This window comes from Melopsittacus undulatus, chromosome 1 (genome assembly GCF_012275295.1).
Source record: "Melopsittacus undulatus isolate bMelUnd1 chromosome 1, bMelUnd1.mat.Z, whole genome shotgun sequence".
Taxonomy (NCBI): Eukaryota; Metazoa; Chordata; class Aves; order Psittaciformes; family Psittaculidae; genus Melopsittacus; species Melopsittacus undulatus.
In genome coordinates this window covers 87,780,057-87,852,145 of record NC_047527.1, presented here as the reverse complement: position 1 = coordinate 87,852,145, position 72,089 = coordinate 87,780,057, and the positions used below count along the sequence as shown (strand labels likewise).

General features: G+C 41.3%; 1 protein-coding gene across 3 annotated transcripts; it reads right to left on the bottom strand.

Annotated features, from left to right (window-relative positions):
• Window positions 1–33,780: 33,780 nt before the first annotated feature.
• DSP (desmoplakin) lies at window positions 33,781–71,609 on the bottom strand. Of its 3 annotated transcripts, none has more exons than XM_034065783.1 (24): window positions 71,116–71,609; window positions 62,296–62,398; window positions 60,461–60,609; window positions 59,949–60,123; window positions 57,184–57,312; window positions 55,990–56,040; window positions 54,790–54,951; window positions 53,755–53,859; window positions 52,546–52,641; window positions 52,178–52,303; window positions 51,239–51,391; window positions 49,543–49,697; window positions 48,981–49,107; window positions 48,252–48,456; window positions 47,549–47,766; window positions 46,606–46,772; window positions 46,155–46,293; window positions 45,225–45,418; window positions 44,610–44,772; window positions 43,942–44,025; window positions 43,041–43,148; window positions 42,312–42,410; window positions 39,208–41,499; window positions 33,781–37,662 (listed from the first exon to the last, which is right to left on the bottom strand). In XM_034065783.1, the coding sequence occupies exons 1-24, from the start codon at window positions 71,313–71,315 to the stop codon at window positions 34,468–34,470; spliced, it is 8,595 nt and encodes a 2,864-aa protein (XP_033921674.1). In that variant the 5' UTR covers window positions 71,316–71,609; the 3' UTR covers window positions 33,781–34,467. The 3 variants fall into 3 exon arrangements, with proteins under 3 accessions (XP_033921674.1, XP_033921685.1, XP_033921678.1); XM_034065794.1 differs by having other exon boundaries at window positions 41,002–41,499; window positions 71,116–71,602; XM_034065787.1 differs by having other exon boundaries at window positions 40,534–41,499; window positions 71,116–71,415.
• Between the last annotated feature and the right edge of the window lie 480 nt (window positions 71,610–72,089).

Genomic DNA, 72,089 nt, shown 5'->3' with positions numbered 1-72,089 from the left:
CAGTAACTGCCTGAGCAGCACAGAGGCTCAGACACATGCACAGCACTGGCAACGATCCCCAACAGCAGTCTAGACAGTTGGTTTGGGTGGGAGGTTCTGTAAACTCCTGTTAAACCTGTGCATTCCCTCACAGCCATCAGAGCTGCTCTATCTGCTAATCCAGGGACACTGGACTTGGCAAAAGTTAATGCGCAGCCCTATAGAAACATCCCTGGGCATCTCATACTAAACCCACGCTGCTGTTCTCCACGTGCCTTTGCACTGATGGCATCCCAGCTGGACAAGCCCTTTGGGCAATCAGGAGGCTGAGCACAGGATCCCACTGCTGCTCCAGGTCCAGCATTTTTATCGCCTCTGCGTAATAACTTAGACGGATAACCTACGACTCAGACATCCCAGCATGAGTGTATCCACAACTGCAGACATCACATAATAGCATATCTCTGTAAGGGAAACTTTTATGCCTTCTACAGATACTCCTAGCTTGATTTTTCCAAATTCCTCTCCTTAAGAGACCTTGATGAAAGTCCTTTCTAGTCCAAAAACACCCCCTTTACTTTCGAATTATGCTAGTCTCAGCCTGTGTGGGCAAAGCCAACTTTGCTTTTAACTGGTGAAGGAGCAAAAGTTTTCAAAGTTCATATTCTGAACATTTTCCTTTATGAACTCTCAGGCATTTGCTGGTAGATGGCCACCTTTGGGCTGTTTGTGAATTTCCCTGCTTGCTTTTTCTCCATAGCCTCTTACTACATAAAAGAAACACATCCAAAAAATGAACACTGTAGGTCAAAACACATCATTACGGAGTGGCTCCCCAGCTCTTGTAACCCAGCTCTGACTTGGGCTCTTCACTACAGTTTAGACTAGAATAGTGCTTTGGAGTCTGTTATGATACAGGCCTGTTTTAATACAGAATCAGCGATAGCCCTGCCTGTTAGTAACACACACACTCCACAATTCACATCATGCATGTGAAAACTTCCATATGTTCAGCTATAATTTTTAAAATGTGGTTTCCTGTTTGCTTTTTCAGTGAATGCTCTTCCTTATAAAGCCTGCAATCCATAAGCACTCTGCAGCAAGTCTGGACTAGATTTCAAATATCGCTTCCAGGTACCATCCGAGTATCTGCTCATGTCAGAGGTAACTTCTCATTCTGCATCATCATGGGGAAAAGTCCATCAGTTAAGGCTCCTCAGAGCAGGACTGTGACTGGCCAATATGGTTACACAGAGGACCTGAAGCAAGTATATTTTCCTTGTTCCCCCTTGCTATGGCTAGAAGACTAAGAGCTTCAGCGTGGAGGAAATTGGGGTCTGCTCCTCAGGCACCTTCCCTTTGGGAGCAAATGAGTTGGGAAAGGATATGAATTTTGCCCAGATGTCCCTCTCCCACATTGTGGAGGCAGAGCAGGCAGGCAGTGCCCAAGAATACGTTACATCTGCTGGCAGGCCCTCTGTTATGGGGTAGTCCACTAAGGCATTGTCTACCTCCTGAAGCAACATGTGCCTACACCACATTATGGCTAAGTGAGAAGCCCTGTTAGCTCTAGTCAAGGCTGTGTGTGGATGACGAGACGGAAGGCACAAACACACTTTGGCTATAGAAAAGGAAGGGGCAATGCTTGAGCCTCATTTTGGATAGCAAGCTTTAAATATCAGCTGGATCTGGAACTTCTCTTCCTCTACAGAAACTATGCCACTATGAAACATGCAAAACCTAAAGATGGAACTATTTTGTAGTACACTGGTTTCCTTCTCTTATTTCTCAGTGTGGGGTATGCTGGTAGTAAACAGTAGGCTCCTAGCAGTAAAGCTTGTCTTTCAGACTGGCTGTGGCAAAACCCTAAACATAAGTTCTTCAGCAATGAGAGATTCAGCTCTGGTGTCCTGCCTTTTCATTCCTTGAGTCCTCCCTCTCCTGAGGCTAACAATTAGTGCAACAATTAAAAGGGACTCAGACTGCAATATCTCAATGTAATACTTTGTACTGGTTATACTTTTTCCCCCATCTTTGTGAAATACATCAAAGTAATCAGTTCACTACTTGATCGCTTATCAGCAGTAGATACACACAAGGAAGGCACTATTCCATTGGTCACCATGAAGGTCAGATCACCAGATAAACAGTTTGACCCTTGTTGAGTGCTTTACCTTGAAAGGGTTTGTTTTACAAACTTAAAGCTATGTGCAAAGAGTAAATGACAGACTTAAAGGCCAATTAGCTTGTTGGGCATACACCTTGTTGCCATTGTCCCCTGGCTCTCTAGAATCCTATTCAAAGAGGAAATAATTAGAAAATTGCATTTGAAATTTCTGTGTCATTAATGTGATGCCTTCTATTTTTCTTCCCACCATATTTCAAACACATGTCTCAAGTTTCTGTTTCTTAAATGACTGTGTTGAGATCCCCCCAGGCATGTTTATAGGCTGTGTTTTAAAACAAAACACATTTTAAATTAAAGGTCATAAGACTAGAACTTGAGGAAGCATCTGCAGTTTGCTCTTGCAAATGTTCTGTGGTGAGGTGAAGACTTCTTTTTTGAAAACGTCCTGGAAAAAAACTTTGCTTTTTGAAAATGCTTTATGGGAAGAGCTTCTTTCATTTGATAATGCTTTTGATTAGAGAATGAATATCCAAAATATCTGTGTGGGAGTTACAGGAATACATCAAAATTTTGGCATGATTTGATTCATCAGTAGAATTAGGAAAAAAGTGGCCTTCCTCACTAGCCTTACAGCTCCTTATCATTCACATATTCCCCATTTTAAGGGACATCATTGGGTTTAATACCAAAACATCTATGAAAACAAACAAACAAAAAAAAAGGTGCTCCCTCTTAATGTTCCAGATGTAACTAATTTCAACTGTAAAAATCAGGAATGTGCAATCTTGAACTAAATTAACAGAACTATTTCCATGGGACTTTAAGGTTCCTGTGCCGATGATTCTTTGTGGGTTCTTTTCTTTTTGGATTTTTATCATATATCACTTATTTGGGTCTTAGAAAAAGAAGTATGTCTAGGCCTCAACACCATGGTGCCAGAGTGTCTCCTAAATTATTAAAAACAGATATAGCAGCAACATGAACATCTATTTTTATGTATAGTGCAATCGTTAGTACTCTGACCCCAATTCAGAAAAGGATGTATATCCAGAAAAAAAAAAAAGAATCAACATATGTTTAACTAAACATTTGGATGAACCACATGGAAGTGGCAAGATTGAAGTGCATAACTGGAGCTAAACAAGGTAATTCTGTGAATCATATATTTCATCACATATTTGACTACCAGGACCACAAGAAAGTAGAACTGCAGAAAAACCCACTTGGTACTGAATAAAATATAATGTAATACAGAACCTATTTCAAGAGTTATACATTGCTTTTAAGTTATAAATGTGTATAACATTACTGCTTATCTAACTGCTTCAGCAAGGGTTTGTATCTTTCTGTAGAGCTTCACTCATTCTGATGGATATGCATAAATGGAACCAGGAGTGAATGGTCCATTTATTCCAGCCACAAGAGATGATCCAGAATAAAATTTGAGGCTTAAATTAGTGGCAAGTGAATTAAAATTATAACTTCTGAGAATGATTTGTGGTCTTCTGAAACTGTAAAAAGATTAAATAATACATTGATTTATATTGGCTTACAATGCATTTGTCAGTTGCAGAAAAGGATCAGTAATCAAAGTGATGATTTCTATGAGGAATTAATGCCAAACTAAGAACTCCAAACTATACAGTAAAAAAGCTACTAAGACCCCATATAGAATTCAGTAACTCTTGGGAAACAATTACATAAGTTTGGAGCTGCTACACAGAGCTACAAAACTTTTGGGTTTGCTGCAATAAAATCTGGCTGAAAACGAAGTTTGGTTTCCTTTCTCCAGTGTTGTAGTCACAAAGCCATGTGTTGCATCTAAATGAAACTGCAACTGGTTTGCTAAAAATCTGCCCCATCCAGTTTGAACAGGTTGTTTTATCCCTATATTTCTAAGAAAATAAAGCGCATCAGTGATCTTCACCTATCTTTGAGCATCCTTAGTGGTCTGCAGTCACATTTTAAAGTATTTAAGTATAGATATTCAGAAAAATATCTATAGTACAAATTATTTTAACTTGGGGATTTAAGGGCTGTTATCTTCCTGAAAAGAAAAAAGGGCCTGCCAACAGAAAACTAGGACTTGGCTATTTCTATGTGCCTTTATTCTGTATACCTCTGCCCACACTTCCATTTTCACATCCAGGTGCAGCAGCCGTGATCACATCCCCATTCTTGGGGCCACCTGGGCATGTTTCCCTGTTCCAGCAATGTCTTCTAGCCAGACAGATTACAGCATTTGCACTACTATTGCAGGCTGAAAATAGCTACTAAGGTGTCCTTGCTGACTGCCTTGACTCGGAAGCCTGCATAGCCTTTGATCTGATCCCGGATTTTGGGGAAATGAACTTCACTTTCTGGCACAAAAAAAACCCCCAACAACCTATGGAGCCACTAGATGGCACTTTCAAAACATGGTTTTGCACCCACTGCTCAGCGAAATGCAGATCTGTGCCTGAATTGCAAGGTGAGCTGTAAGCCTACATAATAAATGCTGTTTTCCAAAATGTACACTGATTGCTCTGAACAAAAGACATATTCAAAAGGTTGACAAAGCAAAACGTCCTTTGCACCAAAGATAGAATTTCTCCTGCCTTCCCCCATAGCATCATCCTTTCCAAAATGCAAGGCCATCAGTATGTAACATGGGTATATTGTGGCATGAATAGTATGGCATCCAATAACCCTTATAGCATCTGTAGGGACAGAAACTTCATGACAGAGGAGATAAAATACCATAGTAGGAGTAGCAATCTCCTTTCTAGTTTGGAAACTATCCTAGAGACCAGATTTTCCAGCCCTGACTTCAGAAAATCTCTGCATTTTGAGTATATTTTTGTATACTGCTATGCTGTTTCTTCCCTTCTGTCTCCTGCTAGAGACAGTATTGATGAATGAACTTGGTTTTAAAAACAGAAAATGAAAAGTCTTATTTTAGGCAATAAGTTCTTCAGGGCAGGGCTCTCTGTCTCTTTTCATGTTTCTCTAGTGCTCAGCACCATGAAAGCACATACTGAGGTCTCAAATTTTCTGCAGTGTAGGTGATTACAGTAAAAATAATCCCATCATATAACGTTGCAAGGTGTTGCTAATTAGCTATCAGAAGTATAATGACTACTTTTACCCCAGGGCAGAAAAGATGGAAATGTAATACCAGTGCAACAGAGGGCCAGAGGGCTAGTCTCCAGCCTCTTCAAAAGAGGTTTTCAAATCAAGATAACCTTGCAACACCCAAAATACAGAACTGCTGGGCTGTGTGCTGCTATTTGGAATTCATCACCATGGATTGAAATTTTCTAGTTTTCTTTTCACTTTCTGGTCACTTATTGCCTACTCCTGTCTACAACATCTACCAGATGTTCTAGATGACATCTACCAGTGTCTGTCAGAAGACACTCTTTGTCCTTGACTCTTGTTATTTTTTAGAGGTCTGGATGCATAGTACATGGAATTAACTGTAGTTTAATGGCTGAGGTTGTCTTTATGACAATGGTAGTAGAAAGACTGCCCTTAAGAAAGCTATATGACCTCAACTCTCAAAGGATTTTGTGCAAATGGAGTGAAATGGATAAGTGTCCTGGGTACATGGAAGTACCTGTAGTGCATTGTGTATCTGCTTGCTTGAGAGGTACTAGAAGTGTAAAACTCTGGGGGGAAAGTTCTCACAATTCTAGACTTCATGGTTGAGAAAAAGAGCAGAAGATAGCTGTGTTCATGAAACAGGCAAGGCTTCATTCAATTAAGCTGGCATGTGGAAATCTTATTAAGTGTGGCAGCCTGCTTAGTCTGCAAGGTTTTGGAGCTTTTGTTAACAAGGAAGCAATTTATGTGTTTTCCACAGTAATTGCTTTGTGCAAGCATATGGAAAGAGAGTGTTTATGAAAATGAAAACATATTATGAAAATATATGTCACATACACAAAAAAAAATAGTAAAAGAAACTCTTCAATGTGCAAAGTTGAGCATATCAGAATCAAGAAATACCAGAATTAGGGTTACTTATGGACCATCAATTTGATTCCTTTGAGTCTACAAATTCTGTTAGCCTTTAATTTCCTTATAATAGCTTGGTAGTGTTTCATTCTAAGCCAACCCTGTTCTATTGAGAATATATAACTGATTGTCACATTCTTTTGTTCTTGATATGTATTTTATCTGCTGTCATTTGATGCATGATCCTTATTTGCTGCACATTATTTAAGCCCTTCTAAGAATTTGCTCATTAACTTTTCTAGAGCATACATGTATATATGCTAAATGCTTCATATAGTATTTATTTTCATAATATCTGTGTAAATAGAGAGTAAATGAGACAACAAAACCTTACAGATGGGAAAGGAGCCAGAAAGATTAGGGTTCAAACATTCTTTTTGGCTGCTTAACTGGCAATTCCTACGACAAGACTTTTTACATGTTTGCCATTATATGTCAGTTTACATAGGCAGGACTTTACTGGTGCTCTTGCAGTAAATTAAGTAGAAACTTTTTTTTCATTAATTCTGAGTGGCTCATTAGTATCAAAACTAGAAGAAGCAAACATGATCAATGGAGAAGCATCTATGACCCAGCCTATGGCATCTTTCCTCTTTTTGCAACTTTCTGCTTGATTTCCTAATGTGGATAGTCCATGTGCAACTCAAGAGACAAATCCAGACACAACACTGGCCATGTCTTACATCATGAATAGGATATGATACAAACAAAAGGTACAATGCCTAATTGTAAAGAGAAAGTAAAAAGGTTTTGGAGACATCATTAATACGTGTATAGGGGAGAGTCTCTCAATCTATGAGTATTTTCTAATCTAAACAGCAAAGACCAAGGAACTGTTTTATACAAAACAAATTACAATACTCAATGTGCTTTTTCTCTCTTGTCATATGGTTCCTCTAAGAAGAATTAAGACATTAAGTAAGGATGATACAAAGAATCAATTTCTATATTTTTGCCCTCTGAAGAGTGGAATAGGTGTTTGCTTTTTTTGTTTTTGTGGGGTTTTTTTAAAGAACTCACGTGTCAGCTAGACATTGAAATAAGGGGCCAGGTTGTAAAAATACTTTCCAGGCTGAATAAATGTCTCTGAAATTCTCTCCACTACAGTGTGATCCATACTCCAGGTAGGAAAAAAAAAATCTGCTTATTCAAGCACAAAATTTGAAGAAGCTGCTGTTAAAAAAATACTACATAAAGTATGTGACTAGTATGTCTTACAGAAAATGCCTTGGTATGCAAACTTGTTTCATAGTAGATGAAAGGTTGTTATCTTAGAGTGAATAGCTGTGACTCACAGCCTGACTAATCAGAGTCTGAGTGAGAAACAAAAAGCAAATTCAGTGAAACTCGTTTGCATCCGCTAAGGAACAGGCTATTTCAGTTCAAGTTTTGTTTATATCATTAGGTTGTTAGAGGACACAGAGCTCTGAAGTACGTGGCTTACATGTTTCAGCAGATCTCCTATTCCTTCTTTGGATATCCCTCTTTCTTAATTTCATGTATGATGAAAGGAATTGCCACATCCATTTCCAAGGGACACATTGTCCAGTAAACAATGTATAAGCAAAGGCAAAGACTTCTCACAGTAGCCCTAGCACGCACAGTACACCAGACTGCAGTGAATCATGAGGACACCAGAATTGCACCCCTTGAATGTAAGTGCTCAGTTTGCAGGTGTCAGGAGTCACATGTGCTCCTGCACCTTTTTGGGGGGCTCAGCTGTGCTGAGCCCTGCGGTTCAGGACCAGGGACAGCACCTTCCCCAGCTGGGACTGTACCCCTGCACCCATGGCAGCACCCCGTGGTGCAGTGGCCCCCCACAGCAGAGCATGACTGCTGGTGCATCATCACCCAGCTTTCTGCAACCACAGCAGGGTATGACCTAGGGCTAGGGGGGGTAGCTGGCAGAGGTGATGACTTTCATCAGGACAACATGAAGCAGCTGATGGATGAAGACAAGGGGTTTAGCCCTGATTCAGGTTAAGCCCTTCCAACACCTTGACAAGTTCATGAGAAATATATGTGATGTGTCACTTGAATAGGATGGCTTATAGCAGCTGGGCTCTCTCCACATTAACTTCTTTTTCCCTTTCACCTTTCCATATTTTATTAAATACATAAGATATAGTGCTTTTGGTACCTGATTATGTTTGCTGTGATACAGGCAGAATTAACAACAGTATGACTAACAACTAATAAATGTACAGCATGATCTGTTCATTTTAAGTACTAAAGTTCATCAACAAATCTGTCCATTTAATATCAACTCTATTTTGAATTTCTGAAGCATTCTAGCTGCATTTGTGGTCAAAAGGCCATATTGTATCCTTTCTCCAAATAGTTTGAATATATGAAAAAATCTTACTATATTACATGCAGTAGTTGGCTATACTGCATATTTAAACACGCTATACACTCCCTCATAAAAGTAGTCTTGATTCTGCGAATAATGCTGCAGTTCTTTTCATGAGTTTCAGAAAAACTGCAAGATGCTTACACACACAAGGGTGAGTATATAATCACCACCTGCCAAAGTAGGAGAAAGGTGCTGGAAATCAGAGGTAAACAGAGATCTTTGTGAAGATAATTTCAGTCTGTTGTAAAAGACATAGTGAAAGGATTTAGGAAATTGCTGGGAGAGGAAAGGTCAAGGCATTGAGGCAAAAGGGGTAAGATGAAACAAAGAGGTGGGGTGAGGGTTTCTTCTTTTAGGAGAGAACAGGAGAGTCTGTGAAGGAACATATACTAAGAGATGGGGTGTGTTATGGAAAAGCATTTATGTATATGTGTCCATATGTACATATATAAACATATATTTGCAAAATACATCAGAAAAAGGAAAGAAAAATTTCATATTTTAAATAAGACTGGTTTTAAATTATTCTAGAAATGTTAAATGTGCTGAAATGACAAGTAAAAGACTTCAGTGGGACATAGGCAATATTCCTCTGATACAGGTTTTTACATTTCCCTCTTAGAGGAAAGAATAATGAAATCTACAAGAATTGTATGTACTAGTTAAATCCCAGATCTTGCTGAGGTCAAGGGTGGGTAAAAAGACAAGAACTGAGCAGAGAAGCTAAAAGAGTCAGACATGTTTGCATTTGGGAAGCAGATATTTCTCGTCATTTTGAGAATTGCCGTAGGCGTGCCTGGCGTACAAAGATCAACAGTTGCCAAGCAGTTGCTGGTGGAAAAACACCCTGAAAATCCATTTCATTAGTGAAGGTGCATTCAAGGAAGACAGAAGACATACCCAGAATGGCAAGTGTTAAAATAATTGTCACTATATATGGAATTACTGGTACATATCTGTCCAGTGCTTTTAGAGTCCAGTAATTGAGAAATTATGTCTGACTCAAGGACAAAGGTATAGTAAAACCTCTTTTCCCTTTTCAGCATTTCTTACTAATTATAGGCTGGTTTATCTCTCAGCCTCCAAATATCATTCTCAGAGTTAAATGTGGAAGAAAGTGTGGTTATTAAAATTCAAATTATTATCCAGGTGACAGAATCTTAAAAGAAGACTAGATGATCTTAAAGTCCTTTCCAACCCTAACTATTCTATGATTCTCTGAATTGTACTTAGGCTATGTAATTTTGGACTGATCTTGTATTCTTATGGGCATCTATTTCCATGTTATATGGCAAGCTGGTCCTATTTATTTATTAAGCTACTGATTATGGTATTTTCAGAACTGCATGACAGTAAATTAGACACTTTACACAAAGCTTAGTGTATTTTGCATGTGAAGAGATGAGCAAATGTGTTTGTTCTTCTAACTTCTAGCTAGAAAAGAAAAATGGAAAGAAAAAGAAGATGCAAATACACTCATGCTACTGTCCTGTAATCAACTACAACTAAAGGTGGACTTGCCTGCACAGGACAAGCTCCTGTCCTTACACTCCAGTGGAAGCTAGATACAGTCATAAGTCTAATGGCTTCCTAGACACTATGGCAATAGTACAACATATAGGATATTGATGAATTGTCAGTCTGTGAGCAGTCTCACTGAGATTTGCACTTGGGAATATTCAGGTCACTTTTTGATCCATCCAGCTGAAGCTAGTGGGACTGTTCAAGAGTTGCTCTCACTGGGACCCATGGTTCTGGCTCCTTTCCTTCATGGAAAGGCAGATGGAAACTTATGTACCCTTTCCGATATTACTTTAACACATCAGAACTGTATTTGCTGCAGCATTGCACTGAGATTGCAAATGAGCAAGAGTGTGATCCATGAAACAAAACTGCTGCAAAGCGTTTTCTCCTCCAAGAATTGATTCCAGCACCACCAGCTCAGTATTTTGATTCTCTAACTTATCACTCTCTTGACAAGTAAGAAATCGACTAAAATTTAATTCAGCCACTGCTTTGGACCCCCTTCTGCTCACCTGACATCAGCTCCTTTAACTTTAATTTCAGCAGTTCCCACATCAAGGCAAAGCACTGAGTTTAAACAGCCCCATTTGAATAACCTTCTACCAAACATCCCATTTAAAATGAAATGGAAATGAAATGGAAATATTTTCATGCCCCAAAGGAGAATGCTCAGACAGACTGATAATCTGCAAGGCAAAACTGTACCTTGAAAGTTATTGCAGTGAAACACACATCAGAGGCATGCTGCAGCTTACTACACACTGCTGACTTGGGTGGCTTACTTGGATAAGCAGTTGCTCCTCATGTATTACAAAAGCATATATATATGTACATATATCTTTGTATATTATATACACACACATGTATGCATCTTATTACAGCATATATTACAATGAAAAAATAAAATTTCTTACTTTTATCAGTCTTAAGAGATTGTACACATCAAGTAACTTCTACAAAGAGTTGTGAACTGGTAGCTTTTAGGACTTCTAGCCTGAGAGACCAACATGTTACCAAATAGCTGCAGGGTGAAAAACTGGGAGACAGAAACTTGCTGCTTAAAATTGTAACAAAACCTCTAACTTTCTGACACATCAAGGTAACTGGAAGGTTGAGCAAGTTGTTGTCGTTTTGGAATTTTAAGCCACTGTGACTGAAATAATTAGTTTTGGTAAGTTTTGCTCCACTCTTAAAGAAAATTATTTCAGAGAACCACTGAATCATGAAAGCTGCCGGTTTTCATCACTGCATTGATCTGTATTCATTCATGCTCAAAGGCAAAGGACTTAACCATGTACATAACTTCAAACATGTCTTCAAGCCCCATAGTGTCTTAATTCAAAATTAAACCTGGAAGTGATGCACTGAATTGGTGCTTCCAATAAGTGACAACCTCTTTCGCCCAACCTTATAAAAGGAAAACAAGGCCACTCTCGTACATCTCAGAATGATGTTGAAGTGACCATCCAATAAGAGGCAAAATAGCACTACAGTTAAGAAACCTGCCAAGCAAAGATAAAGTCACTTACAATTTAATGAAACAGCAGAAAGGAATCCTAAATTCCATAAAGGAGGACTCATTTGCAGAAGAGAGAGATTAGCAGTGAAGAGGCAAAATGTCCAGATGACACAAAATTATTTAGAGCAATGAAAATTAGAGATTCATGGAAATTTCAGGGGTCATTTTTTAAAGATCAGGAGTCACGACAGCTGTTATAATTCAGTGTTGATAAAGTGTGAGATAAGGCACATCAGGAGAAATAACATGCAGGAGTTGCTAGGTGCCTATAACCATCTAGAGAAAGAGCTGGTCATTCACATAAGTCTTGTTTCCACTGAAATAAAATTAAAATTGATGTTTTAAAATGTGTTATCATATACTTTTGCATCAAGTTTTATCTCACAAGTAATTTCAAGTTACTATGTCTAGTGCCTCTAGTGTCCAGTAGAGACATGGAGGTACTAGAGAGAGTTCAGTAAAGAGCTGATAAGATGATGGAGGGATTGGAGCATCTCACAAATGAGGAAAGGCTGGGAGAGTTGAGACTATTCAACCTGGAGGACTGGGGAGATCTCACTGATGTATATAAATATCTGAAGGAAGGGTGCAAAGACACCAGAGCCAGGCTCTTTTCAGTGGTGCCCTGTGACAGGACCAGAGGGAAGGGGCACAAACAGGAGCACAGGAGGCTCCCCTCTGAGCAGCAGAAAACACCACTTTGTTGTGTGGATGACCAAGCACTGGCACAGGTTGCCCAGAGACCTGGGGGAGTCCCTATCCTTGGAGATGTTAAAAAAACCCTCTGAACATGGTCCTGGGCAGCCTGCTCTTGGCACCCCTGTGCTTAAGCAGGGTGGGGGTTGGACCAGATGATCTCCAGAGATCCCTTTCCAACCCCAACTATTCTGTTAATCTGTGTCTTTAAATGAATGCTAGTGATTGAGTTTAACCTGCAGTCATTTGTAAATACTACAGTTAAAGGGATTTTCATTGAGATTTCTGGGTGCATTAACCAAGTGACAAACCACTAGACAGAAAATGCAGGCAGTGAAAATTACAATGTTGCAGATCAAGACACCTTAAATCACATTTTAGCTGAAACCATTTTCTGTTATGCTTTGCATTTTTTAAATGTTGAGATTTTGTTATATTCAGTCTTTATCTGTATCTCTGCATATAGATAAAAACACCTTACTCAGTAAAGGTGTTGGATCAAAAGCAAAACTAATGTAAGATGTTGCACTTGCCTGTTAATTGCTTAAACTCAAGCAAAACCAATATATCTCAATATTCAAAACAAGGAGCTCATCCTCTGAGTTCATAGAAAGCTTTGTGGAACCTTTTCCTCTGGACTGCAATGTCTAGACTTGCTGCCAGCTGATCTTGGTTACTCACATTTCTGACCAATTTCAGTAATTAATAGTTCCTAAATCTTGAGGAAAATTGTAACTCAATTCCTTTTTTACACTTACCATTTAAGGAGTATCTTCAATGTTGTTATTTCTAGGAAGTGACCAAAAATTAGACAGGCAAACACAAAAATAAGAGAAAATTATGAAGGAAATTATTTTTATTATGCCTTTTTCTTAATATATTTTTAAGTTTACCTTAAAAGACCAGTCCCAAACCCAAAACTTGCTTAGTAGATACATTGTTAAAAAATAAGCAAAAGGCAAGAGGGGTAACTTTTTTTTTCTTCTCCTAAGCTTACTCAGTTACAGAAACCCTCCGGTCAGTAGTTTACTGAACCATTAGCATTTTCTGTAAGTGGTCTTCAGTTTCACCACTGATTTTTAAGAGAACATCCATTCAGGTAAGTGCCTAAACCCAGTACTTACCATTGGGCATGCACCCAAGTTCTGCATATTCCAGATATTATAACTAAGATGGTAAAAAGACTCCCCTCTCTGGGGGAAACATACTGTGGGCGAGCCTTTTAAGCTCTCCCCAAGGGCTGTGACTCAAGTTGCTGGAGGTGTTTTTGTAAGAAAGCAAAAGACTACTTCCTCCATAGGAAAGAAAGCTGTCTGAAAAGGCTGTGCTTTCAGCACAGCACACCAGTTCTGAGAATGAAGATATCCACAAGAAGCACAGCAGTGATTTCTAGCAAATAGTTTACACTGGTTTCAGCTAAATAAGCCTCTACCATAACTACCATGGTAGAGGTATGTTACAACTCTGTTACAAATCAATTTTTGAGTTTGTCACTGGTGTCCCAGTTTCTATCCTCTAAAAATACATCTTATGTCAACTTCTGCTTGTATGTAATAGGTAACTGAAAACACAGGCAAGCACTAGTTAAAGTTCTTACGGGAACTGTTGTGCAGCATCTGAACTCCAGTTGTCCAGAATTTCACTTTATTAACGAGTTTTGCATGGTTTCTCTGAGAAACAGCATATTTTTCAGGAAGCTGTTGACACTCACCAAGAGGAAAATCTACGTGGTCTATAAAAATGCTCTTTCTTTATCCTGCAGTGTAGCATTCTATCACATGTGGTGTACCAGAAATACTGCAACATTTTACCTAGCAACAAATACCAAACAGTATACATTAATGGAGGTCATAAGCCTCCCTGAAGAGTAACTGCTCTTCTCTCTTTTCACTCTGCAGGTTATTATGTTGTTGTCTTGGCTTAATGCATCATTATAAGATCATGGGACCGTTTAGGTTGAAGGGTACCAACTGCCTGATACAATGTAAGGCAACAGTATGAACTCAGAACTGTAAAACTTCCAAAGAGTCCACAAAGATGCTGTACTTTTGCCATGAGCTGGAAAACTTTGTCTTTCTAATCACACAGATCCTCAGCATCTTTGGCTGTACCAGCAGGTTTCCTCTGTGACATGGTTAACAGTGAGGACCTGGGCTCTAATCTGTCTTGCTGCTGTTCCATGTCAAAGGAGAAGATCTGCCTGCATGCAGTTCCAGTACATAATATCAAATCAATTAACTTGCTTGGTCAAAGGTAAAAATAAACAGAGAGTACTCCTAATTTTATGATTTCCAGTTAGTTACAGATATTTTCAGTAGGTTTCTCAATATTAAACACAGACCCTACTCTAAATAATCAGGCAGTAACTCCAATTACTGAAATGCCAGTAGATTAAGATGCAGGTGTACAGTAACAACTAAGAATAGGCTATAGCAGAAATGAAGCCAGCATGGAACTGACATTCATAGCTTGCAAGATGGGATCTGACTTTAATTCTCCAAAAGGCAGGTGCCTAGTCTAAGCTGATCACCTGCCTCCAATAGGTAAAAATAGATAGGTGTTGCTGATACCACTGTGTGATTCAGCAAGCTTATTTAGACATTGCCTCTCTTTTTTCCCTTAATATAAAGGATGCTTAGCTGTAGCCACTTAACATTCAGATTTCTAAAGCTAGATGGGATTAGCCTTGCCTTTGGTGTGCCACAGATTGTTATATGTGCCTACAGACTTTAAACTCCAATAGAATTTCTACAGAGATATATACTGAAGGATGAAAGCCCCAGAAAAACTGGGCTAACAGACTACAGTAAGAGCTTTGATAATGTGTGAAAGATTCATCTTCATTGTTACCTATGTTACTCACACACATATTACATTATGATGGGACCTGCAGACAAACAGCCTTTCCACCTGCTCCTGAACCTGGAAGTATGCCCTTCAGTAGCTGAATCAGGAAATAAGATAAAAATGACCACCACAACCATCTCATACATCACAGACTATTCTGACACATTATATGGAGGAAAACACTCATGCCTATCCCACGTCCAATCTGCTGGAAAAGACCACAGCAAGCAAGCTATACCTATCCCACTCCAACAAAGACCTACAGCAATGCCAGAGGTGTCACAGCCTCCACACTGTTCAACAGGAAGAAAGAAGCTGGAAAGGAAGGGGGTGTGTGTCATGCTTATTCCTATCCTACAACATGTTATAACAGTCAAATGCAATATCCATGTGGCAGAACATCCAAATGCCAGTTTTTATGGGCTGTGAATATAGATAGCTGAATAAGGCAATGAACATTTTATTTAGGTGATATTTCAGGGTCATTATTGATCTCTCTGATATTAGGCCTCTTATACAAGCAAAATCAATATGTAACTTAAAAAACTGTCAGCTTTCTTATATAATCTCATTTCACCATGAAAGATTATTACAATTCTGCTCCATAAATCTGTACTGTCAGGTCTATTTATCGTCAGGTAGCATTACAAGTTGGTAGGTTTGTTTTTTAAAGCTCAGATATCTCACTTTTCTATAGTTGAAGCTAACTGGGCTACTCTGCCATGTATCTCTAAGGACACCTCCTGTGTTGGAGGTGGCTTTTTATCCAACCTTTATGAATAACATCTCTTTCCTTTCTTTTGAAAAATCTCTTTCAAGTACGTATTTTAGTTTTTGCTGCTATTCTCACCTACTTCAGTCATTGGTCTGTTGGAACAATTCAATGTAGCTAATGGTTTCAGAGTCTACATTGTTCCAGGATCACAGAGTGACCTGCCAGCATGTCAGCTTGGGCCAAGTGTGCATATCAGAAGAAAAAATAAGTACATAAAGTGACATTCGTAAACAGTTGGGCTTTTACGCTGACATTAAACAAGTCCTTCCTTCTCCAATACCTTTGTCAGCAGTGAACTCAAGTGTAATTGACTGCCAAACTAAGTACTAAAAAGAACGTGCCATATGTCCACTGGATTTAGTAGAACCTGCACGTCTAGTTCCCTCTGATTCAGATTTAAAAGGTATGATGGTAATATGAGAATTATAATATTTTATTTTACTAATTTGTCTGGGTATTTCTCTTTTTCAGTAGTGTTACAATACATCTAAAGCCCTTTTTGATACATTTATTCACCTTTGACTGACAACCATAACTCCCCATGCCAGGTATCATTAATGGAAAGAAATATATGCATACATTTTTTTCAAGGGGGCTTCATATTGTTGTACTGACAGCAAAAAATAAATACTTGTAAAACTGTCCAGTGGAGTGCTTCTGTGTTTGTTCTTCCTGAGGAATTGTCTCTACCTTTCATAATGAGAGGACACTTCTAGTATGATATGGGACCTCTGGGAGACAAAGATAGAGATGGGGCTGACCTGTTCAGATTACATCTCTATGGAAAGAGCAAGTCAATTGGTATCTACAGTGCAACTTGAGAAGGGTCTGGCAGTGACAGTACCATCTTTGAGAATATGGGAAAGGTTTTGATGAAGCCTGGCATACACTTAACTGAGTGCTAGGGGAAGCCAGGTCACTGTGTTTAGGGAGTACCAGCTAGAAGGCACACTATAGTCAGTCAATATAGAGCAAGTAAGGCAGATAGTGATGGGGCCCTGGCAAGGTGAGCCCAGGACAATGTTACTCCCTGGGCGATCATCTGGGCCTTATTGTGTATGTAGAGCTCCACTTAACCTCGGCTGCCAAGAATTATCCTATGCATAACTTCTGTTGTGTATTATAATGGCAGGAATTAATTATTTCATTAATGTTTACCTTCAGGATTACTGTCTGCTAGAACCACATCTGCAGTTAGCGGTCTGGATTTAGGGTCTGGGAACAGCATTTGGTTTATTTTGGGTGCAAAGGATGCGCTCCACATTAAGTAAAGGAGACTGGCTAAAAATTATTTAGCCCTTCTGTTCAACAGCAGAGATTGAAATGTTCTCTGCCCTTTGCTTTGTTTGCTCCAATAGACAGAACAAGTCTCTCTTCCATAGCTAAAATAACCCTTGAGATTCAAAACAGCAGTCATAGCATTTTCCTCTGCGGCCCTGGCCTGCTACAGAAAACCACCGCTGGAACAATACAGGGCCGTCCAATTTGGGAAAAGTAATACAGGTTTTCATAGACAAAAATTTCTAGAAGCTCACTTCCAGCTGAGATCACTTCACCTTAACACTCTCTAAACTAAATGCACAACCTCCTTCAGGTTTAGAATTTCCACACCACAGCACCATGCAAACAAATCCATAAACCTGCCAAGCTCCTTCTCTCACAAACTCGGGAGTAATTATTATATTTGGGCCTATATTTGGGAAATACTCATATATATACCAGCAAAGGCATCCATATGTATTAGCAGAAAATTGAAGCTAGACGCAACTGTTCAGGAATTTTAAAACCTGTTTTCCTATTGACTTATCCTGTAGGTTGATTTACCATAGCTTGAACTTCCTGTAGATCATAACATGGCAGCAGAGGAAACCTGTTGTGAAGTTACTGGGTTGGTGAGCTGAATGACTGCAAGTAACACATCCTTGTGGTTTCTTTTCTGAGATTTGGATTAAATTCATTTGCCTGGTTTTCACTCTTCTGTTTGTTACAGGAAGATAAGCAGGGGAGTTTCTTTATGGATTTGTAAATATAGAAATTAGACATACATATTTTCTTCTGCTTGGAGCACACAAGGAAAGTGTATGTCAAACACTGTTGAAATGTGCCAAGTTTAGCCTAGCCATGCTCTACTAATTAACTTCCCTTGTTGTATGTTCTTTCCCTTCCCCACAAGGGTACTATGTTGGATACCTGGAAACTCCAAAGAATTACAGCAGTGGTTTTAGAAAGCCAGGTAATGCCATTCCACCTGGTAAGGTGGACAGATATTTACCAAATAGAGCAAGCCTCCAACAGCACATGAAGTGTGAGGGGGTTGCAAAAACATATTACTCATTTGCTTGAAAGACTGAGTTTGCTTGAAAATATTAAAGAACTAAGGTGAAAAACTGGTCCCACTGGAATCGGTAGTCAGTTCCCTGTTCTTTTTGTAGAGCCAGAACTTCACTCTAGATCTCCAGGAGGCAAAGCCTCTCTCCTTATAGCTGCAAATCAAAGTACTTCTAATTCCTCCTAATTTACCTAAGATTACAAACAGGTGTGGTTACTCTGATTGAGACTGTTTGAATTCAAGCATAGATTTCAGCTCTATGGCCTCTGCAAATTCAAATTTTGGAGAAGAGAATCTCGTCTCTGGATATTTTCCTTTCTTGACTCTTTACCGGCTTTTACCAATAGTGATGCACACTGGGTTGGGGGGAAAGATTCATAAATATCAAAGGCAGGAAAATACTAATAACTTGCAGTCTATTCACACAACACCTTTACATATTTCTGGCCTGAAGTCTTGACCACACTGTCCTGCCTCTGTTATATATGGTGCATTACCATGTTGCAATAGTCCATCCGAAGTGCTGATGTACAGTATCTCAATCCATTACTGTTTTATAGCCTTTGTGTTTAATTGTGACTCTGGAACCATTTGTTTAATGTGGGACTCAGGCATCATAGTCTGAAGCATATTATGTCCAAGGGAAATCAGAAGGGAAGACTGGTCAAATGTTCTCACAATCGTGTCTTATCCTCCATAAATGTTCTTGTGCTCTTCATCCAAGGGATGAAAATAAGGTCATCTAGATACTATAGGGAAACTGGAGTAGCTCACATATGAGGAAAGGCTTGGATGAGAAGTTTCAGGGGAATCTCATCAATTTGTAGAAGTATCTGAAGATAGAGCCAGGCTGTTTTCAGTGTTGCCCAGAGACAGGACCAAAGGCAGTGGGCACAAACTGAAACACCTGAGGTTCTATCTGAAGATGTGGAAACACTGCTTTACTGTGAAGGTGTCCAAGCCCTGGCACAGATTACTCAAAAAGGTGGAAGAGTCTCCATCCTTGGAGATGCTCAGAACTCCATCCAGACATGGTCCTGGGCAACTACCTTTAGGTTGTCCTGTTTGAGCTGGCGGGTTGGACCAGTGACCTCCAGAAGTCCCTTCCCACCTCAACTGTTCTGTGTATCTGTGAATGTACAGAGGACAACCATGTAGTCACACCTAGGAACAGCAAATAATACTTGTCTGTCAGATACTTAGAAATGAAATAATTTTCCTCATGCTCTTTGTTCCCATGGTAAAAGCCAGTATCTTGCATTTGAACTGCAGCTAAAAAAAAAAGTGATGGCATGTGTTAGTAATGAGATATATGAAATGCCAAGAATTGCTATAAAAACCCGAATTTGGACCTTTGATATTTCTTGTAATTACAAGAAATCATCAATTGCAGTGTGAACATTTTTTACACCACTGCTCACTTCTTCACCCCACATTTCCACAAGTCAAAAGTCACTAACACCCGCATTCATTTTTATCCAGGCAGCTTCTCATCCAAAACCCCTCCTGTGTTAGGTAGCAACAGCTTTATCAGATCATCATACTTATCTTCTGGCTGGTACACTAAAAAGGAAAGTCTGGTAGCTTGGCTGAGCAACATCACCCCCAACTAACACATCAGGTATGATTCTTACTCAGCTTTACACTACAGGATGATTATGTTTCAAGATAGATGCTTTATTTTCCTATTTATTTCCCTCCCCAACAACCTGCTTTTAGACTAGCCTAATACATGTACAAACATGGAACCATAAGTCATATGGTATATATGAGTTACTGCAGAGCATATCACCACTGCGCACCAAGTGTTGTATATATACTTTCTATAGAAGCACCTTCATCCTTTCTCTGTCTTTCAGGACTACTCACACTACCAGAATGACAGCTTGAAAATTATTTCCTCTGATCTGTGGTGTCCCTGCTCCAGAGTTAACAATTAGTACTTGCTTTAGTGTTGACAGGTTGACTCAGATACAGTAAATTCTGAAAGCTACTCAGGAACTATAGTAAATGATCAAAAAACTTGCACATCACACATAACTACAACCACTGTAATTTCAAAACAGGTACCAGTTGCTGTGTTCTTTTGTTCCCTTCATCAAATATTATCTTTTTTCACTATCAGATGCCAGGCATCAGGGATTAGGCAAATCAGTTAGCAGGACTTCAATAGCTTTGGGTTTGTGTGGTTACAAGAAGAGAGCTGTTTTACCACCCAGTACATGGGTTTGAAACCTCTTACTTGTAAATACAAAATAATTAATAAATTAATTAATAAACCCTACATGAATAACTGTCGGGTTTTCTGAAGAAACTGGTTGAGTTGGCTCTTAAATTGGGGAAATCAGTATTTTACGTTGCTTCATGTATTGCCTTTAACGCTAAGCTTTACTTATTTAATTAGTACATAATTGTATCACCCTTGTTTACCTGTCTTGTTCACTTGCAAATTCCTGTTCTATATTTAGATTGTGGTGTTTCCCAGTCCAAGACTGTCTTTTGTTAGTTGTGTTGATGAAGTCAAGCAGTGCAGGGCTCTGGTAGCTCACTGATGTTTTTGTATTCAGTAAGGAATAACATCTAATCATGTGTATTATGCAGCTGAGAAATGAAGAAACAGTTGATTCAATGTATCTGATTTTAACTGTCTGAATTCTCCACCACAGGGAGATCCTACTTTGCTAAGTCCACAGGGTATATTGAAACCAAAAGAAGACAGGATGCACAATTAATACCTTGCATTTTTTCATTGTTTGCTGGAAGCAGCTAGGTAAGAATCATTGTAATCACACTGCTCGCTCAAAACCAAAAGTAATAGCTAGTTTTGCGTTCTAGCATGATATTAATGAGAGCAAGGGAGATGGTTGCTCATGTGCTAGAAAGTATGAAATGTCAGCCTAATGACAGTATGCATTTATGAGACTTGATCTTGTTGCTGTGTTTACAAGAAAGAGAGGTCCAAAAAAACTGAGAATTCTCAATAGTACATTTCACTGCAAGAAGACATTTAATAATGACAACATTGTCAAAAGGTATCCCTAAGATGTAGTTCAAACATCACTGTCTTTTCCTCCATGCAAACAATACATTCTTCAGGTTTACCAAGTCCCACTGATTCTGTGCATCACTGCTTACGGAGCGGCTAAAACAGCCACTGGGGCCCAACACAGTTCCTAGATGTTCTCTTTAGACGTGGCTTAAAAGTCAGCAGAAGCCAGGGACTTCATGTGGCAAGAATTGTAAATTGTTTCTGAATATCACTGAGCATGGACAGAAGCAGGCTGGATTTTCAAGTCGATGTCCAAGGCTAGGAACATGGGTAATACACACTGCACTGGAAGGCCTCCTAAAGCAGTGGACTTTATTCCATACAGCAGCTCTCCAGATGTGGCATGCTGTCCGCACTGCCCAGCTCTGGCTGTTCCAGCCCTTTCCCTAGGGGTGGTTAACCTGAGGTAGTCCTTGCAGTGGGAGAGACCCAGATCCCTAGAGGTGCACACAGCACCATTTCCCCTATTTCCTCTGTTCTACAGTTTGATGAAGTTTTGCAAGCACCAGACACCAGTTTCGCTACACTTGGTGTTACTGACTGCCACTTGGCTTCAGATTAAACTAGAGTGACACAGGGTAAGGAAAGAAGTACTGAAGCCCCATCTGAACTGAACTTTTCCTGTTCCTTCATCATATTAAATCTGATATCAGTTTAGGAACTCATCATGGCAAAGAATTTGTAGTGAATTCACAGTGGCTTGGCTGTAGAGGCTAAAGAACTGCAGGTATAATTTCGAGAGGAATAAACAACTGTGTTGGAATAACAGCTCTCCAGCCGTTGTAACAGGGCTTTCCTCGTCCTAACAGACCCAACTGTCTACCTGGAAAGATGGTGAGTCTTGCAGCAGGACAAACCATGTGTTTTGCCTCCATCAATGCTGAAAATGGACATCCTGAATATACAAATCCTTCCCGTGTTAATAGCCAAATAAGTTCACAGAAGTCTTGCAGAGCTAAGTCACAGCAGATTTAGATGCTGTAGCCCTACTACATACAGGACTATTATTTGCTTTGCTGTGTGCTTACTCAAGCAGTCATTAATGAAACCAGTAGGGTCCCCAGCAATGAGGCAGGGCTTACCCCAGTTCTGGTGCTCCCAAGAGGCACAGACACACTCTACACCTTAGCCCTACCAATGTAACAAAAATGTCTTTACGGGGACTAAGTCACTGCTGCTGCTCACTACCTTTCCCTAGAATGAGCCCTCCTGACTCCAGCAACACTGAGCACTCAAGGACCATGAAGACTGCAAAAATCAGGCAAAAGGAAGGATCTGATGGCTTTCAGCAGACTTAGCTGAAAAGACTACCGCAAACTGTCTAATCTTTCAGGTTACTACTTCTGCACAAGCTGCTTAAAGAAAGCACTTGGGCAATCGTGCTTCCCCAGCCAAAAGACAGGATTCAAATATACAGCTACATGGTAGACAGACACTCTGCAGCCTTGAGGAGATTTTATTCATTACTGTAAATATTAATGAAATTATTACTATGCAGGGTGATTAGTCCTGACTGCAGTCTTTGCAAAACAGCCATTCTGAGATTGAAGACTGATAAAAGCTTATAAATGGTGATTTTCTGATGCTTGTTACTCAAAGGATCACTATCTTTTTGATGCTGTATGCTATGTACCATGCAAAGCTTCAGGCAACATAATTACAACATCATTCCTTTAATTGCGCTTTACCTAAGGTTATGCCGGAGATATGGGAGAGACTGGAGCACACAGTATAAAACAATACCTATTTCGAGTTTGGTCCAATATCATTGATATCAATGGTGCCAGAAATTGCTGAAAAAGCAAGTGTAATTTTTAAGAAGTGATTTTTAGGAATCCATAGCAAAAGTATTTTACCCAATTTTTTCCCTTTTTGAAAATTGCCGTCATCCTTGGAGTGAAACAGCACCATATTCGTACTCCTGGAAGGACTTAGCTGCAATGCTTTGGCTTCACTGCATAACAGTGTGCAGAAAAATGCCATTTCCCTCATTTACTGAAAGGCTAATGGGATTTTTCTCTTGGGGGAGTGGGGGTGATCTGAAGAATGGAAAGGAACAAACTGTTCCATACATTGTTCAGTTGGCCTAAAATCGAAGTTATTCCCTGGTGCCTGAAGATGACTAACTAAAAGCATGCAAGCAGAACATGATGTGTAAGCTTCCAGCTTTGAAGACGTTCCTGTTCTATGTTGAAAGTGACTGTCCAGTGGTATCAAAGCAGGTTATCGGAGACCATTAAACTCAGACACAAACAAAAGCCTCCATAACACTGGAAAATGTTGAGCAAGATGGGGAGCTTTAACTGGAGTGCTTTGTTATCTCCAGGGTGATGAAGGATATGTGGATCTGAGGAGTGGATGGCAGTCCAGAAAAGCATGTGAGTTAGGGTTCACTTCCAAATGCTGGGCAAAGCCAATTTTCAGGCATGAAGAGCATACCCTGACAGATTTCACTGTTTCCTTGGGATCCTTTGGGGATCACAGGGCCAGGAGGCAAGACAGGAAACCTGGAATCAGAAGACAGTGCAGTGTGGCTGCGCATGAAAAAAATTAGCTTTACCACTTACAGCAACTGGAGCACAGAACAAAAAGAAACAAAATGATAGCAGAAAGTAGCATCTTCCAGGGCTCTACCTTCCAACAGTACATGACTGACTATACAGTTAAAAGCCCTGCCAAAATCTGAGAGTGGCTAAAGAGCTCCAGATGATTCCTAGAGCCTAATTTTTACTATTCTTACACAAAGAGGCTTGCCATGTAATCCAATAATAACCTTGGCAACTGCTGCTGCCTTCTAAGTCTCTCCTTTCCTGCTAGTCAGGTTGCTGTAAAAATGAGCTGGAGAGAGATTTTATTGTTCCTCCAGAACTAAAAGAAACCCTCACTGAATAAAAGTTCTACAAACCATGATGGATCCAGCTTAAAATCTCACCTTAACTGCATAGTGTGCTTGAAGTTGAGTACCATTAACTGCCCTTTTCCAGATGTGAATGATCCCAGATATTTTCAACTGCCTTGGCAAGAAAACTTAAGGATATCCCAGGAAGACCAGGCTTTACTGTGCTACACAGCACAATCTACTTCTTCAGTGCTGGAGCTTGGGTTCCAGGTTTAGGACCCAATGCAATACAAACACATACATGGCACTGTGTGCTTGTCCATGTGCTGGTCAAGTATGAAGCACTGATTTTATTCCTTTTTTGTTACTGCTTCAAATGCAATTTCCAGGCTGCTTCAAAGCCCAAGCAGGGAAAACAGCAGTCTAGAGAGAAGCTGGAGGACACACCTCACCCATGCATGGTTACCAACAGTTACCACAAGCAACTTTTACCACTTTTGCCACTGGTTATTCATCATTCTTTGCATTAAACCAGCTGTGAACAAATACAAGGCAGCAACAACCAGTTCCCCTTTTCCTCACACAACTGTGGCATAGGTTTAATAAAAAGCCTTTCGCTACTGCCTTGCCCAAGTAAAGTGTAATAATCAGCATCTGTTCTTCACATACAGTGGGCCAAACTGAGCAATACACAGACTGACTCATGAACTGTGTATCATACATTCAAACTGATTTATTAAGAGCTCTTTTGGGGCACATTCAGCTACAACCAATATTTTGGTCATGTTTAAGACTATGTTTTCCTACTAGGTTCCAAGTGTATGAAAATGCAAGTACATAGCTGGTATCCGATACATATGTGCCAAGGCCTGTCCCTCTATGAAAGGGATGCTAGCTAGTTCCTCCCAGGATGGCAAGACCACATGAGAAAAAGGCGAGAGCTGTGCCAGCATAATGCAGCACAAACCAAAACACAGTCATGGTGCCAATGACAGCTCAGTTGCAGCAATCAGAACTCAAACCAGAACAGCAAAAGTCTATGCTGATGCCCCACATACTGTGTTACCCTACTACAAAATGACATAGCAATTACTCTCATTTCTGCATCATGCATCAGGTCAGTGTCCAGTGTATTGCTGTGGAACTGGATATCAGATGGGACCAGAGCTTGCACATACCACCTAGGAGAGCCAGTGGTAAAGGGAGGCTGTAACTGCTAGAGAAGACTTTGCAACCTCTATTCTTCAGTCATTCCCCATCAGGAGCTTGCAATGGGTATAGCATGTTTTTTATTGAATCTGGAAGCTCTAATAACAACCTGAAAGAAATGGAGATTCTAAAGTTCCCAGGCTATAGACAAGTGCATTCCTCCTACCCTTCCTAAATGCAAATGTTTATGGCAACATTTTAAAATTGAACTAAATTTAATTACAAAGCTTTAAAAATAAAACCATATGAAAATTAAGCATTGGATTATGTTTTTAAGCTCCTTAGCTCAGCCAAGAAACCAAGCACTATCCCAGTTCTACCCTTGGTTGCTTGTAAAATAACTTTCCACTACTTCATTCTTTGTTTCTTTTTTTTTTTCTCCTCCTATGAAAATAAACACATTACTCTTGGCCTAATTTAAATTAAAATGAAAAAGGAAAATAAAATAAAAGAAAAAAAAGTCTATAACATTTTAAAAAGGGAAAACCTGGTCTGCTTGGACTTAATGGTGAGCCTGGCCCTGGAGAACCTTTGGGATTTCCTGGAGTGAAGGGAGCAGCTGGGAAACCAGATAGGAATCCAAAAAGCCTCTAAAGTCAGTTCACAAAGCAGAGTCACACAGTGGCCACACATGCGTCTCCTCCTATTCTAACATGCAGGGCACAAAAGCTGTAAAGGGTAGAAGGGCAATTTGCAGACTTCTCCCTAGCTTAGATGGAGGCCAAGGTCTTGGAGGCAATGGAAACACTGAGTGACAACCACCTCTTATGGAAGTTTTATTCTATTTACTCGATTCAGTCATTAAATGCAACATTATACAAGAGAAAAGCTTTTTATCTGGCTTATTTGTAATCAGATATTGGTATTCATCAGCTCCTACACATTTACTGTTTTCACTGTGTTGGAATCACAGCACTCATTTGACCTCTGTGAGAAACAAGAGTTTGAAGTTACCACCACAGAGGGAGGTAACAGGATGTGTCCCTAGGGCCTGGATGAAAGAAGCAGTACAAGCATCTCTGTTGGCACATTGAAGGGAAAGAAAGCTGCATTGTCTCCCAGCAGTCCTTTCAGTGCCAGGTAACTCAGCTACCCTTATTTAAGCATCTGCTGTATGCTAAGTAAGCTATGAGGACCCTCTAGTCCACTTGCAAGAGGAGGGAGCCATACAAGCTAAAGAATTTAAGAGAAGGCATGTCCCTTCCCAGTGCTTTACTGCTCACTTCCTATTGACATCCTGATCACCACCATTTGCTCGTGTCACTGTTTTGTTTTTTTCTCCAAAGCATGTGCTAGACTCTGTTCCTCATCACATTTTACACTGGTACATTCCGCCACCTTTCATGGAGTCACTCCTAGTCAAAGCAGCATGAGCAGGTAACTTGGTGGTGCTGTTGGAAGTCCACTCTTTCAGTGTATCTTCCTTATACAGACTCATTTTCCCTTTTCTAGGCCTTCTGGGTATCCTACAGCTGCCCAAGATAGGCAGCCAGGTAAAACACATCCCATTCAGACAGTGGCCACACTAAGCATCCAGCACTGGTTCACTAAGTGCACCTGGATTGTGTGAAGCAAACAACTGTGTTATGTACATCCCCAACCTGCCAGCAGAACACGAATGTACAGGTGGATCAGCTTCTTAAACATCTGATGTGTTAACTGATAGATGTTCAGCTTTACTAATGGAGCCTCCCACTGGCTCAATGCTACCATAAAATTTATTGCTGATAGACTATTAAAGCCACTGGCTTTATCTCTTTATCTCTCACTGGCTCTGAGAGATAATGAATGGAGCCCCAAATATCATTTTTCCTTTATTATACAAAGCAGTATGTACCAACAGTGCATGTGATGCAACTGTGAGGACGAAAAAATATACAGTTAACCTCAAACCACCTTAGCTTTAATGCATAACCATCAAGCACCAGGCTAGCAAGCACAGGTCAGAAAGAAGCAGAGAACCTACACTTAGTCTGCCTTAAGGGGCCCAGGAATTATTCTATTGTTTGGGCATATAAAAACCACTTTTCCCCCAAGTACAGCATTATTCTGAGAGATTTACACATGACAAGTGAATTCTGTGCATCTCAGAACAGCCAAGGCTCACAGAAACTTCAAGGTAAATGACTCCTACAGATTTTTATTATAAAAGTATATAAAAATTGGAATTAAAAAAAACACCCTACCCCCAAAAAAACACCAACTAAACCCACTCTCCACATGAATACTTATAATTTAATAATTCAATTTTACAGTAAGGCATATAGTTCCTATTCTATAATAGCACTCCTCTTCTATATTTGTAAGTCTAGATTATTAATTAATGTGCACGTTTCCAAACAGAATCATAGGATCATAGAATAGTTAGGGTTGGAAAGGACCTTAAGATCATCAAGTTCCAATCCCCCTGCCATGGGCAGGGACACCTCACACTAAACCATATCACCCAAGGCTCTGTCCAATGCAGGAGCATTCACAACCTTCCTGGGCAACCCATTCCAGTGCCTCACGACCCTCACAGGAAAGAATTTCTTCCTTATATCCAATCTAAACTTCCCCTGTTTAAGTTTCAACCCATTACCCCTTGTCCTGTCACTACAGTCCATAATGAATAGTCCCTCCCCAGCATCCCTATAGCCCCCCTTCAGATACTGGAAGGCTGCTATGAGGTCTCCACACAGCCTTCTCTTCTCCAGGCTGAACAGCCCCAACTTTCCCAGCCTGTCTTCATACGGGAGGTGCTCCAGTCCCCTGATCATCCTCGTGGCCCTCCTCTGGACTTGTTCTAACAGTTCCATGTCCTTTTTATGTTGAGGACACCAGAACTGCACACGATACTCCAGGTGAGGTCTGAAGAGAGCAGAATCACAGAATCCCAAGGGTTGGAAGGGACCTCAAAAGATCATCTAGTCCAACCCCCCTGCAAGAGCAGGGTAACCTAGAGTACATCACACAGGAACTTGTCCAAGCAGGCCTTGAATATCTCCAACGTAGGAGACTCTACAACCCCCCTGGGCAACCTGTTCCAGTGCTCTGTCACTCTCACAGTAAAGAAGTTCTTCCCGATGTTCACATGGAACCTCCTATGCTCCAGTTTACACCAGAGTAGAGGGACAGGATCACCTCCTTCAACCTGCTGGTCACGTTCCTTTTGATGCAGCCCAGGATATGGTTGGTTTTCTGGGCTATGAGCGCACACTGGAGGCAGCTCATGTTAATTTTCTCATTGACCAATACCCCCAAGTCCTTCCCCACAGGGCTGCTCTGAATCTCAAATAGAATAAGACAAACAAAACCAGCTTAAGCACTACTGCATTGTGCAAACCATATGGTGCCTTACATACTTTGGGCCCTAAGAGCAGCTATTTCCCAGACTGAAGCTGAAGGACAGCAAATTCACATTAAGAGCATTAACTGAGGCATGAAATAAACTCCAGTCCTGTTCAGAGCAAAGCTTAGTTCTCTATGAAGTTGACGCTGCTCATGACTGAACCCTCTCCAACATAAGTCAGCAACTTGGGCACTTATTTGCCATTGAATAGGGTGAGCACTACCTACCCCAAGGCAGAGACAGGAAGCAGGAGACAGCAAAATCCCAGGACTGACTGCAATCTCAAGGCTGCTGATGGGTACACCCCACCCAAGCACTCCTCCTGCACAGGGAAGTGCTCACAGCCACAAGCTGGATCAACAAGCTTGTTCTGGCTTTTCAATCTTAAGGAATTACTGTCTCAGCAGCAGAGATCACCTAAAGCTGACAGACTTTCTTTTAAAATGCATGAGCAGAGTTCCTTTGGTCACCTTTGGTGTAAGAGTTACAGGGCCTGTGAACACCCTGTCCCAAACCCACAGCAGCAGCCCCACACTCACCTCTGCTCCCCCACCACATCACAACACGGCAAACCACGACCTACCTGCTCTTAAAAGCCCAGGCATTTCCTAACTCAGAAACACTGCCACACACCTGATCTCCTTGGCTCCACAACACGCTGTTCCTCTGGGTGTGCTCAACCGCCATGCCTCTCTCTGCTGGCTGAACTCCTCACAAGGTCACAATCGTCAAACCCCAGCTCAGTAAAGCAGAGATTCTTCCTAAGCTCCCTCAACACCTTTATATGGTGAAGGAAAACTCTCCACTTCTCTCTTTAGCACCCACACCATGTTAGCAGCATCCTGCCCCACCTGCTGCCTACTCTGGCTCAGCTGCCCTGGGCACCTGGGTCTCCTGCACCAAACAGCACTAATGCCACACTAGCATCTACAGCTGGAGCATCTGCAAGCAGAAAGAAGTGTCATTAGCATTTCTGGGAGATTATCTTACATTTAGGCCACTATGAGAGGGCAAAAGGGGGTCTGAGCTGTAAGAAAGATAATTTGTAAAGATGGAGCTTTACACAACCTAACAGAGATGCCAGAAATGTCTTGTGCAAAACCAGATGCTCAATCCCTTGTGAGTTCTGCTGCGAAGTGTGCAGGAATTCTCAGGCTGTGCAAACTAATAGGGGTATGCAAACCCAAGAGCAGACTTTCCTTCAGTAATGACCAGCTTTAGTTTTGCTGTAGAGCCCAGGAATTTCCTGACCATTGTTAACTGCAGAAGTGGTCTGGGATTAAGCAAAGCAGTGTTATTGTTTCTAACTTTTTTTTCCAGAGGGTGTTTCTCCCTGGCAGTCAGAAAACCATTCAGACACTGGGTCTTCCCCCACAGTACAGCTGATGAACTTCAGCTATAGAGAGAACCCTTCGATGCTGTGGAGTTTCCTAGGAGGTGGGATGCACTTTCTCACTTACTTTCTATAGAGGTCTATATCACTGACTTGCACTAGTAGGCAATTTAATTTCTTAGTTGAGTAACTTATGTATGATAGAGATTTTATACACAGCTCTCATCTTCAGAAACATCGGGAATGTTTTCCAGGATAGAAGGTACACCTTAGCCAGAGACAGCAGTATCAAAACCCATGCTATTCCTTACTGCAGAAAAGGAACATACTACTATAATTAGGTGCTGTCATTAGCAGTGACTGGCATTTATATGTATAAGCTTCTCTCTGTAGCAACTGGTTGTCGTGGTTTAAACCAAGTCCCCCAACTCCCTGAGAGTTAGGAAGGAGAATCCAAAGAATGTAGCCCCCACGGATTGAGATAAGAACAGTTTAATTGCTAAGGCATAACACAAAACCCCTACTGCCATTTACTACTACAAATAATAATGATACAGCAAACAGCAAGTGAAAAGAATACAACACCCCACCAGCCACCGACCCATAACTCACTCCACCCTGCCCGGCCGAGCACCATGTGCTCCCTCCTCCATTTTTCCTCCACAGCTCTACCCCTCCAGCTTTTTCCTTCCCAGTATGCATCCTGGGCATCACGTGCTATGGTATGGAATACCTCATTGACTAGCCTGGGTCAGGTGTCCTGTCTCTCCTTCCTCCCGGACTCCCCTCCTCCACCTGGCTGGAAAAAACCTTGAACAAAAAACACCCTCAAAACATGCTCAAACCATGACATTATCCACCCCTTATTCCATACCATTCACGTCATGCCCAGATCTCACATTTCCAATACACAATCACTCTTTTAAGTCCACCCCTCGATCATGAGACATCTCTATGTTGCATCTCTGGAATGATGGCCTGAAGTATCTGGGCCCACCAGGCTCAAAATCATTCACCGTCCCCTTCAGCAGTTCTACAGCTTGCTGCTGGGGACTCCATACAGCTGCCTTCCACTTCCAATGCTTCCAAAGCACTGGAGGGGCCCAGTGGATCAGATACCTGGCCATACTGTCCCACATGCCCTGCCACTCATGACTGTCCAGCCTTGGGAACAGTCTACTGGTGCTCCTATATACTTGTCTAACCCTAGACAAGACCCAAACCTGACTCTGCTTAACTTTTGGGATCAGACAAAATGGTTGTGGATGGAACACACTCTGTGTGTGTGCCACCATGCCGAAAACCATCACAATCAGCAGGCAGGTCCCAAGGGCACGCAAAAGCCATTCATAACCGTCAGAACTCTCAGCTGCTGCTGCTGCATTTGTCACTGGGGCTGATGTAGCTGCCCTGCTTGCCAGCTCTCCCACTATCAGCTTCTCTTCTCCCGAGTCTGGATCTTCCTCCTCTGCCTTGCTGGGAAGTGCTGCCTGGTCTCCTGTATCCTGCTGGGGGTCGGCGGGCGACTTCCGGGGGACACTCTCGGCCGTCGGAGGGTCGGGAACGGCCGCAGGACTCACCCCCCCCACAGCCTGATCCCCCTGCTCAGCTACCGCCCTGCTCCGCTCCTCCCCCGCCTGTTCCCGCCGCTCTGCCACAGCCGTTTGGCTCCCCGTGCCGCTCTCCCTGGCAGCCTCAGCTGCCGGCAGCTCCCGGGGCCGCTCCTTCCTGGCTTCACGCAGCTCCACACAGACGACGACGAGGATAAGGACAAGGACGGCGAAGAGCAGCGGGACGGCCTGGTACAAGTTCAAGTCCACGGCCACGTCCATCCCCCCCTGCTGCCGGAGCCCCACCGTATTACAAGACTCCGACACAAACACAAACACATCCAATCCATACACCAAGTACCCGGCAAAATCCCGAAACAGCGAGATCCAGAGAAAAACCTCTAAGAGCCAATAAATCAGCATTGTGACAAGAGACCATAAATCTGCTCAGATCTGTTCTTATCTCAAACCCTCGGGCCCCACGTTGGGCGCCAAAAATGTCGTGGTTTAAACCAAGTCCCCCAACTCCCTGAGAGTTAGGAAGGAGAATCCAAAGAATGTAGCCCCCACGGATTGAGATAAGAACAGTTTAATTGCTAAGGCATAACACAAAACCCCTACTGCCATTTACTACTACAAATAATAATGATACAGCAAACAGCAAGTGAAAAGAATACAACACCCCACCAGCCACCGACCCATAACTCACTCCACCCTGCCCGGCCGAGCACCATGTGCTCCCTCCTCCATTTTTCCTCCACAGCTCTACCCCTCCAGCTTTTTCCTTCCCAGTATGCATCCTGGGCATCACGTGCTATGGTATGGAATACCTCATTGACTAGCCTGGGTCAGGTGTCCTGTCTCTCCTTCCTCCCGGACTCCCCTCCTCCACCTGGCTGGAAAAAACCTTGAACAAAAAACACCCTCAAAACATGCTCAAACCATGACACTGGTGAAATTTGTAGACAGCTGGAATCCCTACACAATACCTGGCTAAAGGCAGGTACATGCTTCCAACTACTTACAGGAAGAATTTATTTCAACTATGGGTAAATTATACTAATAGTGTGGGAATTCTTAAAGAGCCAAGGCCATGTAGTGAGCAATCCCGATACCCTAAGCCTTGTTACTGTAAAGTAAGAAGATTTTTGGCAGGCATAAGCAAGGTCAGTTGTCTTGTTAGGCCTCTGTAATTTTCCACTGAAAACATGCAGAGAATGATCTCTGCCAAGGTTGTAGTTTCCCACTGTATTTTTAGAGTAAGGTATTTAATAGCAATTATAACAAGTTATAAACATTAGCTCTGTAAACGATAGTAACCTCTAGACTAACCAATTAGAGCTCAGTATCCAAGGCTGTTACATAAGCGTGTAAGGGTATAAAAGGAGCACTGTATCTGAATAAACTTTGGCAATCGTTTGATCACATTGATCGTCTCCGCGTTGTCCGGGACTCCTGCGTCAACATAATAGTTTTGTCATTAAAGCTCTGTATTAGCAGCTGTCTAAACCATACTAAATTACTGTACATTATCACCCTGCTAAGAACAAAGTGCCCAACCACAGGTGTCTGCACTGTGTGGCAAGTGGCCCAATGTTGATGTACACAAATCATTTCTGCTCTGGCTAAGGAATATTCATGGTGGCTGAATTGGCTTCAAACCACTTTTGTGTGCTCTAATCCTGTGGTCTTTTACTCCTGCACTGGTTTTTTATCTTTGGAGCTTTCTCAGCTCAGATAAAAGAAGTCAGCAGGCCACCAACAGCATACGTAGAAATGAGAACAGCAAGGCATCACACAAACACTGAAATAATCTATTTTCTCAACCTAGGCTTTCAAGGAGCCAGCAGGAGAGGTGAGAAGACTAGAGAAGGCAAGTGTTCATGTTTTGAAAGATCCTCCTTTGCCACTAAACTGGCTGGCTAAGACCCACCACTCTATCTTTGTTCTGCTCAATGCCCAAAGTTACACTCTTGTGTAATGCAGAATCTGACTCAGACCTTTGTAGCTGCAGAGACAATGGGCTGGATCACAAGCAGAACTATGCTTCTGGTCACCATCAAGTCTGTAACCAACTAAGTAAACAGGCTTTCTGCTTCTAGGGGCATAGTTTCCATTACTAGTGCTATCTTCATTTTCCTACTGAAAATGCAGAACCAAAAGTCCACATTCATACAAATGATGGATCAGCATCACAAAAAAATAATGTGCCTGTATATTTTTTTTTATAACAAAGCTAGTATTTGCTACTTTCTTAAATGGTTCTTCAATTCGTACCTCACAGAATGTCTATAGCTAAATTTAATAAGCACACAACAAATACTTTAAAACTTCAAAAGTTTATTGCCCAGAATAGCTCACATGGTGCATTTAGATTTACTTTTTTTTCTCCCCCATTACATGGAAATCAAGCAAAACAGTAGAAAATATATATGGGTAACAGTAAAACAAAAGCCCAGCCTAACAATAGCCCTTTATATCCACCAAGTTATACTTAAGAAAATGGCTAACCAACCCTAGAGAAGTAGAGCATCTGGAAGACAGAGCTTTTCATGTTTATAATATAGATTCTAAACCAATATTAAATGCATTGTCTGTCCATATTGTTTATATTGTTTTTCTTCAGAATAGCAAATTGAAAAAAGTCTATGTGGAAAAAAATGAACTACTGCAAGACTTTCAAGCCTCAGTCATCAGCTTATGGGTTGACAGAGATAACAGAAGGTACATGACAGAGTATTTAAAACATACAGACACCAAATAAAAGCCAAACACTAAAAGGAAATGGGAACTGAAACTAAAAATTCACAAAGACAATTTTTTGCAGCAACTAATCTATATTTCATAATTTTTCAAGCATTTTACAGCTTTGTCAGAAAAGAAGCTGAACACACAGAAAAGACTGAAGTGTTTTGCTTTCGCTTACTTCGGTGCTGGTTTTTGCTTTTTTTTTTAGGAAAGTATAACTAAATAATATTCAAATGCAGACACATCCCCTCACTTGTTATTAGCGCCCAATAGACCCACTGCTGAAGGCTGAATATGAGTAAGAATATGAAGAGCATGCTGATGCATCAAAACTTCCCCTCCTAGACCCACTGCGTGAGCCTGAACGTGAGCCAGAGCGAGAGCCAGAGCGGGAACCAGGTGCTGAGGAGACATTGTAGGGACTGGATATGCCTTTAGATGAAACGGAGGCTGCTTCCAAGAGTTTAAGCCCAGTGATGTCTTCCACCATTGATCGATTCATTGCATCTTTGTAGGATATTTTCAGTTTGGTCTTGGGGCAGGTCAGAATTTTGGGATAGCTGTTCGTGTCTTGCAATTTCTGGGAAGCACGACCATCAATCAATCCATTCCTAATGGCTTCTTCCGTAGTTATTCTTCCACGCACTTCTGGGTCCACAAGACCTCCAGTGAGGTACTGGAATTCAAGGAACCGCTGCCCAGCCTCATAAGGCAACCATTTTTCCTTCACTGCTTCAGCTGCTGACATCCTTTTGCGCCCACCCTTTATGCCTTCAAACCCTATGAAAGCTTTCTGAGCTGGTTTGAGACGTGTGGCCATATCCTGATCAATGATGCCTTGACTGGTGGCTTCCTGAAGTGAAAGCCTCTGGCCTGTGGTAGGACATATTATGCCCCCTGTACAAGCCTGGGCTTCAAGTAACCGTTGCCCAGTGATGCTATCCACGATGCCCCGCTGTATAGCTTCTGAAATGGAGATTTTCTCCAGGTTTTCTGTGTCAAATATGGCTGCAATAGGACTGCACTCTTCTGGGGTGTCTGAGAAAGAACCGCTCCTGATCAGCGACGAAGAACTCCTGACACTCAGCACTGTGGGAGACCGGGTCACTGATTCATGCCGGAACACCTCATCAGTGCCATTACGGCAGGAAATCATGTCTGCAAACTGTGTCAGACTTAAGCTGCCAGAACGGTACTGGTCAAAAAACTTCCTCTCAACCAGACCTTTATCAATAGCATCTTGAATGTCATACTGGCTACCTGTTTTTCGGTCAACGAGGACTACTCTACTGCTACCATCTGATCCTGTAATAGTTATTTCTTCCCATTCACACTCCTGTTCAGCTAGTTCTGTATAGGTATCATAATCTATGAGGCCTTTGCTGTATGCCTCCTGAACAGACATTTCCCTGTTTGTTTCTGGATCTACAATGACAACCCGGCGCTTCCTAAGGGTGTTCTTCTGCGAGGTGTGCACCACTTTCTTCTTCTCTCTCAGGGGCAGAAGGCAGAGCCCTGTTGCTTCATCCTTTATGCATCTTTCCTTCAGTTGCAAGTAGGTCAAGTTCTCCTCTGTGTTGGGGTCAAAGAACCCTTTGGTGTCATCACTTGGATCACTAAGGATCTGGTTGAGCTCTTCATTGAAGTAGCCACGCTTGTAGGCCGTCTCTACCGGCAAGCGATAGCTCTCTTTGGGGTCAATGATTCCTCCGGTAGCAATCTGGGCCTCCAGCAGACGAATACCATGGCCTCTCTCTATGAGCTCTTTGTTCATTGCTTGAAACAGAGAAATGATGTTTCCGGTTTCTGGGTCTTTGTACCCAGTGACAGCTCTTTCAGCAGAGAGAAGTTTCTCTTTAAATTCAATTCCTACAAGGCCTCTTTTGTAAGCTTCCTCAACAGGCAGTCTCACATTGCTGACAGGATCCACTATGAACCCTGTGGCTGCCTGGGCTTCCAGGAGTTCAAGGGCTGTCCCTGGTCTAACCAAACCTATTTTCATAGCCTGGTAAATGCCAAGTTTCTCTTTAGTAGCCTCATTGTAGATACCTGCAATACAGCTAGAGCCCTGAAGGAAATCAATAATTCTCTCACTCACTTCTTCCACTGTGATTGCACCTCTTTCCAAGTCATTCCTTGTTGATTCCTTAATAATTCCAGCCTCGAGCAGTGCATCAGCTGAGACAGGCTGCCTGATCCCTTGGAATGACATACTCCTCTTCTGCACTGGGAGAAGGAGCAGACCAGTGTGTGGTTCAATTCTACATTTTTCCTTCAGCTGCATGTAAGTGACTGCCTTTTTGGTGGTGGGATCAATGAAGTTCTTTGTAGTGCCTTGGCAGTTGTTTAGCATCCTGTACAGGTCTTTGTCAATCAAGCCACGAGATAAAGCTATATCTTTGGGTAGGAAAACACTGTTGACAGGATCAACAATCCCTCCTACAGCCAGCTGGGCTTCAAGCAGACGAATACCAGTTTCTCTATCAACCAAGTTTTTCTTGATGGCTTCAGACACTGGCACAGTCTTGCCCGAGAAAGGATCTTTAAATCCTGTAATAGCTTTTTCTGCTGTATAGATTTGCTCTCTGTCATCAAAGTCGATCAGATCTCTGGCAATAGCACTGTCCACAGTTAATATCTCATTTCGGTGCGGGTCTATCACACCCCCTGTTGCTGCCTGGGCTTCTAAGAGCAGGACTGCATTTTCTGCTGTAAGCAACTGATTCCGCTTGGCCTCAACAAAAGAATACTTCTGCCTGGGAGAAAGAGACACCCCTGCAATAGCACCTGCCCCTTTGAGGTAGGGTTCAATGTCAGCCGCAACTTCTTCCACTGACCTCTGTCCCTTCAGCAGTTTATCCAGCGTGAGTTTGTCTATCAGCTGACACTCATACAGCTGCATTGCTGTAATCTTCTTCCGCAACCCACAGAACAGCAACTTGGAAGCATCAATACAGAAGTCTTCCTCAGTCTGTGTAGATCTGTGGGACCCATATGGGCGTTGCTTGAGTTTCTCAATCTCTCTCTGCATTCTAAGACGCTCAGACTCCAACTCTGACTGGTTTTTAACAGCAGTCTCTTCTAGTCTGCACCGGTATCTCTCCTCAATCCGCTTGATCTCCATCTGAAGCCTTTCAATCTCAGTCCTCAGTGTGTTCTTCTCTCTCTCACTCTTCTCTCTCTCACACTGGATCTTCCTTATGGATTCCTCTGTCCGGGAGTGCTGGCTCTTCCACTGATTGAGATCATTCAGTATTTGCTGCTTCTCGCTTTCCAGACGTTGCTTCAAACGAGACTCTGATTCCAAGGTAACTTTCAAACGGTTCAGCTCCTCTTCTAATCTCTGCAGCCTAGCTTTGTCTTGCTCCAAAGCACTCATTTTTATCAGCAAGGTTTCTCTTTCTTGCATAATGTGACTATACTGATTTTTGGATTCTTGGATCCTATTCGATGCCTACAATTTTAAAGAAAAAATAAACCAAGAGAGAGTGGTTAGAGTTTATGCTGGTTAGAATTATGCTCTCCACTTACAATGCTCTTCCAAGCCTGTCTTTTAACCCACAGTAAACTGCCACTGGAGAACATTCTAGTCACAGCAGTACTTAACCCAAGACCATGGACTTACATAAACTAGTGAAGGTACATGTCCCTTCGCTGACAATGTCTCTAGTACTGCCAGAGACCCCATTCTTTCCCCATAGCCTTGGTTTTCTGCTGGTTTAGTCAGCTCTTTATAACTTTCTAATACTTCTCATAGTACACCTACAAATACACAGAGCATTCAGACTCATTAAGAGTCTGATACTCAGCAGATGTACCCTGGATTAGTCCTACTGACCTGGTTGAATTTGTATCGGCTAAGGACTGGTCATACATGGATAAAAAGGAAATATATGACTCAATTTTCACTTTCCTATTAGTTTCACATGTTACTCCAAACAATTTTACATGTGCTGCTTTACATTTTAATTCACTTAAGGTCTTCATATATGTATACATAGACACAAACACCTAAAGCATGCACATTTGTATCCATAGTTAAGAGAATACAATTTTATATATTTGTAATACGTGCATTTATATTCATGCACAGATGTCAGATAATCCTAAATGTTAGTATTTTTTAAAATCAGGATTAAGATTTTTTAATAATGAAAAACAGAATAAAGAAAAGGATAGCTGAGATTGGGAATGAGAAGAAATAAAGGGCAAGTGTAGGAAAAACAAAAAGCCCAACATTTTCATAAGTGCTCATTTGTGTATATTTAAATAGTAGCTCTTTGGAAAAGAAACCAGGCAGCAGAATGAAATATGAAAAGATGTTTTCTTTAACTTGTTTATGCTGTCACCTCAAGTTTAATAAGGGCCAATAATAAAATTTGCAAATTCCCTTAGTGATTTAGGAACATAAACCCCCAAAACCAGTAAATGAAATGTAGGCTTTAAGTACCTCAGGTACAGCTGACAACATGATCTTTAATCCTCACTTGTAGTCAACACCTTATCCAGCTACCCACTTTGACAGCTTGTTGGGTGTGAGGTTTTTAGCTGGTATACTTTGTGATAGCACACAGGCCAGCCTTGGAGGACTGCTTTAACCCATTCTGGCTGAAACAGCCTAGGGAAGCACACAGCTTAGTACACAGCTAAAGCACAGTGGTACTCAATGTATTCTCATCTTCCCCTAGGACAGATGGTGGACACTGTCACAGACACCAGGTTTCTCCTTGGACAAGGACTGAGGGCAAGGCTCAGCTAGACAGTCTTAACTAAGACTGTCTGCACAGCTCCCAGGGAGTAAAGTGGCTAAGGAAGTAGCCAAATCCTGCTTGTTTTGTTTAAAAATTAACAAGGAGAAGGACCATAAAGGGGATATTAGTCGCAAGTACAGTGACTGAACTCAAACAGCAAAGCATGAATTAAGTTGATTCAAATGGACACTGCAGTTAATTATATATCTGAGAGACAGTAAAACTGGGATCAAAATATGTATGAATACCTCTAGAGCTTGCTTTTGGAATTTTTCAATTTCCTGTCTCAATTTTTCCCTTTCTTTCTGTAAATCATTAATCAACCCCTGAAGCTCCAGGGTTTGCTTGCTGCTCATCTGAAGCTGATTCTTTAGTTCAGCAATGGCAGTATTTTTCTCATCAACTTCACTTCTGACCATTCTGAGATCATCGTATTCCAATCTAATATTTCGCAGCTCTTCCTCCAGTAACAAGTGTTCCTTGGTTAGGTTCTCAGTGAGAGACTGAAGCCTTTCGATTTCTATTTTGCACTCATTCAAGTTTTTGCTTTTTTCCTCAGAGGTTTTCTGCAAGTGCTCATATCGTAGGTGAGCCTGTTTTAATTGCTCCTGTTCTTGGACCAACTGACGCCGCATTGTCTCAATATCAGATGTGTACTTTCTTATCTCCTCCATGTATCTCTGTTTCTCTCTCACATGACCGTCTAACACTTCTCTTTGGTGTCTAAGGTCATCTTCATTCCTCTTCTTTACAATAGACACTTCCTCTATCTGCTGTGTGAGATTAGTTATTTTAACCGATTGCTCTCTGAGAGATCTCCTCATGCCTTCTATTTCCTCCTCCAGTTTCTTCCTCCTGGATGTCTCCTCCATTAGGTTTTTATTCTGCCTGCAAAGTTCCTCCTCCAGCTTATGTTTTTGGATCTGCAGGTCTTTCACAGTGCTCTGGAACTTTGCACTTTCTTGATCCCTGCCTTTTTTCTCTTGCGAAACTCTTTCATAGTCAATTTTCAGTCTGGCCAGTTCCTGCTCTTGGATCCTTAGCTTGTTAATTGTCTCAGTAGCACTTGTGTTTGCTTTCTGCAGGTCAAACTGCACTCTTTTTAACTGACTGTTCTCATCCTCTACTTCTTTTCTCTGACTTGTTTCTACATCCAACAACTTTCTCAGCCTTTCAATCTCTTTGTTTCTTTCCTTAATGGTCTTAGAAGCATCATCAAGTGATTGTTTGTACCGCATGCTTTCATCAGAGTGCCTCTGAATAACTTGTTTTAGCTCAATCTCCAGCTGCTGTTTCTTCTGAGAAAGCTCTGAGCCAGCTGCCTTCTGCTGCTGAGCATTCTCTTCTATTTTCCGTAGATTATCTGTTGTCTGGCTTATTGTATTCTTCAGTCTCCTAATTTCCTCACACAAATTCCTATTTTCTCTCATGGCATTATCAAGCTGTGTTCTATAATTATTTGTGTCCTCTTCCTTTTGCATGGTGACCTGGTGAATTGTGGTCTTTGTGATATTAATTTCAGTTTCATATTTGTTCTTTAAACTAATAATTTCCTCATCATAACTGTTCCTTACCTTAGCCAATTCATTTTCAAGTTCCCATCGGCTTTTAGCCTCTTCCTGAAGCTGAACCTTTAGCCTTTCCAGCTCCTTAGTTTTATCCTGAATAGTTGAGGCAGCCTCCTCAAGAGCCTGCTTGTATCTTGAGTTGTCTTCACCACGGAGCTGAATGATCTGTTTCAGCTCCAGCTCTAACTGATGCTTTTGCTGTGACACCTCAGAACTGCAAGCCTTTTGCTGAAGAGCATCTTCTTCTGCCCTCCTCCGTTGATCTGTGGTTTGCAGAATGGCATCATTCAGCCTCACAATCTCATCCTTAAGGTCTCTGTTTTCTCTTGTCAGTCTGTCAACCTGAGCTCTGAGGCCTTTTGCATCATCATCTTTCTGTGCAGCTATCTGCTGGATTGTGGTCTTCTTAATATTAATTTCTGTTTCATACTTGTTCTTTAAATTACTCATCTCCTCGCTAAACTGGTTTCTTACCTTAGCCAGCTCATTTTCATACTCCCTCTTCCGTGTGCCTTCGTCCTGAAGAAGAACCCTTAATCTTTCTATCTCGTACTCCTTCTCCTTGATGACCTTCTCAGACTCTAACTTTTGCCAACCAAGGCTGTCTTTCTCGTTTTGCCTTGTTTTCTGCAGCTGGTCATAGTCATTCTTCTGCTGCTCATATCTATCCTCCAACAACTTCCTTTTCCTTTTCTCATCTTCAATCTCATAAGTCAGCCTGGTTATTCTGTCATTTAGATCCTTTATTTGGGCATAACATTTGTCCAGATTTTGCTTAGCAGAATTTCCATCCATTTCAGCTTGTCTTTTCATCTCCTCCAAACTCATCAGCTTTGCCTTGAGCTGAGAAATATCCATCTGATACTTTTGCAGATTTTGCTCTAGGAATTTATGTTTGTTGTTTGTCTCTGAGTTTGAATCCCTGGCAAGCCTGAGTTCTTCTTCCAGGAGTTCGATTTTGGTGTTTTTCATCTGCAAAATGATAGCAGAAAAACAAATAAAAAACCCCACATAAACATGTCTGACAACTGTTTCAAGATCATCACATGAAATGCAGTATACACTTTAATACTAACAGTTTACAAAACATTTTTTTCTTAGCTTCAGTGAGAGCTCAAAATCCTTTTTTATTTAATGTCATCAAGCCAAAATCTGAAATCCTTTTTATCCAGTGTCAGACCTTATTCAGAGATCAGCATAATAACTTTCAGAGGGAAAGTGGTACTTGATGGGGGGAGGAAGATGCAATACAGATAGTAAAATCTGATGTACCAAGAGTTCACTAGTAAAGTATTAAATAGCCTTCTTTAGAATCTCCAAGATTTTCAAACAGGTGATTCACATTCAGTATATGTGACCTCTTAAATGGGCCTCTCTGTTTCCACTGGGCTGTATCAAATCAGGAGTTACTCCATTCAGAAATGGCTTGAAATGAGGTGTGGCTCCTTAACCATGAGGAGCAAGGAGGTAACTGTACTGTCATTGAGGTCAAGACTGTGATGAGGAGAGTAGGACCTCCTGTGTGCTTCAATAAGCACCTCCTGTTGAGCAAGAAGGCTAGTGTTCTCCATCTCACGTATGACATTGGTAACTTTGCAAGATACTGCACTCTTTGACACAAGATGCATGAATCTGCTTATATGCCTCCTTCATGGGACAGCACTGAGCTCAGGATTTAGTTTTGTGGACTGTTTTGCACTGTACTTAAGCAGGGATTCATTATCAGTGACAGCTTGCTAACCTGTGATTAAAATGCAAGGTGAAGAAAATAAGAGTCAGATTACCTTCAAGTCCTCCATACTCTTTAACATTTCACTTAAGAATCTGTAATAATCTCCTGATCTTGTAAGAAGCTCTATGTAGCGAGACTGAGCCTCATTAGCCTTGAAAAGAAAAATCATTGTTAGCAGCTTGTACTAAAGTTAGAGATGAACATACTCATGTCTCAGATCATTTAACAGGTTCCAACCCACTTGAGAAAACACATCAATTGACTAAGTAAAAAGCACATTCTCCTCCTCACAAATTCACATGACTTTCTGGGGACCCCAAATATATAAATTCTCCCTTCTAATAAACCCACACCTTCTTTTTCAAGATTATTTTCTCCCACTGCTGATGTGACATTAAATTTAAGGCTTCATCCCTGGTTCATCATGCTCTTCCTGTCTGACTGTCACAAGTAACCTAAGTTAAACTTTAATAGCAGTTAATTCCCGGGTTGAAAGTGACTAAACAGCTTGGGGCATGGATCTTACTTTCTCACAATATGTATGCAGTGGGCACTGAATAGGAATGAGATAAATTCCTGAGGGCTAATCTACTGTCTAAATGAGCCCAAGTATGATTTCATAGCACGGTGACTGTTCTGCACTAATTCCTTGTGCTTGTGTGCTTAGCACACCTTACTAATGACAGTGCTAATTATCAGAATCCAGATGGATTTGTGTCACAATGGCTCACACAGACAAGCAAATCTATTCAAAAGACTGATGGGGAGGAAGGAAGGATACCTCTTGCACAATCAGCACTGCAGGAGACTGAACAACGCTCTTCTTGATAGGAATGTTGAGCAATGTTTCTAATCCAGAACTGTAGGAAGCAACCTGTAGTTCATAATCCTGTAAAGCAACAGGGGAAGTTAAGACCCATTTAGCAACCACCAAGGAACTCTAGGAATCTGGATTTTCCAAAAGCTTCAAAAAAAGTTTTGGGGCTGTTTTGGTTTATTTTTCTTAATAAAAAGCTACATTTTCTGTTGTTTATATCTATGACCACATACAGATGACCCTCTATCATAAACAGAAACTCATCAGTTCAAGTATCACTGTGGAGATGCAGGAGAATAACAAAAGGAAAAAGAGAAAAAAAGATTTTGCAAAAAAGGGAAGATAGGTGTTTTTGTTAGTTGAGGTTTCACCTGAAGGTGAAAAAGATTCATGGCAGCAAATGGTCTAGGTACTGTTATTAATCAAAACTTCATCAGAAATAACTGTCTCTGCACCTCTCTCATATCACATGTGCCACATTGCACACCATTCCTCCTGCTAATCTGCATTTGTCTTGCCTCCTAGACCAGATCCTAATCAGACTTAATTCCTAAATTACCGATAATTCTCTACTCTCTCTCCTTTTTTTTAACACATGAACTGGAAAGTTTGGTCTGGCTGGAGAGACGCTTTGATTTTCCTGAAGAGAAGTTCTCACTGGTATCTCCTGCATCAGCCTGTAGTCTTCGGTTGGCAAGTACACAGCTTGCTTTCATTATATTTTGTACACACAAGCGCTTCACCCCAGCAATTTCTGTACATGCACATCTGTGAGCCAACATTTTACCTGCCAGCAGAGCGGAGAGAATGGGACGCATCTGACCATGAAAAACCACACCCCATAAAAATGTTGAAATCCAAGTACCTTAATTGCAGCTGAACATTGGTCTGCGTGCTTGAGAAGTTCCTCAACTTTGTCTCGCTTCCCACAGATTTCACTGTGCAAGTTCTGTCAAGAAAAAAATGAACTTTAAAGCATTCCCTCAGGATTTACGAGTATTTCCTCCTGTAGACACAACCTCCATCAGAAGGCACCTGCAATATGAGACCACTGCATCCCCAGAGGCTGAGACCTGAAATTACCTGTAGCTGTGCAGTTTTCACAACAGCAGGCTCTCTGTGCCTAAGAAGGCTGTCCTCAGAAGGAACACCTAGCAACTGAACAACCTGCAGAGCTGGGGAGCTCCTTGACTTTAACTTGGATGTATTTCCTCACTTTTTATTTTTGTGCTATAATTTATCCCGTAAGTTACATCACCACACACTCCCTTAATTCAAAGCTGTTGTTGTAAAAGTGTCAGTGATCATACAGGAGACAATGTGGCCTTGTTCATAATCTGTAGCAGTGCTGACAGAAAGTAATGAGGATGATATTCTCTCCCTCCTGCTTTCTACACATTTTTGGTAGCTTGTGCACTTTATAATTCAAAACAGGACATTGTATTGCAGATTGCTTTGATACTGGTATTTTCTAAGTAGCAAAAGAATCTAAAACCTGGATAATTGAAGACAACTCATTCAGGTGCTGCATACCTTCTGATCATGTAGGTATCTCATGATAGCGTTACAATCACAAAGCTTCATGCCCTCAATAGCATCCTGCCTGCGCTTGGCATCACAGATCCATTTGCACAGCGCCTGGTAGAGATCTCGGTAAGTTTTTAGCTGTTTGATCTGTCTTTCTAAATCCCATGATCTAGAAAAAAAAACAGGAAAACCCATCAAAATGGGAAATGCATTCTCTCTCTTACTTTAAACTTTTAAAAAAGACACAGTAATAAATGAGGTAAAACTGGGGGAAGCTTTACAAGGAGATTCTTAACAACTGCTCAATAAAGCACTAGAAAAAAAACTGCTGGGATTTTTTTACTTAATTCTTAGTGTTAATTTAAAAAAATCATAATTAGAACAACTCCATAGCACGTAGGTTAGAAATTTAAATTACTAAATTTTCCTGCTTGTTCTTACACAATGCCTTTTAAAGTGCACTCAACCTGTTCATGGTTGCTCTAGTCTTACTTCCCTGAAGTCATAATTTATCCTCTGGAAGTGATCATTAAGTGCACATTAGCTGTTTTAGACTCACTGTTAAGATTATTTCAGTAGCAATAGCAATATGTAAGACGCTATTAGGAAGTATGTACAGACCTGTTGTCTATCTGCTTGTCAACTCTCTGCCAGCGGTCTATTAGCTGGGTAACTTTGTCACAGAACTTTCCAATGTCCATGTCATACAGGGTGTATGACTGGCAAGACTGTGAGTGAATCTGAAGTGTTCTCTGCAGCTCATTTTCCAGGGCAGTCAGTAGTGACTTCTTCATGTTTAGGTCTGCCTTCATTTTCTGGAGAAAAAAAACAAAATGCTCTCATACATTTTATTCTTATGGAGATACTCAAATTTAATCACCAACCATTAACCACATGCACAGTGTGTTGGGATCTAAAGGTTTCAGTAAGGCACATACACTGATGTCAGCTGGATTTAAATAGTTAAACACCTACTGTAGTAAATAGAGTTTGACTTAAGAATGTGTTTAAAGTTAGACTTGCGCTTAAAAAATTTGCTAAAGCAAAGCCCTCTGCTGTCATATTCTGTAGCAGATGCTTTGGTTTCTCAGAACTATGCAGAGAAATTACAAAAAAAAAGGAAGAGCCTGCCTTGCTTGTTCCTAGAAACAACTAACTAGAAAATTTAACTGAAGTATAAAAGGTTCCTGCATTTGCAACAGCTCTGGAATCAAGCCTCAGGGTGAGCATATCCAGTTTTTAAATGTTATCTAAAAATCTGCACAGTTTCATAAGTTATACAAATCAACAGGTATTTTTGTACAGAAATGGATTATGGAGACCTTCCACGCCACTGTTTTGCTGTGCTGGCTGCAACAACCAGGGGATGGAAGAAGTAGAAACCTGTACATTCCAAAAATTCGCAAAAGCGCTGTATGTCTATGCAGTAAAATACAACAGTATCAGCATTTCCATCTCCTGTGATTTCAGAAGGATTTCACCCAGCCTAATACACCAGTGCTGCCAGCTGCAAGTTTTGCCTTGCTATGTCCTTGGGTCCTGGCCTCTCACCTTCAGACAAGCCCGGTAAGCCTCTACTTTATCAAGATCCAAAGGAACAGTTTCCTCTTCAGAGAGTCTGACTTCATAAACTCTGATCACATCTTCTGTTTGTAGAATAACCTGGAGCAGACATCTCAGTGCATTCAAGCTAAAATAAATAATACAAAACAAATCCATTATGGACTGGGGTAGGAAAGACAGTATTTCTAATTAACTGCAGATCATTAATTAAAGAGAATAGACAATACAGAAGAAATTTCAGTGATATCCATTACTCTTTTTTTTTTTAAGTCTTCCAGGAAAGAGAAGAAAGTCACATAAGTGTCTGTTTCTACCCACATGTACAGCATTTGTAAGAAAGAAGGTGCAATTTTACATTAAAGGTAACAAAAGGCAGATTTGTGGACTAACAATTATGAAGAAAGTGAGTATTTTATTGCTACAACTTCAATTTTCTTACCTGTCTAAGTAGCCAGCAGAAACACCATTAATATTTTCCAGTTTTTGAAATAGGGCGTTTATCTCTGACTGCAAGTACACATACTTTTCACAGCCTCTGAAATTAGGCAGCAAGTCCTTATGCTTATTGAGGGTTTCAGCCATTATTTGAGAGTCATTCTGTACACCCTAAAGAAAAAGAATGCCTGATTTACACATTTTGGTGGCTCAATCATCATTCTACAACACATGCACAATCAGTCTCCTTATCCAAATAGCCTGTTAACCAGCTTGACTGAGGACTGAAGCAGTGCAAGTTTGCTTTCTGCAAAGTAACATTGGGTGGTTTCTTTTCTGCACAGTTCACAACAGCCAGTACCTCTTTTTGAATACCTCGTCCACCCTGAAACTCAGCTCTGTTGAAAGCAGAGTACTTTACTGCTAGCTGCCTACTGTACTCTGTAGATGTCCCAAAGTCCTTCTGCTCTTAAGCTTTTGCAACCTCATTGCCTCAGGAAACTTTCTCATATGCTGAACCTATTCTCTTTTCTTACTAATCTGTCTCCAGTCTTCTTCAAATCTTAAGAACTGGGAGAGGGAGAGAGCCTGTAAAACCCACTTAACCATTTTACATCCCACGGACAGCACTTCAGAGGTTGCTAGTAAAGTGGGATCCGTGCAAAAAGATTTCAATAGTGCTTTAACCTGGATGAGGCTTAACATGAGCTCATGTTCACTTTACATTAGGTTTTCTGTATTTTTTGCCTGACAGAATTTGACTTCTAAAACCCAAAAGTCAACTTTTTCTACTTAGGAGCTAAACTTCAATCCAAATCATCAAGGTTAGCTTCCAATTGAGAATTCTGTGTGTCTTTTCCAGCTGATCAAAAATACAACTGCAGCATGCTCTGAAGCACAGAGTCAAACCAAGCTTGAGATGCTCAAAGAAAAACATCCACAATTACCTCTAAATCCTTTATTCTGACTGTAAAGTCATGCATAGCCCCTTGATCCACTCCAAGCGGAGCTCTTTGAACCATCTGAACCTCAGAAGCTTCTATCTGACGCCGAAGTTTCTGAAGCTCCATCAGCAACCAGGCCTCCTGCTTCTCATGTTCTCGATTTCTCTCATTAACAATAATGGTGCTTGAGGAACCCACAGGACAGCTCTCAGTTGGGATCACTGTAAAATGATCGGGTAAATGTCAGCTGCCAGAGTATGGAGCAGCTACATACAGGAAGCCAATGTAGTGCCCAAGTGCCCTAAGCATTGAGTTTATCTGTAGAACTGAGAACAGGTAGAAGATCAGGATCCTTATGCAGCTATTTTGAGAAATTAAATTTCTCCTTCCCAAAGACAAACTTGCTTCCTCAAATGCAGCAGTGATGTTTTGCTTGCTAATAACTGAAAATATGTCAGGTGGACTAAATTCTATTTTTCCGTGAACTTCGGAGGGCTATTCCCAGATTCACACCAAAGGAAGGAAGAACAAAACATACGGTTCCCTGCCAGTTTTGTTATGCTGGGAGACAGCAGTAAAATACTGAACATGTTTCCATTCAATATGTTTATGAGAACGTTATCAAAAAATGAGGATGCACAACCACCACCTCAAACAAAGTAATCCAAGCAGTTCAATCTCTGCAAAAAGCAAGAAGATGACAAACCTGTTTGTGACTGCCGTGGTTGATTGGGCAGTTGTATAATCAATGTTTGGTAGTGCTTCTGAGCATCAGTGAACTGAGTTTGAATCTTTCGTTTGTCTTCATCACCAAACATCTCTGAGCCTTGGCTGTTCCTGAGGAATTCTTGATAATGGATCTCCAGGTCAGTTATTATTTTCTGGTAGTCTTCCTTACGCATTGTTTTCAGCTGAAATGAGAAAGAAGAGAATTTTTTAAAAAGAACAGATCAATTGGGGAAGGTTTAAGACTAGTTAATCATCTAGGAACAATCTCATCTAATAACAAAAAAATCTAAAGAAATCACATTTTAGAATAAACCCTACCTGAGCTGCCTCTAAAAGTATGGTGCTAAAAGTGGCCTTTGAGCTGATCTCTTCTTCTTATCATCATTTCATAACTTGAGAATAATTTGAAATTCTACCTCTTATTCTATCTACTCATGCCCTTGTACAGTGGGAACAAGTACAGCAAGTATGTAATATATCTCCTTAGCTAATCTTCCTGATATTCATACCATGTTTGAATGGGAAAGGACTTTGCTTCTCCTTTAATAAAATGGCAACTTCCGTATATAACTGTTGGTGCAACCCAGGAAAAAAGAAGGCCCATGGTATTGCAGAACATGTATTTGCACAGGTCATAGGAAGCACTGTTTGGGACAACAGAGGTCAGGTCATGCTGACCCTAGTCTACAGCCAGCTGGCATCCTACCTTAGCAATAGTCATCGCTCTGATCTTCTCAATGTCGATCATGCAGTAATGCCAAGACACCAGGCTCTTCATGTTGATATACAGTTGGTTCCACAAAGCTAAAATAGCTTCATAGTACTGCTCAATTCTTAGATGGGAAAAGAAATTCCATGGTCAAAATGCATCTGTCCTTGTAGCATAGCTACAAAACATCCCAAGAAACATCCACCAGATGTGAAGTGTGTTAAGGTTTGCTCTCTACTTGAAAAAAAATCTTGGAAATTAACTTATTCATAACTTTCCTTATTAAAGATGAGAAAAAAACTTGTAAAAGTTAAGTTTAAAATACTGCCAACCTAGCAAAAACTTTAAATAGGTTTTAAATATGCCAACCCAAATCCCAGAAAGGTTCACTGAAGTGAATTTCCTCAAGTCAAGGGTCTAGCCCTTAATCTCCCAACCTGTACGGGTCAGGGAGCACTGTGATCAAGGCACAGCCCAGATTTTGTGACTGACTGCTATTTTGAGAGAACTATTCTACCTACTCCCTGTGGCAGGTGTCCAAACCCAGGCAGCAACTCACTTGGTAGCAAGATCCACTGCTAATGGATTCGGGGGTGGGATGATAAGACTAACAGATGGCACCAGCATATCCACTCCTCCAGGGCCAGTCACCAGCCACTTGCTGCGCTCATTATTGTCCTTCAGGATACATTCATCTCCTTTGCGCACTGTTTTCTGTAAGGAACACATAAAGCCCATATTTTACTTTACTTAAGTAAGATGGAGTTTCCAGGAGAGACAGACAAGATGCATCTAGATCACAGAAGTGGGAGTGGTTCCCAGCTGCCAGGTCTAGGTGTGCATCTTGGCTTCATAATAGGGCAAGAGATCAGTACGGATCAACCCCTTCTCCCTGAGTCTGGTTTCTGTGTGAAGAAAACAGAGAAAACCAAGTGGAAGCTACAGAACACCCTGAGTAGCTGTTGCCAGTGCAGGTCATCAGGTCAAGTCTTGGAGCTTGGCATGTTCTGTATGAAAGACTGAATATGGACACGCGCCCACAATAAGCAATATAACCACGTATGGCTGTATGCCAGTGAGCTGCAGACATAAGAATGCTTAGTGCTGCACCTGTATTTATGATGGGACTGGAAGCAAGTGCAATAGCTAAATCCACCAACTGGCAGAAATCCTGACACCATGTGGCCACGTATGTGGCCATGGTGCAGGTTACAGCCCACTCACATCCAAGATGGAGAGGCTCCTCCTATAATTTAGCCAGTCTGTACTCTACCTGCATCATGTATCTACAGCTAACAAATACAGCTTTTGACATTAACTAGTAATAGGCCACGGGCTTTGCATTGATCTCAGCATGGAGTGTCTCCAGACTTGTCTGGGTTAACTTTCATCTGAGCAGAATTTAGCTTGCTTAATAAGAGTAACTAGCAAGTAGTCAGGTAACTGTTGCCTAAATTTGTTTACTTTTGCTTATAGTAACAATTAGTTACTGTATGTGACCTGAACTCCTGTGACTCTGGAATAAAGTGTGGTATGGAAAAGTGCAGACTCAGAGGGCACAGCAGAAAACTCAGACTGTAAATACAAATCACAGTGGTCAATTACTGGTCACTGCAAGAGTGCAACCTAATGAATCACGTAAAACAAGTTTTACAGATAAGAGAACAGAAAAATTGGGTAATTGGGAACCGATGAAGAGAAACATGCAAGCATAAAACACATCTAAGACTACTGTTAAGAGAACATAGAAATAAGCCAAATCAGCCCCAGTACTGAGGAGGAAATAAAACCACCACCATCAGTTTCATACTCCATCCAGCAAAAAAACTGGGGATATCAATGACTCACTGTACTTTCCTCACCTTTTGTTAGATGAAGTGTTGATCTGAGAACCCAGAGGGACATTGAAAAAGTGAGCAAACACCAAAAAAATAGGCAGATATGCTGAGAAGCAGCTGTATAACAATTTTAACCCTATTACCAATAAGACTTTTCTGTGCTAATCTGAGTTATGAGTATTAATGCTATTTAATGGACTAATCCTAATAATTTTGACTAGACTTGTAAACTACCCAGACCTTAGCTTGTAATTCACAATTGCAAGAAAGTCATAGCATTTTTGTCAAAGAAATTTAAATGCTGACTAAAAGCAGACAAAGAGGTTATACCTCTCAGCTTAATAGTTTGTTTACTAAATCATTTTCCATGTTCTAATTTACATTATATTCATTCTCAGCCAGAAAGGGATACAATACCAGATCCTGTTTGTAGTCACAAAGAGCTTTGAGGATAATGGGCTTGTTACTCCGGTAGTCTGGGTTACGTGGCTTCAGCTGCACAATCTTCTTGGATTTATTCACCAAACTCTGCACTTGCCTCTTGTATTCAAGAATTCTCTCTCGTTCATTCTGCAAAGATTAATGGCATGTTAAAAAAATCATTCTAAAAAAAAAAACACATCTAGTTCCCACTGTTTTATTAAGGGGGATATATGTTGTGCTCACAGTAGGCAAAACTGCCTTTAGCACCAGTGGTATATGCCTTTGGCCTATAATTAAAAAATTAAAAGCTTGCAATATTTGCAAAGGAGTCTTTTGATACAGATCTGCAATGTGGTTGATGTGATCTGTAAGAAGCACTAGCATAAATAGAAAGAATCTATTATAACACAGATGCTAACAAAAACCCCCACAAAATTACATTCTCAAACCTTTTTCCATCACTGACCATTTCTTTCTGCAGTATATTCAGTCTGGAATTGCACTACTTAATTCATAATGAGGAAATACTTAGCTAAGAAAGCTGAGTTAAGTCCTTTGAAAAAGACTACAGTGACATAGTAATGAATGAATTTTTTAATGCACTTATCCTTTGAGGCAAAAATCTACTCTACCACCTATGAATGAAAGTGATTTTTAATTTGTTAGCATGTCAGAAACTTGGGAATTTGTTGGGCTCATTCCAGGTTTAAAAAGACATCAGAGTTCCCAAAGAGTATTACATAAATTGAAATAACACTGATCTGTTTGTAGGCTTTCCTAAGACACAGGCAGGAATATACTGTTATGGTTTCAAGTTCATACAGTACTGTATATAAAAATTGCAGTACACCTGGGTTTACATCTGGCATCTGAAAGGGGCAACTGATTTCCAGGGATACCAGAACATAACCTGTCAGGTGGGTGTGACAGTACCTCCAGCTCTTTGATCTGCTCCAGCAAAGACTGTAGTGACATGCTCTTATCACAGATGAACTTCTTTCTGATGGAATCCTGCAAGTTTTTCAAGTAGCACTCCGTGGATTGGGCCTCTTCAAAGAACTGTTGGAGGAAAGTTGTGATTTCAGTTGTACACAGCTCTTAAAAATGTTTGCTAAAAATCAATGGATTCTTTTCATAAGAAATCCCAGTTCACATCTGGCAGAATGGTAGCATTTACAGTATGATAACATGCTACAAATATTTAAGCATGTATTTAGAAAGATTCTGGTACAGAAAAACTATCTGGGATGGGATTCACACTTTTTAAAAGAGTAGTGTGAATTCTCCACATCACTACTCACCTGAAAGTAAGCTGCATTCTCTTTCAGGTGAACATCAATGCATTTGGTGATTTGAAGAATCCAGCTCCACTGAGTTTGTAATGTATCCATGTAGGCCTAATAAAAAATAGCAATACACAGAACTCAAACCACCACACTGATCTCTCTCCTTACCTAGACTTAAGCAAAACTATTTATGCTCCACATAAATGCAAATGAAAAATCTGCTACAACAAACTTATGCAAATAGTTCCTCAACTTCTAAGCACCTACCTAACTGAAATGAGTTAAATGCCTGCTTGTGGGATGCAAAGAGAAATTTGTGCAGGTCTTGAATTTTGTTTGATCAGCATAAAGCCTGAAGTGCATGAACAAAAAGGGATGAAATGCACAAAAATGAGTGCAAATAAAATGTCAATTGCAAATTGTCATGTTCTTCCAAGGAACAATATCACACATGTTTTTTTTATGATGGCTATTTTTAAATTCAGACTTCTTAAGTAATCCTTATGTATATTCTTTAGAAAATTACACACAACTTTTACTTTACTGTTGGAGCTCACAGGGATCTCTTCTTTAAGGCAGAAACAGACCACAAAAGAAATACAAATGGTGACTTTATACAACACGTTACCAGTTAACAAATCTAAATACACTGAAAAGCAGGAAAGACTATGTTAAAACTGCAACTACTACAGCATTTCTTAATAAAATGAGATTTTCCAAATTGTTGCAGCCTTTGTAATTGAAAGCTAAATGCACATCAAGCTGTGAGAGCAAAACTGCCTTGAATAAGCTGTAGAAATGCACTACGAATTTCAGTTGCAGAACATATTTGCACCTGGATTAAATATAAACCCTCAACAAAGGGTGTGGCTTTCTTCAAAAGCATGCCTACTGAGATAGCAGAACAATGACGACATGCCTTCCCACCATAAATTCCACTGCACTGCAGTCAACTCAAGATACAGCAATTTCAACACTCAGACAACATTCTAAGCCTTGAATTATTTTTTACATGCACCTATCATCAAATTTGATAGCAATGATAGCTCTCTCAGCTCTTAAGAAGTCTGCACTTCTTGTGGCCAGCTCCGTAAAACATGGACATGCTTTTTGGCAGGCAAACCCTTCTCATGTCCAAGTGTAGCATTCCACTAGCAGACTTTCACTGAGAACTTTTCCCCTGTAACAATGAAGGAGCAAGTGAAATTACACAATCTAACTCACCTCGATTTTGTCTGAAGCAGGGTGCTGGTTGAGTACTAGCTGGTCGCTTTCTTGCTTCAACTTATTGAGTTCTTTTTCTTTAAGCTCCAGTTCACTCATGCGTTTCTACACAACCGAAACACGGCATTAAACAAGTCCTCAAACATGCTGAGCAGGATGATTTACTTAAAAATTTCCAGATTGTTTTGATAATGTAAAATGATCTCAGCTAACATTACACAGTAATTCTATTCAGTGTACTGAAGTTAATTATGAAGACAGTATAATCAAAGAAGGTACACTCTAACCAGTTCTAGTCTCTAGGCCTGCTGCTCCATGAGGAGCAAAGCATCCAAAGTTCTGCTTTTCCTAGGAATGATGGAAGCAAAAAATACTACATTTTGCAACATCCAGAACAACTGAACTAGAAAACCAATACCTCTTTAATATTGTGAACTTTCACTCCTTTTTCGATTTGGAGATCAGCACCAATATTGGTTAAAGAAATGCACATGCTCAATTACCCACAGAATACAAGGAGCAGTGGAAACTACCTGTGACCATGCACTCAACGTGGTGCTGGCAGAACTGGCAGAAGAAGAGAGCAGTTCCTTCTAGTATTAGTTCTACTTCCTCATGACAGACAATCAGGGCCAAATACGGAGACACCCTTAAACACTACATAGTCCTAACAAGGAGAATCAGGCTGCTTGATTCAAGTCCCTCCGTTTAGTTTGCCAACATAATGATTGTGTGCACAAGCTGTATGTGATTACTGTCCACAGTGGACAGCACTGATAAGCCCAGCTTCCAAGATCAAAAGAAACCATGACAACTAGTTGAATGTGAGCACAATCGTCCAATAGGTGTCCAATCTTGACTCAAAATGTTGTCACACAGTACTTAATCCAAAACTGTCAATAAAAGTCCCCAGGAACTTTGAAAGAGTGAAGGACAGACCATCCTGTGATCAGTCCCCACCCTGAGACAGGCTGTTCCTCCCTCACTATCCCAAAAGAAAACCATGGAAAACCTAGGGTAGTTGAGCTGTCTTACAGAGAAGGCCTCCTGCTTCCTGGAGATGTCAGTGTTTCTGTCACTCCAGTCGTAGAGAAGCTCCTCTTCCTCACAGTCATTGATCCACATGATCTCTCTGCTGGTGGCTTGGATGAGGTTCTGGAATTGACGGAGCTGATCCATTCTCTCAAAGGAGTATTTCTAAAAGGAATTCAAAAAATGAGAAGCCATGAACACAAAAATGTCTCTGCTACGTGGAGAAGGGAGGCCAACATGTCCTTTTTTTAATAAAAAACTAAAATAACAGTAAAAGCCATGCATTATAAAACCTGTTGGCAATGGATAGCAGGTGAGGTGCTTGGGTTTATTGAGCTATGAAACCTGCTGGCAATGGGCAGTGGACAGTATGTCTGGATTTATAGAACAGTGGGAACCTGAAGTCAGCAGCTTTCTTTCAAACACAAGTGTAGCAGACATGTGGGCAGGCAAGCAAAAAGGCGTGGATGAAAACATAAGAAATGCCCAAACATTTAACATCACTTTTATCTGCATCTCAATAAATCCTTGATGTTGTAGCAGCACCTTCTATATAGATGACAATTAATAAAAGATTCCTTCTCTGTTCTCACATCACAACACACATCCTGTTGCTTGAAATGTGTACAGGAATCAGCTTCCAATCCCAAGTATCATTTGCACAACATTCTCACTGTATTTTACGTGAAGTCCAAAGCCGGAGTAATGCACACCCCTAGACAGAATTTGGTTCTAATTCCACCTCTGAGTAACTTTTAACCTTCACAAGCTGACCCAGTGGAAGGTGCCCTTGCCCATAGCAGGGGGTTTGGAACTGGTGATCTTTAAGGTCCCTTCCAACCCAAACCATTCTATGATATACAGACTAATTTCATCACTACATTTACTCCCATTAAGGAGGTAGAGTTCTACTCTTCATCTGCTTAGTGACCAACTCCCTTGACCAGGTGCAAACTAGAAACCTTCTTGTGAGAGTAAGTCAATTACACACCAGGTAATGAAATAATCTCAAGTTCATGACTCAAACTGAACCATGTAGAAACTACAAAGCACTGTCACCTTACTGCAGAACAGAATTCTTTAAATATTCATCTGTCACTCTGCTGAAACCTGAAGTGTCCCCTGACTATCACACTGCTGTTAATAAAGCAAAAACAACATTCACCATAGAGGGTATCAGAAATGAACACATCTCATGCTCACCAGCAGTCCTTCGTATTCTTCCTCCAGTTGATGAACTGCCGCCTTCTCCCGCTGAAACAGAGACAGCAAATATTTAGTGAGCCTTTTACAAGTTGCCTGTTTGCTGGTATTTTCTTCAAACTGTCAGTATCATTATGGTAGAATTACAGACGGTAATCTGCAAATTCCTGCAAGAGACATAGGTGAAGAGAGATCTGCACCACTGGAGACCACAAGAAGTATAAAACCAAAGGCTGGACAAAATCACTTCCTTCAGGGATACTTTAGTACATAAGCAAGGTTGCACATAACCCCTGTAATACCAAAACAGCTCCCAAAACTGAATCACTTTTTGTACCAAACCCCCAGATACCTATGGGAAACCAGCTAGTCCTGCAGCTAACTTTGGAGATTATAAAGTAGTATAAACTACAATATGGGCAGCAGGCTCCAACCTTTATTACCTTTTCTAGGACTGGGAACCTGCACAGCCTTGGAACTGGTATTCCATAGGGCCAGACTACCACCTTTCCTATTTGGAAACAGAAAAGGAAAAGGGAGTAACACCCCTTCCACTCGTCAGCTTGGCTGAGAGATCAGAGCTCCAGAATGGAGTGCCTTTTCCTTAGATCCAACTCTCTCTGCTCCTGCCCCTGTGAGGAATTAACAGAAAAGAAGAACGGTAATGAAGTAAGACTCCTCTCTCCCATACCTAGCTGCTGGGCTGATAGAAGATGAAGTTAATCACTGCATTTTCAGTGACTTTTTTATCCAATCACAAAATCCAGAGGGGAAGCTCAGAGGGGCAAAATACAGAAACTCCCTAATTCTCCCTCATTATTCAAGGCTGTATCTAAGCACCCACCTTATCCTTTCACTTTCTTGTTTTAATGTACCTAAACAGGAAGTGAGAAAAATCATTCTTAGTCATTCTTCTCACAAAAAAAACCCCGTAACATTTATTTGCCAGCCTTGCCACACAACAACAAAATGTTAAATAGCTACCAAAATTTCATTTTAAAGTTCTGGGGTAAAGAGTGGAACACAAAATCATAACGAAATAATAAATATTAGGGTTGAAACTGGTTGCTATTGTGACACTAGTACTTTCTGAAGAGAAGCTGGACTACTCAGCATTCCTTTTTGTAGTGGAATACTGGCAAGCCAATGATATAAGTCTAGACTAAGCAACATGTAAGGTGAGACAGTAATTACCAGATCTGTTTTGACTTTGTCCAGGTGCCAGCGATAGTCTCCAATGGCATTGTGAGTTCTCCTGTGGTCACCAATTTGTTGTTCGATGGATGCTGCATCAAACCCCCATTTCACTAGCTCCATTTCAGCCTAGGAGAAAGAGACAGTATTTGCACTTTCATTTCCAACATTATTATCTAAATTGGAGCATAAAGGAATTGAACTGAAGGAAACATGCAGTAGAGAGTAAAACTGTACGAAGGGAAGTTCAGGATAGAGGGTTATTATTTCTTCAAATTGTCATCACTTAAACTGTGTGACAGGCTCCCAAAGTAGAAGAAACAAAGTAGAGAAATTAAGTTGCTTAAAACTAGACTAGATGAAGCACACTCAGTAATGTACTTTCATCTGTTCTCTTTGGACCAAACTGTTCTTTTATATGCTACACTATAGTTACGTTGTTATCACTCTGAAAGCAAATTATTACTTTATCAAACAATGCTACTTGTGCAGTTCATGTGATAATACCCAGAGTCCGGTTCTGTAGCCCAGTATGCTATATTTCCATTTTAATTACACTCATGTAAACCCCAATATCTTCAGTCAAACTAAATGAAGAAACTGAAGATACACTGGAATCATTATAGAACACGTAGTTTGTTTTGCATTTTAGCAATATTTATTGTAGGATGCAGAGTGAAAATCTCTAGGAACAGCCTTTGAAAAAAAAATAACACACCTGGATAATTACTAACTTAACAAACTATCTGACTGCAGTTCCTTTTTTTCATTATTTTCAAATATTAAAAGCCAATGAATCCACGGTTCAGGTCCTCAGACTCCAAATCGTCTTTTATGCTGTAAAGGCACACTCCATCTATATCCGAATGCCTCTCTGCACAGGCACACAGCAAAGAAATAGGTTTCTTAATCTTGGGTTGGGACCAAATTTGGTAATTATCAGCCTGGAGCCAAATCTTTGTGAGTCAACAGATAACAATAAAGCCCAAACCACACTCAAGCGTAGGGGTTCAAAGGCAGTGTTGAAAATGATCCAAGAAGCAAAACCACTTCGCATTCAGCCATTTAAAAGTTACGGGACTTTGACCCTTCTCATTGGGTTTAAACAGTCCAAAGAGTCTGTAACAACAGCGGCAGCCCTGGCTGACTGCCAATACGCGAACAAAGGCTGTCCATGTTCCACCACACATTCCCTAATTGTGCGCTGGAAATTTGACCAACTCTCCTACCACCTGATTCTCCTGTCAGCAAACCATCCAGACAGAAAACAGAAAAACACCAGCAGAAAACCACAGCTGCTCAGTCATTTTTCCCATATCTCATCGCATTACTAGGGCAAACGTTATCCTAGCCCCAGTGTTAGCAGGTAATGGGACACAGTGAGGCACAATGTGAAGATGCATGGTGGAAAGTTCAAAATTAATTTTCCCTAAAAAAAAACCCTAAAAATCCCGACAGGGAACTAAGTGCTTACTAGCCTCACCTCAGCAAAAGGGAGAGGGAGAGAGCCTTTTACTTTCACAGGAGGTTTTGTGTGGGAACACAGCTATAAAGCACTTGCTTACGCTCTCTGTGCTTGTCGAGGGGGTGTCTGAGCTGGGTGTCATGTGATGTCTTAGGGATGTGCTGCATTTTCACTATCTTTCAGTGCTGAAAGCACGCCTAGTGCCTGTTCAACATCACTACTCAAATTATGGCATGTCTGATGATTAGCCTACTCTCCCCACAGAGTGAGTAGAGCAATCATATCCACCGCCGCTGCCCAGGCACAATACTTATCCACATTACCACTCAAGGACTGCACTTCCACTTCCCTTCTTCCTTTAAAACATGTCACACTGTGGGAGGGCACTGAAAAACTGGACTGTGACCAGCACCCATATAAAACTATGACAGCTGTACAGAGCTCTCCTCTTCGTATCTGGTTTACATAGCAGCCACCTGGCAAACACCATATGCAGATAAGAATGACAGGATCACTAAGCAACAACCTAATAGAGATACAAATAATACAATTTCAATTTACAAGGAGCCTGCAAAGTATAACTTAAACCACCTTGTTCCATCCTCCCTGTCTCTCAGAAAGGGCTGTCCAACCACAAACACACAACTTTCACTGCAGCAGCACAAAACCAGACTATGAGCTTTCAACATCCATTTTCTACTCCAGGTTACACCATCAACAGCTGTGCATAGGAAAATTCATTCTGGAAATGCAACAGATAGCAACTTCAGCATTTATGCGTGTCTTTCAGCAGTGACTTCTGAAAGCCTAGTCTTGTAGCAATAGGCTCTGTCTTCTGGCTCCCACTGAGATACAGAGAGATTAAAGGTGGGGAACAACTGTAAAATACTGGACAATGGTTAAATCTGTAAAGCTGGCCCTATCTGTATGAAGGGTTAAAATAAATATGAATCATAAAGGAAATCTGTGGAAGGAAGGAAGGAAGTATCAGGAGTAATAATCCCTAACACAAACATGGCAATGCCTTTTGTTATGCTAACAGCTGTACCTCATTTACCTTTCAAAACTAGCTTCCATCTTTTTTCCTCTACAAAAGAAGACCCAAATCCATGTTTGTATTTCAGTGGAAATCTACTATATGTTCAATTTAGCGGTGGGGAGGGAGGGGGAACTTGGATAATATGCTAGCACTCATGTGTGCTTTTAATTTTCTACTGGCACCCAAAATATTACTGCATGTGAGGTGATATTCATAAAAACCACCAGGTCAGCATTTTCTCTGGGTTTTGCACAGATTTACCTTCTGCTGCCTCATCCAGTTTAAACATTCACTTGTGACACGTTTCGTGTACTCATCCCAGCCTGAGCCACTCTGAGAGGAGTAGCAACCACCACCTTTGGAGCTGGCCCTCCTGGCACGGGGAACACTGATGGCTTTGTACAGGGCACGCATTTGCTCTTGAAGTTGAAGCAGTCTGAAAGGAAAGGAGCCACTTAGTGCCTATGAGGAAAACACTCAGAAAACATGAAAACAACACAATTCATCTCTCCTACTGGACCACCAGTTTTGTATTCAAAACAGAGTGCTGAAAGTATAGGCTGTAGAAAACATGTGCACATCATGGGGACAACCATGGTGTGAAATTTTGTAAGAAATACAATACTGCAAGGCCTTCTCCATGTCAGCAAGCCCCAAAGAGATTTAGTTCCACCTTACTGATTTCTGACACATCCTGCAACATCAGGGAAGGCAAGCACTTGAGATACTACAGACTTATGAGCCACATTCCCTCCCCCATTCCCTGGCAATACCTTTTCTGATACATGTCACAGGGCTGGCCCATCTGCCTCATCTCTCTGATCAGCCCATCCAGGATATCCATTTGATCATTTGCCTGTGCAAAACAATCTTCCAGATCTCTGTTCCCTCTAATCTGGACACCATCCCCATATTTCAATTCCTAAAACAAACAAACAAACAAAACCAAAGAAAACAACAACAAAAAAGTTAGATTAAATTAAATATTAATCATCTAAGCCTCAGCTTCATTGTTTTAAAAAAGAATTTATGAGAACAGATTATTTTTAGGAAGCATGATAGTTTTCAACTGCTAGGTCTCTGATTGCCAGCTTTAACTGGCAGAAAGCAAATTAACAGATCCACAGTCATTAGAAAGTCCTGATTTTAAATAAAACATGAAAGAATGTTATTAAAACATAGTACCAACCAAACCTTTCCACAAAGAACAGCACAGTTCGACTGATGCTTATTTCAGCAGGACCAAGGCTTCACACAGTGTGCTAAGTTTTTAAGACCTTAAGCTTTTGTGTTTAGAGGGCAAGAAGCAAACATTGTGCTAGTGGGAGCTGGTGGACATTGCTCCTGGTTTTCCAGAAGTTTCCCTGGGGTTCTAAGACTTTCTTCCCCTGCAAAAACACAGACTGCACCCTGTCTGCCTAGGATCAGCTGCATGCCCTGTCACATTCGCATCCCGCCTTATCACTCAAAGTCTAGGAAAATTCTTCATGCACTGTCTCAGTGCAGTGGACCAGCATGGTCATGGTGCTTCAAGGAGGAAGGCACGCTATTTGATCTCATCCCACACTGACACAGCCATGCTTATCAAAACATAACCCAGCTGTGATTTGATTTTGCAAATAAAATATTGATGGACCTCATTACTTTGTCCCTCAGGAAGAAAAAAAACAAAGTAAGCAATGTATGTTGTGGCACCAAGCTGGAACTAAACATCACGTTCTTTTAAATTCAGTGGAATAATATTAATCCTTAACATGATGTAGTATTTACTCTGGCATTGATTTTTATATAAACATGCTTACACACGCTCTATCTCTGAAAAGGAAATTAACTGCTAACAACAGAGTTCATTCCCAAAAGAATTTTCTGTTCATGGAGTGTCCAAAAGTGTGCATTAAATCACATACACTGCCAGAACTGTGAACGGGTTTTACTCAACAGCAGGATACACTCACCACCCTGCACCTCCTCTGACTTCAGCAGGAACAGAGGACATCCCCTGTTCACTGGGACTGAATCTAGAGCCAGTGAATGATCCACCCCCAGGCGCTATGGGTTTGTATCAGTGTAATATACAGCAAAGATCATCTGTATGTATTCGGGATGAAACAGACCAGAAGATTTTAATCAAGTTTCATATACTACTTTAGGAATCATCTGGAAAAATAAAATCAAGGTAATAAAGGTCACTCCTCTGGTGGTTCAGATTCATTATGGCCCCAAAAATGATGCCGATATTCTACAGGACACACTAGGAGAGCATAAGTGATCACAACATTATTAATAGCAATGACAGTGGTCTTGATCTAAAACTGAAAAATCAGATGCAGTAGAATCTGTCTGAATGGTGGTTTTGTTGTTTTGTTGGTTTTTTTTAATCAAGAAGTCACCCTTAATCAGATGCATTTCAGTTTTACTGAACACTGAGTGCAGACAGAAGAGGGAGATGAAAGAGGCATGCTACTCCCCTCCCAGTTGCCTCACACAAACAGCTGAAAGGGAAGAAAGGAGATGAAGAAACAGAGCCTGTGAGTCCAGGTAACAGTGCAGCATTCATTCTCTGTAATATTCATAATCACTTTTGATGAGAAGAACAAGAAGCACTCACGGGTTGTACTATGAGCTCAGCTCGCATCAGGCAATCCGAACAATTTTGCAAAAGCTCCTGGATGGTGTTCTGGCGTCTGGACACTGTACAGGTTCCATTCTGACTGTTGTGGGGGAGAAGAAGATGAAGTAAGTACAGAGTAATCACATATTTTGAAGACACAAGAAATACAAATTTAGAGCACCTAAGGGAAGGTATGTGCAATAATCCACCTCATTTAGCTTCACAGAGGCACACATGCTTTATCTGGCCCTCCTGCATGACTGCACTGTGAAGTTCTAACGCCGATTCCATGATGGAAGAGCCACTCTATAATTCTGTAACAGTAGGCATGGACTGACTTTGTCATGGCACAGAGTAGAAGGTGGAAACTGGCATGCCATAGACAAGAAAGGCTTTTTTCCCCAATGCAGGTATTTATAGCTTTGATTGATAGACAAAATTTTGGTAATATTAACAGTAAGAATGAATTATTAGTGATCTTTATTAAAGTCAATAGATTAGAGCATAGCCTTTGCATGATGGTATCATATATGTTATCACACCAGGCACTGAATGTCAGAGCATAAAGAAAAGCAGGATCCTCTGCTACACAAGCGCATGAGCACACAAGTCCATACAAGTGTATGAAGGGCCCTTTTATCAACAGAAATGCATAAGCATAGCGTGGTGTCTTAAGAATGAATTGCAGGATGTACAAGTTACTACAAAAACAGATGTAGGGCCTGGAATTAGAGGGCACGCTTTCTTACAAATAAATAAAGTGGGAGTTCCAAGTAAAAATCCAGAAATGAGAACACTAATGGAGGGGGGGAAGGGGAATAAGATAAAGGGGTTATTATTGTTGCCTTGCACATAATCTACTGCATCCATACTGCCAGAAGGTTGCTTTTCCAGCATTTGGGATTCAGCCACCAAAGCGAGCCACTGCTAGTTGAATGTGGGTGAGGTGCTCCAAGCAAGGAACCATTCCTTGCTGATGGAATCAGAGCTCCCAAGCAAGCCCAGGCAGCTCCCAAGCCCAAGCACTTGCCAGTGAAACTAAAATAAACCACTACTAAGAGACGGTAAGAAACTAAAATGCTTCCAAGCCTTACCTAGTTTCCTAGATCCTGTGCTAACAGTAAGTAACCTTTTCCATTACAAACCACTGGAGGTTCAAACCTTCTATACTACATCCTAACATCAAAAAGACTATCAGTTGCAAACTTGTCCAGCTCAGAGCCAGCAAGTCACCTGGATTCAATGGAAATCTTTCCATTGACTTCAACAGAAACCTTTCCATTGACTTCAACAGAAATCTTTGCATTGACTTCAACAGACTCTGACTATCCTTTCAAAAAGAAATTCTGACAATGTAAAAAGCTTGGCAGAGCTGTCCCTGGGAAAATCATTGGAGTGGTGAGAAACATTTTTAGGAGCTCTTTTGCAGTATGTGCAGTTGGTGCTTCAGCTTTTCTTGAACAAGTAGAAGTCTGAGCAACTTTTCATCAGCATCCCCCAATACCAACGAACAGACCCCCAAAAGACAGAGAAAGAATCACTGGGTGACTTAAAACAAGCTGTACACAAGCAAACCCTTGCTTGCACTGTGACCCTTTGGCTGCACAAATGCTGCGCCCTACTGTTCTGTGCACCCCTGTATATCTTGGAAACAGCTTAAAGAAAACAACTGTGAAAAATAACATATGGGTCTGATTTTGTGCCAGGCTTCCCATCAGCTTCCTTTCCTAAATCATTCCTTCTCCTTAGGCATTGCTGTTGTGTTTGGATCTAGAAGTATCTGACTGCATCTAAAATTTACATTTAATTATACCTACAATTATTCTCATGAATGAAACATAATAAAGAAGAGAGAGGAACTTTTCAAGCAATTTTCTCTTTTTAGAACATCAGAAGGGTATTCTTCAGTTGCTTTTTCAATCATCTCCTCACAGCTATACATGCTGGATACCTATTAAAGCTAAGCAAGATGGCAACTAGAATTCTTCTGTAATAAATCAGCATATGTCCGCTAGCTTTAGTGTAACTTCAGAGATCTCAAAGGCATTACTTTTTTCTAAGACAAGGTCTAAACTATGGCTGTCGTAGTTAAAATGCTAAGAAATTGCGAAGAAAAGTGATTTTCAAATAAATCAAACTACTAAAACAATACAAAAGATAAAAAGGCAGAATTACAAGTATTCTGTGTTCATCCCAATGATGTCTGAATACCACATCCAGAATTACTGTCCAAATAATTAAAAAGTTGGAAAACTGATGACTGAGATGCACAAAACTATTTCAAAGGCAGGAGCAGATGCTGTGAAGTGGGAGGCTTAAGTGCACCCTAAAGACCTACAAGTTAACTGTTTACAGTTCACGGGGACCTCTGCAAGAAGAAAGCAGCAAGTGTAAGGCCCTCCAATCAAGTAAATAAAGACATAGCGAAAATAATAGCAAAAGCTGGAGCAGTACAAACTGAAACCAGAGAAAAGGACAAGATTTCAGCAATGCTGCTTTTAACACCATGGATGTCAGTGTTGTTGTTAAAAGACTTTTTGGTCAAAATATTGAGGTCAATACTAGGATAAGGCCTGAGATCAATCCTAAACTAACAGGTGAAAAGGCAGTGGCCTATTAAAGACAGCTGATGATACTGGGCAAGCTAATGGCTTTCAAATCCCTCAGCCAACCAAATGGAGTTACACAGCATTATAAGGCATACACAGAGACAGCAGATGCCAGTATGGGAGCTGATGTTTGATGGCATAGCTCCATCAAGTCAACAGGACTCAAAGATTTCAAATCTGAAGATTTGCCTGTACAAATATACTTAAGAAGGGTATAAATCAATTTCTGAACTTAGAAAATAAAAATACTTAGCAAGACAATACTTCTAAAATATATTGATTCATATATCATGTGGCACTAGCACAATCTCACATGGACACACTTTCAGTATTTTTCACCCATGTGACAGGAGAGTATTTTATAAGCAGTTTAAAAGGCCCTCAGTATAATATTCCTCCCATTGAAGCCAACAGGCTTTCAATAGGAATAAGTAGATCAAAGCAGAAACACCAATGCAGAGTAAGCAGACATCCAACCTTGAGGCAGAAGGAAACAGCCAGCGAAAGGAAAATCATCTTCAACGCAAAATATACAGGACCAAAGACTGCACCAAAGAGATCCTTGAACATGCTAGATGGCATCATAATGTGGAGGCAAGAACAAAGCTGGACTACAATACAATAATGTTACCTAGATCCTATATAAAAATATATTTATACCCCTCAGAAAGAAGGGCATAAATGGTGCAAAACCTCAACAATCCTCACAGGACACAGATTAAGCTGATTACTATAGATGGTATTTTGTCAAGATCTCCCTTGCTTCATATGGCTTTGTTTACATGAAACTGAATGAGTTTAAAGAAATGTTTGGTCATTGGAACAACTACTGCTGCTATGATGACAATTTGATCTGATTTTAACTCTGGCAGTGTTCAAAGCTCAGATCTCAGAGTAGAATCCTGCTGCACCAAACACTGTATGCACACCACATGGTGAAAATACACACAGGTTTTTCACTTGTTTTACTACACCCCTGCAAATACAGCATACATTCCAGTAGAAAGGGTAGGGACTGGAGCCTGGTCTTTTATTAGTACTTGTAAGTCAAGAGTATATGGACTCCTACTAATAAATATATGCATTTGCAATAATCTTAATATTTGCTGTACTGCTTTTGTTTTGTAAACCCTGCAGAACAGCACCGAGTGAAACAGCCTGAACTGCTTCATACCTTAACTATCTATATGTCCCTACAACTCAAAATGTAGACTGAGACATTTATTTTAAAGGCAACTCATGAATTTCAAAAAGATGCTATTAAGCTCTTTATTAAAATTACTTAGCTTTAATAATCATTAACTATTAAAGGAGCAAAGGAAAACAAAGGGGGGAGGGTAGCATCTTTGTTTTAAAATTATGAGAACACTTCGAAATACACAAGAATCACTTTAAATTTGGGATCTTAAAATGTAGCCCTGTATCTCTTTACTGCCAGAAGAGGCCTAGAAAAGGCACAGCATCTTCACATTGTTGTCATTCTCTACAGGGGCCACCCTGCTTCCTGCATGTCAAAGCAGAATACATCGCTCCCTTGTTATCCTGTGCTCTTGCTCTCCTAGAGAAATGAGAGGACAGCCCAAGCCCTGCTGCCACTGATGTGGGGAAGATGGCAGCTGCTCAGACACCTCCTTGAATCAATATACTGTACCAGTCAAAAGATTTCCTAAGTGATACATTTTGAATGAATGACATATCCTCTGTAAACCCTTGGCTTACACCCTTGCAGGCTCAACCGAGCTGTCATTGCTTCAGAACCTAAGAGGCAAGGGAGAGAGCCAGCTATCTTCTGCTTTCTCATTTGCCTCCTGCTGCTGCTGAAGACCTGAACACCCCAGCATAAATGCCTGCAGTGTGGAGGCTGCTCTGGTTTCTGCCTTTGTTAGTACACATCAAGAGGTTGCTGTGGTATCTTGGGGTGGTTAATGTCTAGAGAAGCAGGGTAAAGGAGACAGCAGAAGCACATCCAGCAGCTCTACAGTGCCTTCCAGCAGCTTCACAGCTCCTTAAAGCTTTGGAAGCACAAAGGGGATGTTCTTGGCCAAAAGATTTAACAAAATTAGAATAATCTTTGTTAAATTTTCTGATTCCTTCACAGAACATTTAGCCTTTAAATATTCAAAGGTGTTTTTTATTTTGTTTTGCTTTCCCTTCAAAAAGTCAAGGAAGCTCTGAAAAAGGTGGTTTTGCACATCCGAAGTATTGAGTGACTCCACAGCTCAACAATGAGAGCAAAACCATAGCACTTCTCCACACACACCCCCCCCAAACTTGTTTGAACAAGCAATAGATTCATCAAGGGATTACCTGGCATGCCCAGGGTAGGCAAGTCAGAAGAAAAACCTGACCTGGAATCTCCATTCCTAGCACACAGCTTGACACACCACAGGACTAAACCACCACCCATCTGCCACTGCCTGACAGTTGGGTGTATGTGCCCTGAAACACACAGGCATATGCTGGCAGAATTGTGGAGAATCACAATATCCATAAGAATATAACCAGAAATTAACATACTACAAACCAGCTTTCCCACACACACCAAGAAGGTGAATACAGGTATCAGAAATCATTGAGTTTCATAACTGGGTTATCCCCATATGTCTCTGCTCTTACTAGGATTGGTTTTGGCACACCACGGCCGTATCAAACACATCCCATAGAATCACAGAATCATAGAATGCACATAGACTAAGGCTTGATGACAGGAAACCTCCAAACATGTCTGCATCTCACAGGATCGGGCTCTAAATACTGTAATGTGCTGGGCTGTAAGAGAGTCACTGGTGAGACCTGGTGAAAGCTCAAGAACCCTGCAGCTAAGTGTCTTCAGAGCAAGCAGGGTTTCACAAGGGATCCTGCCACACCTATTAACAGAAAACCCTTGCATGTTTTCCCATGGGTATTAATCACCAGGAGCACCAGAAATGGCAGGCACCATTTCTAAAGGCTGTACCTGACCAGTGCAGCGGGCTGCAGACAGGCTGCCTCTCCCCACCTCCTGCCCTGGGAGAGGGACGGACCAAACGCCAGGGTCCACCCTGTACCACGGAAATACACCTCTGCGGGACAGCAGCGGCTCAAATCGCAGTCAAATCCCTTTGCCTGACAGAGGCGTTTATATCTGGGAAGACAGTTTCCCCACTGTGCAACACTGTGGTAGAAGAGCTCAAAGGGGATGTTAACACACTAGCCCTACCACCAGTCTGCAGGACCCTGCAGATCTCTGTGAGGCTGATGGAAAGGGCAAAAATATGGCTTTGAGCCTGTTTTCTCCAAGTTCACTTTGTCAGTTCCTGAAAGTAATGTCAGGACATAGAATGTGAATTTCTAACTCTTTTTCTAACTTAAAGCACAGAAGTTACACTACCTCTTATGCAGAACTGTGTAAATCCATTTATTTTCATATCACATGCTGACCATGAATCCTAAGGTTGTTTTTGTTTTCCCCAATTTCAGCTATGACAAATAAAACAGCACAACTTGCCACTTTTTTAATCCTCTCACAGCTGATCAGATTTTATCTTTCTGTAGCAAAGACATTGATAAATATTTGACTGATGAACTGGCAGTTTAAGGAGTGTGTGACTCACTGTCAAGCTGAGTATCTGTACTCTGGGCCAAGCTCATCCTGAGTTCCCAAGCCAGAAGAAACCGGGAATGTTGTAAAAGCACCTTGCTGAGCCTAAGGGTAGGGAGCGCCTTATATTGCTCTGTGAGTAATGTAATACTCAGCACAGACTTGTTTGGCAGAATACGCCCCAAAACTTACAAGACTAGACCCTAAGCTGAATCTTACTGTGCTTAAAATTAAGGCACAGTAATCTTCCCCTTCGGAAAATGAAGCCTCGGTTTTGTGAGTTCAGTAATTGCCTCTAAACTTTGGTGCTGAAGATGTCAGGCTAAATGCAATTATTAAAACCAGTTCCATAGATGATGGCGCTGATCCTGACAGCATAACATACATAGGATTTAGTGGATTTTCTGTACACAGTGCATGAGCAAAATCAGGCACAACTGCTTTTTTCATTAACTGGTAACAAACCCCTCATTTTGTATTTTGGGGAAATTTTAATTCAAATCAGCACTGATTAAAAATAAACCTATGAAATTCAGTAAGGTGCAAACACACATACTGTTTTGCAAACAAAATATATTTAAAGTATTTTGTATGGTCAGATGTTTTCATATTATGCATTTTGATGTCATTAACAGGGGTCTTTAGTTCCATGCAGAAGCCTCACAATGAAGTGAACAGGAACTTTGATTGCAAATCTCTGTGCCAGATACTCCTTTCCAGAAGGAAATATAAATACTATGTTATAAAGAGTAAATGGAAGAGTGTTGATATAAGGTTGTTAACCTCCTGATCAGGTCTGTCCTTCCCACTCTTGTTACACCACCAGCTGTTAACCTCCTGATCAGGTCTGTCCTTCCCACTCTTGTTACACCACCACTGAATACTAAAGTAAAAAGAGCCTAGCAACTATGGGCTGGTTTAAAATATGTTACACAAGATAAAGGCTTCTAAATTAAAGGTATGTGCTTCTCCTTTAGTGAAAGCCAGGAGTAACAGGGAAGTCATTTTAGTGAGTCCAATATAGTTGCACTAGTGTAAAGTCTGGAAAAGAACAGCCAGAAGTAGGATGTTCTGCCATTAATTTTTCATGTCTGTCTCTTTTAAGCAGTAAAGGTATTTGCAATGGAGCACCACTAGCAAAACAAATCCTCACAAATGGAACACAGCAATAGAATTTTAATGTCCTAGTATGTGCATTCTCCCATGGTATTGAACTGTTCTAATTATACAGTGAGAAACAGGTATTGCCATATTACTGTAATAGTAAGTAGACATGCTATAGCTTCAATTTATCATAACTAACTTACCTGCACACACACCAAACTGGAAGTCAAATGCAGAACTAAAACTAAGGACTGGGCAAATTAATAAACAAAAAATAGGTAGAATGAAAGATTCATCTTTCATTCTGTGGTATGTCTAGCAACAGGTCTGATGTATTCAAAAAGAGTTCTCTGCTCTCTAAGATAGTCCTCATCCTCTACAGACATTTATAGATCTGCTTGATATAAAAAAGTCTGCCTGTTCTCATCTGTTGTTTATTTACTGTATGTGTTTCTCATCCTTCTGCAATCTAATCATGATATACTACCCATAAAATCAGGGCTTAAATTTTAACACAAGTTACATGACAGCACTTCTGAATCAATTCCTAAGTCAGCAGCATCAATAATGAGGCCAATAGGTTTAATAGAGCCATTCCACACATGAAAAAGAATAATCACCAGCAATGTTTTATATAGGTGCTTTATCATACACCAGTGCTGTTTCCTTCAGTGTCTGCTTTTCAGTCCCATGAACTCCCAGCAGAGGGGATTAATGGAGAAGTCTTCACGACCACTGCACTTATTTTTCATACATTGAGAGTACCACCTTGTTCCAAAAAGTGTTTGCCAGAACTGATCTGCAGAGATTGCTGGGACAGCTGTATCCATGAAAGCGGGTGTTCTCCAAACCAGGATTCACAGTTAGAGCCCTCCTACAAGATTCTGACTGTGCTTGTAGCAACAGGACAAGTAGAAAGTTAAAAAGGTGGAGGGGAGGGGAGCAGACTGATGTGCATCTCTCATTTTTGCTCCCCAGCCACAGATGTTGGGCATATCTTGTGTAAAATATTATGGCCTTAAACTCCCAGGCCTTGCACAGGCTAGAAACAAACTCAAAAATTAATAAGAGAACGATTCCCACTAGTTAAAATTGTTTAATATGCTTAGTTATGCATCTGCTGGGGAGGACAGTGAGAACTGAGCCTGGTAGTATGAAGTATAGAGCAGTTTACCTCAGTACAGCCTGTTCTGCGTCACCAGACAAAGAGGGAGTTTATCAGCAGAGAACTGTGGGGTCAGTACAGCCAGTACAGATGCATTCTACACCCCAGAGTGCAAAGGGGAGAGTTAACCATTCTGCTTTGTGTCCCGTCCCTCCCTTCCTGGAGAGTCCCCATCAAAAGTTCTGGGAGTTTTTTAGGGTTAGAATGAAAGTTCCTCTCTTGGTTTTAAAAGCCTTTTAGAAGTTAGCCTCCTCAGGGATTCAAGCCGCGAGCAGGCTCACGGCAGTTCTCCTAAGACGGCCCGAAGGAGTGCGGCCGAGGCCGGCGGGTCTCGCTGCCCCATCCCGGCCCGCACCTACCCGTATCCGTCGGAGCCGTACTCCCCCCCGTAGGTCTTCTGGTAATAGTAGGTCTTGTGGGTGTGGGTACCGCCGCCGCCACCGCCACCGCTCCCCACCACATGGGAGCTCATCTCGTAGCGCAGGTCGGTGCCGGACTCGGCCCGCGCCATCCGGCCCAAGGTATTGATCCGCGGGTGCGAGCCGCCGTTGATGCTCATGGCGGCGGGGGAGAGCCGGGGGCCGCCGCCCGAGGGGAGAGGGGACGAGAGGGAAAGCGACGGAGAGCCTGAGCCGGACCCGACGGGGGGAAAGGCATTCACCGCCGGGACACCCCGCCGCGCTGCCGCCTCTCCCTCGCAGCCTAACGAGGGACGGGGAAGGGCCAAGCGACGGGGATCAGCGCGGCCCGCAGGTGAGGGCAGTGGGGAGCAGGGGCGCCGCGCCGTGAAGCGGTGTGCGGTGGTGTGCGGGCGGCCGGGCGGCGGCGAAGGCTGGTGGCTGTGGCGAGAACGGAGGTCCCGTCCCGTCCCCTCCCCGCCGGCAGAGGAAAGGCGAAGCCACACCTTTCGACGGCGGTTTTAAGCGGCGCTCCTGGGCGTGGAGCCGCCGCCACCGCCTCGCCTGCGTCCTCCGCGCCTCCTCGGCGGCCGCCTCAGGTTGCTCCGCGGCACCGGCCTCCGCCCCGCCGCACCCGGCCCGGCCCGGACTCCCCGCGGCGGCGGCGGTGGTGTCGCTCTGCGGCGGCCGCTAGAGCACCGCAAGGCTTCTGCCAGCCTCGCACCGGTGTTTCCACGTTCCTGCCCTTCCGAACTGCCGGTGGAGGTTGGAGCCCATTACAACCTTCCTCCTGACCTGTGTCATACCGGCCTGTGCTTTACCTGCGGCTGTCACAGAGGCCTCGGGACACAGGGCTGCCGCGACAGGGCTGCCCACCATGCCAGGCACCCTCATGCCACTCCGGCAAGCAACCAGCGCCTGGTCAAGGCATCGCT

Coding starts and splice junctions, on each gene's coding strand:
- DSP (XM_034065783.1), bottom strand. CDS start 71,315: ATGAGCATCAACGGCGGCTCGCACCCGCGGATCAATACCTTGGGCCGG. Junction 51,392..52,177: donor AGCAGATCAAAGAGCTGGAG/GTACTGTCACAC, acceptor TAATCTTTGCAG/AATGAACGAGAGAGAATTCT. Junction 47,767..48,251: donor ACCACGGCAGTCACAAACAG/GTTTGTCATCTT, acceptor ATCATTTTACAG/TGATCCCAACTGAGAGCTGT.